This window comes from Oncorhynchus masou, chromosome 31 (genome assembly GCF_036934945.1).
Source record: "Oncorhynchus masou masou isolate Uvic2021 chromosome 31, UVic_Omas_1.1, whole genome shotgun sequence".
In the NCBI taxonomy this organism is placed as follows: domain Eukaryota; kingdom Metazoa; phylum Chordata; class Actinopteri; order Salmoniformes; family Salmonidae; genus Oncorhynchus; species Oncorhynchus masou.
Window position 1 is genome coordinate 66,008,379 of NC_088242.1, and position 66,432 is coordinate 66,074,810.

Consider the following 66,432-nt stretch of genomic DNA (forward strand, 5'->3'; position numbering starts at 1 on the left):
TTAATAGTTAACGTTGTGATTATGCTAATGACAGGAGATTTTTACTAGGATTAAATGTCAGGATCCGGGATTGTGAAAAACAGGTTAAAGTAATAATGTATGTAAGGACCTGGGTGTAGCTGGTGCAGAAACAGGAGCTAGGTGTAGGAAAACCATAAGAGATGAAACTGTAACACAATGAATTTTTCCAAAATACAAGGTATTTTCACCAAGCCCACAAACATCAGACCTGAACTTAGGGGCGCACAATAAACAAACACAAATAACATGGGGAAAAAAAGAGGGCATATAAATAATGAACATGTAATTGGGTGTCCAGAAATACAAACCAGGTGTAAAACAAAGACAAAACAAATGGAAAAAATGAAAAATGGATTGTTTTCCCTTGTCTCCTTATATGGCTGTGAGAAGGAATGAGAATGCCCTTTCGTCGCCCTGCACTGCCTGAACAAAGAAGAGGGACCATAAGAGACCACATTTACCACGTGTCCTGGTGTCCCATTGTTGTGCCAAAAGTCACCTGCCATCCCCTATGTTTCAACATGAACAAAGCAAGGTCCCATGTCAATGAAGAGATCTGTACATAGTTCCAGGAAGCTGAAAGTGTCCCAGTTCTTCCATGGCCTGACGTACTGACTGACATGTCCCCTGTTGACAGTGATGTACAAAAAGCGATTTCTCCTACACACAAACGCTTTCAGGAAAAACTGCGCATTGTCATGTAACTTGAGTAAAAGAAAACATACTTTAAAAATGAAAATGACTCAAGTAAAAGTAAAATAATACTTGCGTAAAAGTCTACAAGTATTTGGTTTTAAATGTACTTAAGTATAAAAAGTAAACGTAGCAGCTACTCTTACACAAATTAGTCATCGGTTCTAAAATATACTTAAGTATCAATATGCTAAAAGTATAAATCATTTCAAAGGTTCTTTATATAAACTGCAAACCAGACAGCACAATTGTCTTGCTTTTTCATTTACCAGATAGCCATTAAAGGGGCCAACATTCCACAGGCTGCAATATTTCAATTCTTCATTCATCATTTACAAACAAAGCATTTGATTTGAGTCTTTAAACAGATTCAGAGGCAGTAGAGATGACCAGGGATGTTAATGTTGATAATTGGAGGTCTACCTGTGATGTATTAGACCATTTTCAAACTGTCCTGCTACATTCAAAATGTCCAAGACCTAGTAAAATTTGGGTCTGTCATCCTGAAAATGTAAAAGTGTAAAAATTCATCTGACTATTATTTTCTTTAGGAATGTAGTGGAGTAAAGGTAAAAGTTGTCAAAAATAGAAATAATCAAGTATAGTATAGATACTTCCAAAAAACTCCTGAAGTAGTAGTTTAAATATTTTTACTTAAGTACTTTACACCACTGCCCATTGAGCTTGTTTGGGATGCTCTGGATCGACGTCTACGACAGCGTGTTCCAGTTGTCGCCCATATCCAGCAACTTCAGGTCGCTAGCACAGCATTAAAGAGGTGATTTTTCCACAACAACATTTTTCCATCCATTGCTGCAAGATCTATCTCACTTATAATTCACTGTATTTCAATTCCATGAAAAACGGTCAGAAGTATTTTGTCACACCAAGTTCACATGCCTTTAAACAGTTTGGAAAATTCCATAAAATGATGTCATGGCTTTAGAAGCTTCTGATAGGCATCCAAAATTGAACATAATTTTTTCCCTTGTCTCCTTAATTAATTGGAGGTGTACTGTCGTTTCCCCAAGGTGTCTGATGTATTTTGTAGGCAGATCATTGGAAGATTGACCATTCAAACTCATTTACCACGTGCCACCCGGTGTTTGCTTGACATCATGGGAAAACCAAAATAAATCATCCAAGACCTCAGAAAAATAATTGTAGGACTGATTCCACAACGTCTGGTTCATGTTTCGGAGCAATTTCCAAAAGCCTGAAGGTACCACATTCATCTGACTCAGTTACACCAGCTCTGTCAGGAAGAATGGGCAGAAAATTCACCCAACTTATTGTGGGAAGCTTTTGGAAGGCTACCCAAAATGTTTGACCCAAGTTAAACGATTTAAAGGCAATTTGGTATGTAACTGCTGCAAAATACTAATTGAGTGTATGTGAACTTCTTAGCCACTGGGAATGTGATGAAAGAAATAAAATCTGAAATAAATCATTCTCTCTACTATTATTCTGACATTTCACATTCTTAAAATAAAGTGGTGATCCTAACTGACCTAAGACAGGAGATTTTTACTAGGATTAAATGTCAGGAATTGTCCTACAAAAAATAGTTTAAATGTATTTGGCTAAGGTGTATGTAAACATCTGACTTTCAGCTAAATGATTTTAATTTAAAAATGTTGGTCGCTAAAATGGTGTAGGCAAAACCAAATTAGCACATAGGTAAACTGTGATATGACAGAGTTAAGAAAAGGCAAGGTGATTTTTCCATTTTATAGACAGGTATTTTCCTATCCATGGCAGCAAGATCTTATCTATTTTCTTAATATTATATTATATTAAAATGTATTGGAGTGAGATCATTTCTTTCTTTCGGGATATGTATACCCAATATGTCCACATCCCCACCAGACCATTTTATTGGTAAACTACGCGGTGATTTAAAAGCTGAATTTTTTTAGTGAACCAATACGTAATAACACTTATCATAACTTGGTTTTAATCCAGAGAGGTTCGAAAAAATATCTAGATCCTCTATGAGGCTGTGGAGGGATTCTAATTGTGTATTTAACTTCATGCGACGAGCAATCCCGTATCCGGGATCCTATTTATAGCCTCAAGCTCATTAGCAAAACGCAACGTTAACTATTCATGAAAATCGCAAATGAAAAGCTTAGACTTTTGATAACAACACTGTCATCTCAAATTTTCAAAATATGCTATTGAACTATAGCTAAACAAGCATTTGTGTAAGAGTATTGATAGCTAGCATAGCTATAAGCCTAGAATTCAGCCAGCAACATTTTCACAAAAACAAGAAAAGCATTCAAATAAAATAATTTACCTTTGAAGAACTTCAGATGTTTTCAATGAGGAGACTCTCAGTTAGATAGCAAATGTTCAGTTTTTCAAAAAATATTATTTGTGTAGGACAAATCGCTCCGTTTTGTTCACGTTTGGCTACGAAAAAAACCTGTATCCAGTTATAGCCTCAAGCTCATTAGCATAACGTAATGTTAACTATTCATAAAAATCGCAAATGAAATGAAATAAATATGCTAGCTCTCAAGCTTAGCCTTTTCTTAACAACACTGTCATCTCAGATTTTCAAAATATGCTTTTCAACCATAGCAAAACAAGCATTTGTGTAAGAGTATTGATAGCTAGCGTAGCATTTAGCATAGCATTTAGCGGGCAACATTTTCACAAAAACCAGAATAGCATTCAAATAAAATCATTTACCTTTTAAGAACTTTAGATGTTTTCAATGAGGAGACTCTCAGTTAGATAGCAAATGTTCAGTTTTTCCTGAAAGATTCTTTGTGTAGGAGAAATCGCTCCGTTTTGTACATCACGTTTGGCTACCAAAAAAAAAATGAATATTCAGTCACCAAAAAGCCGAACTTTTTTCCAAATTAACTCCATAATATCGACTGAAACATGGCACACGTTGTTTAGAATCAATCCTCAAGGTGTTTTTCACATATCTCTTCATTGATATATCGTTCGTGGAAGCCTGCTTTCTCCTCTCAATCACATGGAAAAATACTTGCAGCTGAAGTTTGCGCACCAATTTCGACGCAGGACACCGGACGGACACCTGGTAAATGTGGTCTCTTATGGTCAATCTTCCAATGATATGCCTACAAATACGTCACAATGTTGCAGACACCTTGGGGAAACGGCAGATATTGTAGGCTCGTTCAGGGCGCATTCACAGCCATATAAGGAGACATTGGAAAACAGCGCTTCAAAAATTTTGCTAATTTCCTGTTTGAAGTTTCATCTTGGTTTCGCCTGTTGCATCAGTTCTGTGGCATTCACAGATAATATCTTTGCAGTTTTGGAAACGTCAGAGTGTTTTCTTTCCAAAGCTGTCAATTATATGCATAGTCGAGCATCTTTTCGTGACAAAATATCTTGTTTAAAAAGGGAACGTTTTTTTATCCAAAAATGAAATACTGCCCCTAGAGTTCCAAGAGGTTAAAATAAAACATGAATCATCAGTGTACAATGACACCTTTGTTTTTAAACCCTGGATTTCTCATCCCTTAATATTTAATGTTGGAACTGATTTCAACAGCTAACATTTCAATGACAATAATAAATAGATATGCCGATAGTGGACAACCTTGTTTTACTCCTCTTAACAGTTTAAAACTTTCTGAGATGTAGCCATTATTTACTGTTTTACACCTAGGGTTACTACACATTCTCCAAAATTGAAATATATAAACTCCAGTCGTACTTTATCAAAGGCCTTTTCAAAGTCAGCTATGAAAACCAGGCCTGATTTCCCAGATCTTTCATAGCGTTCTATTGTTTCCAGTACTTGTCTTATATTATCTCCAATGAATCATCCATGTAAAAAACCTGTCTGATGAAGATGAATAATATCCGAAAATACCTTTTTAGTTCTATGCACTAAGCATTTTGCTAGAATTTTTGCATCACAACACTGAAGTGTTTAAATGGACTGGATCTTTATATTTACCACTTGGATCCTGTTTTACTAATAATGAAATCAGACCTTCTTGTTGAGTGTCCAATAATCTACCATTTATATAGGAGTGGGTAAAACATGCTAATAATGGTCCTCTGAGTATATCAAAACCTTTCCCTGGATGCCTTGAGATGGATGAAATTATACCTCGAAGGCAGAACTCAGTGTGTCAGAGTGAGCAATGAGCTGTCGCCCACTCTTAGCTATGATGTGGGCATGCCCAAAGGGTCAATACTGGGGCCCCTCCTGGTCATCCTGTACATTAATGATCTGCCTTGTGTCTGTACTGGGTCTGAAGTTCAAATGTATGCAGATGATGCAGTGATATATGTGCATGCAAAGAGCAAACAACAAGCTGCACAAGAACTCACTACTGTAATGGCCCAGGTTACAAAGTGTCTCAGTGAGTTGTGTTTGCATCTCAATGTGAAAAAAACTGTCTGCATGTCCTTCACAGAGAGGGAAACAGGTGCTACTGAGACAGATGTCTATGTGTCAGGGGAGAAGCTCCAGGTGGTATCTGATTGGTAACTTGGCATCATACTTGATTCCAACCTCTTTTAAAAAGCAAGTGAAAAAAGCTCATTCAAATAACCAAATTCAACCTAGCTAATTTCCGATTTACACAAAATTGTTTGACTACACAGGTAGAAAAGCTGTACTTCAAATCTATGATACTCCCCCACTTAACATACTGCTTGACTAGTTGGGCCCAAGCTTGCTGTACAACATTAAAACCTGTTCAGTCTCTCTACAAACAAGCTCTCAAAGTGCTTGATAGGAAGCCCAATATCCATCATCACTGTTACATCCTCAGAAAGCATGAGCTCCTGAGTTGGGTAAATCCTGAGCAATACACCGACGCATGTCTTGTATTCAAGATCCTTAATGGCCTGGCTCCCCCTCCACTCAGTACGTTTGTTAAACAAAAAACGCAAACATATGGCAGCAGATCCACAAGGTCTGCCATGAGAGGTGACTGTATAGTTCCCTTAAGGAAAAGCACCTTTAGTCAATCTGCTTTCTCTGTGAGAGCTTCCCATGTCTGGAATACACTGCCATCAGACACACATAACTGCACCACATATCACACTTTCACAAAATGCATGAAGACATGGCTAAAGGTCAATCAGATTTGTGAACATAATCCCTAGCTGTGTATTGCTGCTTTCCATGTTGTCTGTTGTCTGTAGCTTGTTAGGTGTGGAAACACTTTGTTGCTTTTACGGGTTTGTCTTGTTGCTTTTTGTGCTATGTTGCTCTGTCTGTATGCTATGTCTTGCTTATCCTATGTTGCTCTGGGTGTGCTCACTGCACATTGATCGTCTGTATTGTAATTGTTTTAAAAAACCTGCCCAGGGACTGCGTTTGAAAATTAGCCGGCTGGCTGAAACCATCACTTTTACTGAAACATTGATTAATGTGCACTGTCCCTGTAAAAATAAAAATAAACTCAAACTCAAAAAAGGTTTGGTATACCTCAACTGGTATGCCATCTAGACCTGGAGTTTTCCCATACTTAAAGGTTTTAATTGCATCAAGAAGTTCCTCCTCTGTAATTTGGCTTCCACATGAGTCGTTCTGTACAGCTGTTCATTTTACATTATTAATAGGTAAAGAATTAATGCAATTATTTCAGTTAGTGGAGATGTAGGAGACTGAAATAAAAACATATTCTTATTAAAGGTCCTCTTTTAAAATATTTAAAATAAAATTATCCTCTTTTAAAATATTGTTTGGTGAATCATGAGTGACATCATTTGTAACAAGTTTCAGTAAATCATTTTTGGTGGCATTTCTATGTTGAAGATTCAAATAAAATTTGATGCATTTTTCCCCATATTCCATCCAGCTAACTCTATTTTTATAATATATTACACTGGATCGTCTTGAATAAGTTCCTCCATTTCTTTTGGTTTTTCCTGTAATTTATTCTGGGCCTCTATGGTACCGTTTTTATTGATTTCTATGCGTATTGTTCGTCCTTCAATTTCCTTTGTTAATACGGACTCTTTTGACCTAAATTGCTTTTGTTTTAGAGATGAGTACTGAATTGCATGGCCTCTAAAGGCACATTTAAAAGTGTCCCATACAATTAGGGAATATGCTGCGCCTATGTAATGTAGGAAAAAGTCAGTTATAAATTATTCTGCCCTCATTAAAAACCAGTTATCATCCAATAGACTTTAACGTTTCCAATATCCTCGCCCACTTGGAAATTCTGTAAGAGTAATATATATGCCAATTATGTGATGGTCCAACCACATTCTGTCCCCTATCAACACTTTTAAAACTTTTGGTGCCAGAGAGAATGATATAAGAAAGTAATCAAGACAACTAGTTTGATTGAGCCTCCATATATCCACTAATTACAATATATCCATGAAAATTATGATTTCTTTAAGTGCATGAGGATGATAGTTTGTAGGGTGATTTCCTTTATGGTCATAGAGGTATTTAAACCCATATTAAAATCTCCCACCATAATAAAATTGTCTTCTATTGCTTGTTTGGTTGATAAATTACTATATATATATATATTCAAAGAAGCGTGATCATCATTATTTGGACTGTATAGATTAATGATCCATATCTGTTTATGGTACAATAACATATTTAAAATCATCCCTCTACCTTGAGGATCTGTTTGGCAATTTGCAAATTCGTATCAAAATTTCTGTTAATTAATATCATCACCCCTTTTGAATTTCTTTGCCCATGGAAGAAATATATTTAGCCTCCCCAGTCCTTTTTCCACACAACTTCATCTAAAATTCTTGAATGAATTTCCTGTAAACAATAGATACAGTATTATATTCCTTATCTTTTAGCCAGGTAAATACTGATCGTCTTTCCTTATTATTTTCTAAGCTATTAAAATTATAACTGGCTATACTTATTTCACCATGGTGATTGAGTGTCCATATACAGTTGAAATCGGAAGTTTACATACACCTTAGCCAATTACATTTAAACTCAGTTTTTCACATTTCCTGACATTTAATCCTAGTAAAAATTCCCTGTCTTGGGTCAGTGAGGATGACCACTTTATTTTAAGAATGTGAAATGTCAGAATAATAGGAGAGAAAATTATTTATTTCAGCTTTTATTTTTTTAATTACATTCCCAGTGGGTCAGAAGTTTACGTACACTCAATTAGTATTTGGTTGCGTTGCCTTTAAATTGTTTAACTTGTGTCAAATGTTTTGGGTTGCCTTCCACAAGCTTCCCACAATAAGTTGGGTGGATTTTGGCCCATTCCTCCTGACAGAGCTGGCTCAAGCTTTTTCAGTTCTGCCCACATATTTTCAATAGGTGTGAGGACAGGGCTTTGTGATGGCCACTCCTGTCACGCCCTGACCATAGAGAGCCCTTGGTTCTCTATAGTGTAGTAGGTCAGGGTGTGACTAGGGGGTGTTCTAGCTCAAAATTTCTATGTTGGTGTTTTGTATGGTTCCCAATTAGAGGTAGCTGGGAATTGTTGCACTTGTGTACGTGGGATATTGTTTTGTGTTTGTGCATGTGCAACACTACTTTCACTTTTCGTTATTATTTTTGTTTAAAGTTTCACCGTAATGAAGATGTGGAACTTTAATCACGCTGTGCCTTGGTCCACTCATTACGACGATCGTGACAGAATATTCCACCAAGCAAGGACCAAGCAGCAGAGCCATAGACCGTCAGGGAGGCGATGGGGAAGTTGGGAGAGAGAGATGAGAGAAATGTTATGTAGGTGTGTTCTGCACGTCATCCGACCTGAAGAGACTGTCAGCAGTCTGGTGAGTCCTGTGCCAGCTCTCCGCACCCTTCCTGAAGTGTGTGTCACCAGTCCGGTGCCACCTGTGCCGGCTCCACACACCAGGCCTCCAGTGCATCTCCCCAGTCCGGTACGTCCTGTGCCAACTCCCCGTACTCGCCCTGAAGTGCGTGTCACCAGTCCGGTGCCACCTGTGCCGGCTCCATGCACCAGACCTCTCCCTGTACTGCGTCTCCTCAGCCCGGTACTTCCGGTGCCAGCTCCAAGGCCGGAGCCTTCCTCTGCGCCGGAGCCCAGTCCAGGTACGGTGTCCAGTCCCGCTCCAGGGCAGGAGTCTTCCTCTGCGCCGGTGCCCAGTCCAGGCACAGTGTTTAGCCCGGCACCATGGTCGGTTCCGGTGTCTGGGGGAGGGCTATGACCCGCACCGGAGCCGCCAATGACACTAGTCACCCACCCTACCCCCCCATTTGGTTTCAGGTTTTGCAGCCGGAGTCCCCACCTTTTGGGGCGGGGGGGGTACTGTCACGCCCTGACCATAGATAGCCCTTGGTTCTCTATGGTGTAGTAGGTCAGGGTGTGACTAGGGGGGTGTTCTAGCTAAATATTTCTATGTTGGTGTTTTGTATGGTTCCCAATTAGAGGCAGCTGGTTATCGTTGCCTCAAATTGGAGATCATATTTAGGAAGCCATTTGTCCCACCTGTGTTTGTGGGATATTGTTTTGTGTTTGTGCATGTGCACCACTCGTTTCACATTTCATTATTGGTTTATTGTTTTTGTTTTAAGTTTCACCATAATAAAGATGTGGAACTTCATTCACGCTGCGCCTTGGTCCGCTCATTACGGATCGTGACAACTCCAATACCTTGACTTTGTTGTCCTTTGGCCATTTTTCGACAACATTGGAACTATACTTGAGGTCATTGTCCATTTGGAAGACTCATTTGCGACCAAGTTTTAACTTCCTGACTGATGTCTTGAGATGTTGCTTCAATATATCCACATCATTTTCCCGCATCATGATGCCATCTATTTTGTGAAGTGCACCCGTCCCTCCTTCAGCAAAGCACCCACACAACAGGATGTTGCCACCGCTGTGCTTCACGGTGGGGATGGTGTTCTTCGGCTTGCAAGCCTCACGCTTTTTCCTAACATAACGATGGTCATTATGGCCAAACAGTTCTATTTTTGTTTCATCAGACCAGAGGACATTTCTCCAAAAAGTACGATCTTTGTTCCATGTGCAGTTGCAAACCATAGTCTGGATTTTTTAATGGCGGTATTGGAGCAGTGACTTCTTCCTTGCTGAGTGGCCTTTCAGGTTGTCAATATAGGACTCGTTTTACTGTGGATATAGATACGTTTGTACCTGTTTCCTCCAGCATCTTCACAAGGTCCTTTGCTGTTGTTCTGAGTTTTGATTTTCACTTTTCACACCACAATACGTTCATCTCTAGGAGATAGAACGCGTCTCCTTCCTGAGCGTTATGACGGCTGCGTGGTCCCATGGTGTTTATAGTTGCGTACTATCGTTTGTACAGATGAACGTGGTACCTTCAGGCATTTGGAAATTGCTCCCAAGAATGAACCAGACTTGTGGAGTTCTACAATTTTTTGTCTGAGGCCTTGGATGATTTCTTTTGATTTTCCCATGATGTCAAGCAGAGAGAGTTTGAAGGTCGGCCTTGAAACAACATACATGTATCCACAGGTACAACTTCAATTGACTTAAAATATGTCAATTAGCCTATCAGAAGCTTCTAAAGCCATGACATAATTTTCTGGAATTTCCAAGCTGTTTAAAGGCACAATCATCTTAGTGTATGTAAACTTCTGACCCACTGGAATTGTGATACAATGAATTATAAGCAAAATAATCTGTCTGTAAACAATTGTTGGAAAAATAACTTGTGTCATGCACAAAGTAGATTGCCAAAACTATAGTTTGTTAATAACAAGAAATTTGTGGAGTGGTTGAAAAACGAGTTTTAACGACTCCAACCTAATGTATGTAAACTTCCGACTTCAACTGTGGCTATACCATGATATTTGCATTGCTCCTAAGTAAACCTCCAATTGATCCCAACTATTCCACCCGCTAAAACCCCTCCCCAAAGCAAGTTGGCTTGTCATCCCAGTGACCGGCAGACCATCACTGTCCCCCCAGATTCCAGGACCCCCGAGAGATCGGGACCCACCCTTCGAAAAGAGCTCACTGTGCCACCCACAGAACAGCATTTCCCTCACTCTCACCTCAATTTGCATTATGTATATATAAATAACAATTTCTGTTTTTCTTAATATCCATAATTAACTATTCATATTTGTAATAATATATGAAGGTCATGCAAAGGATTGTTACCTCTTACCAGGATTGCCATTACAAAAATGACATTTTGGCAAGCAATTATTATTTTAGCAAACAATTGTGATTCATCCCATATTGTCCCAAACTATCTTCACTCCCAAGCAACACTTGTGGGATACATACACACACACATAAACATTCATACACACTCAACCCCTTTCTCCCACAAACAACCATATACACAGATGCTCAACAGTTGTTCCATTCCAGAGCCCAACTCAAAAAAAGGACTTTATTTACAAATGCATATACAGTTGCAGCTGTATGAGAAGGCATGCAAAATTGAGCAACTATTGACAAAAATGGGGAGATTTGATGAACCAATGTCAAGTCCTAGGTGATGGAGATCAGAAACACCACCCTTCCCCTGGAACACACACACTCTGGTCCCCTGTTGTGACCATATTCCCAAGCATGTCTGTGCAGTCAGACCATTGATGATTTTGTGCCACCAGGGTCACAATAATATGCCCCCTCTCTGAATGTCTGAGTGTGACCCCCTCCCCATTGGTTACTGCAGCTAGTTTTGCCAGCACTGCTACTCCCTGGGTGGGGGCACCCCACTGGCTAGGTAAAAGGTTGTCAAGGTTCTCATTAGCAGCTTTGAGAATTTCCTTGTATATTATGCTCTCCCATCAGGGGGCTTTGGCTTTGTAGGACCAACCCTGCCAGGCAGGCTCAGAATCCTGAGGGGGCTGTGCTGCTTTAGAAGGTCTCTGACCACATTCATCTTTCTGATTTGGCTGCGTATAGGCTACTTACAGTAGGCCCATAAAACAGATAAGGACTTCACCTTAGTGTATGGGAAACTCAGGTAGGTGTCTAAGGTATAGGATTAGGGACCGTTCCATCATGATAGGACAGTAAATAAATAAACTATATTCATAATTAATTTTAAAATGTATATCCCATATCTGCACAAAATTGGAGCTCTCTCTCACAACCCCTGCTCACAAACACACGGGCTCTGGGATTTGCAACCCCTAAGCTTTTTCACTCACTTAACTACACACTTTTCCGAACACAAAAACACACCCCACTTTCCATCACAATACATCTGCACATAACCACATACTGTGTCTTCTATGTCCTCTGTTTGCTTGGTTGTATCTCTACCATGTTGATTGAGTACTTCTGTGTTCCAGTTTGTTATATTTGAAGATGTATTATTTCGCTAATTATCCTTTCTTCTAAATGCTGTTTCATCAGATTATGAAATACTATAAATGGATCATCTAATACAAATGATTTTCCAACATTCCCTGTCTAGAATGGTATAGTGTAGTAGTAGTATATTTCTTTAACAATTGTTGTATTTTATTGCCGGACAGCTATGTTCAGGTCTCTCCAGAGATGTTCGATTGGGTTCAAGTCCAGACTGTCATGTGTGATTCACTGAGGAGTGGCTTCCATCTGGCCACTCTACCATAACGGCCTGATTGGTGGAGTGCTGCAGAGGTGATTGTCCTTCTGGGATGTTCTCCCGTCTCCACAGAGGAAATGGACCTCTGGCAGAGTGACCATCAGGTTCTTGGTCACCTCCCCAGATCTTTTCCTCGACACAATCCTGCCGCGAAGCTCTACGAACAGTTCCTTCAACCTCATGGCTTGGTTTTTGCTCTGACATGCACTGTCAACTGTGGGACCTTATATAGACAGGTGTGCCTTTCCAAATCATGTCCAATCAATTGAATTTACCACAGGTGGAATCCAATCATGTTGTAGAAACTTCTGAAGGATGATCAATGGCAACAGGATGCATCTGAACTCAATTTTGAGTCTCATAGCAAAGGGTCTGAATACCTATGTAAATAATAATCATTTTTATGTTTTTTATATTTGCAAATATTTCAAAATAATCTGTTTTTTGCACTTTGTCACTATGGGGTTTTGCGTGTAGATTGATGAGGAAATTGATTTAGTTAATCCAATTTAGAATAAGGCTGTAATGTAACAAAATGTGGGAAAAGGGGGGGTCTGAATTCTTTCCGAAGACACTGTATACTGTATAATAAAGAAAACACAAGAAATAAGAAAAAAGAGAGAAGTATACAGGGTAAAATGTACAGTGCCTTGCGAAAGTATTCGGGCCCCTTGAACTTTGCGACCTTTTGCCACATTTCAGGCTTCAAACATAAAGATATAAAACTGTATTTTTTTGTGAAGAATCAACAACAAGTGGGACACAATCATGAAGTGGAACGACATTTATTGGATATTTCAAACTTTTTTAACAAATCAAAAACTGAAAAATTGGGCGTGCAAAATTATTCAGCCCCCTTAAGTTAATACTTTGTAGCGCCACCTTTTGCTGCGATTACAGCTGTAAGTCGCTTCGGGTATGTATCTATCAGTTTTGCACATCGAGAGACTGAAATTTTTTCCCATTCCTCCTTGCAAAACAGCTCGAGCTCAGTGAGGTTGGATGGAGAGCATTTGTGAACAGCAGTTTTCAGTTCTTTCCACAGATTCTCGATTGGATTCAGGTCTGGACTTTGACTTGGCCATTCTACCACCTGGATATGTTTATTTTTGAACCATTCCATTGTAGAATTTGCTTTATGTTTTGGATCATTGTCTTGTTGGAAGACAAATCTCCGTCCCAGTCTCAGGTCTTTTGCAGACTCCATCAGGTTTTCTTCCAGAATGGTCCTGTATTTGGCTCCATCCATCTTCCCATCAATTTTAAACATCTTCCCTGTCCCTGCTGAAGAAAAGCAGGCCCAAACCATGATGCTGCCACCACCATGTTTGACAGTGGAGATGGTGTGTTCAGGGTTATGAGCTGTGTTGCTTTTACGCCAACATAACGTTTTGCATTGTTGCCAAAAAGTTCAATGTTGGTTTCATCTGACCAGAGCACCTTCTTCCACATGTTTGGTATGTCTCCCAGGTGGCTTGTTGCAAACTTTAAACAACACTTTTTATGGATATCTTTAAGAAATGGCTTTCTTCTTGCCACTCTTCCATAAAGGCCAGATTTGTGCAATATACGACTGATTGTTGTCCTATGGACAGAGTCTCCCACCTCAGCTGTAGATCTCTGCAGTTCATCCAGAGTGATCATGGGCCTCTTGGCTGCATCTCTGATCAGTCTTGTCCTTGTATGAGCTGAAAGTTTAGAGGGACGGCCAGGTCTTGGTATATTTGCAGTGGTCTGATACTCCTTCCATTTCAATATTATCGCTTGCACAGTGCTCCTTGAGATGTTTAAAGCTTGGGAAATCTTTTTGTATCCAAATCCGGCTTTAAACTTCTTCACAACAGTATCTCGGACCTGCCTGGTGTGTTCCTTGTTCTTCATGATGCTCTCTGCGCTTTTAACGGACCTCTGAGACTATCACAGTGCAGGTGCATTTATACGGAGACTTGATTACACACAGGTGGATTGTATTTATCATCATTAGTCATTTAGGTCAACATTGGATCATTCAGAGATCCTCACTGAACTTCTGGAGAGTGTGCTGCACTGAGAGTAAAGGGGCTGAATAATTTTGCACGCCCAATTTTTCAGTTTTTGATTTGTTAAAAAAGTTTGAAATATCCAATAAATGTCGTTCCACTTCATGATTGTGTCCCACTTGTTGTTGATTCTTCACAAAAAAATACAGTTTTATATCTTTATGTTTGAAGCCTGAAATGTGGCAAAAGGTCGCAAAGTTCAAGGGGGCCGAATACTTTCGCAAGGCACTGTACTTCCAAAGTTTTTGCAATATGGCTTAAGGACAACAAAGTCAAAGTATTGGAGTGGCCATCACAAAGCCATGACCCCAATCCCATAGGTAATTTGTGGGCATAACTGAAAAAGCGTGTGCGAGCAAGGAGGCCTACAAATCTGATTCAGTTACACCAGCTCTGTCAGGAGGAATGGGCCAAAATTCACCCAACTTATTGTGGGAAGCTTGTGGAAGGCTACCCGAAACATTTGACCAAAGTTAAACAATTTAAAGGCAATGCTTCCAAATACTAATTGAGTGTATGTAAACCTCTGACCCACTGGGAGTGTGATGAAAAAAATAAAAGCTGAAATAACTAATTCTCTCTGCTATTATTCTGACATTACACATTCTTAAAATAAAGTGGTGATCCTAACTGATCTAAGACAGGGAATTTTTACTAGGATTAAATGTGAGGAATTGTGAAAAACTGAGTATAAATGTATTTGGATAAGGTTTATGTAGATCGCAGACTTCAACTGTATATGGCAACCTTAAAGGTTCTATATGCACTTATCAAAAATCTAAACTCAACATATGAAGTGTTAGATCCAGAAATGTTCCATAAGCACCAAAAGCATTTTTGTCTCAAATGTTGGGCACAAATTTGTTTACATCGCAGTTAGTTAGCATTTCTCCTTTGCCAAGATAATCCATCCACCTGACAGGTGTGGCATATCAAGAAGCTGATTAAACAGCATGATCATTACACAGGTGCATATTGTGCTAGGGACAATACAAGACCACTCTAAAATGTGGAGTTTTGTCACGCAACACAACACCCCAGATGTCTCATGCTTTGAGGGAGAGTGCAATCGGCATGCTGACTGCAGGAATGTCCACCAGAACTGTTGCAGAAAATGGAATGTTCATTTCTCTACAATAAGCCACCTCCAGCGTTGTTTTAGAGAATTTGGCAGCACGTCCAAACGGCCTCACAATGCAGACCACAAAGCCAGCCCAGGACCTCCACATCCGGCTTCTTCACCTGCGGTGTGAGACCAGCCACCTGGACAGCTGATGAAAATGTGGATTTGCACAACCAAAGAACTTCGGCACAAACTGTCAGGAACCGTCTCAGGGAAGCTCATCTGCATGCTCGTCGTCCTCGCCAGGATCTTGACCTGACTTCAGTCGTAACAGACTTCAGTAGACAAATGCTCACCTTTGATAGCCACTGGTATGCTGGAGAAGTGTCTTCTTCACGGATTAATCCAGGTTTCAACTGTACGCTCATAGAAAAAAGGGTTCCAAAAGGGTTCCACCTGGAACCAAAACTAGTAATTCAAAGTGTTCTCCTATGGGAACAACAAAGAACCTTTTCAGATTCTAGGTAGCACCTTTTTTTCTAAGAGTGTACCGGGCAGATGGCAGACATCATGGCGTCATGTGGGCGAGCGGTGTGCCGATGTCAACATTGTGAACAGAGTACCCATGGTGGCGGTGGCGTTATGATATGGGCAGGTATAAGCTACGGACAACCAACATAATTGCATTTTATCAATGGCCATTTGAATGCACACAGCTTCCGTGATGAGATCCTGAGGCCCATTGTTGTGCCATTCATCCTCCGCCAATACCTCATGGATCAGCATGATAATACACTGCCCCATTTCGCAAGGATCTGTACACAATTCCTGGAAGCTGAAGATGTCCCAGTTCTTCCATGGCCTGCGTACACCAGACTTGTCACCCATTGAGCATGTGTGGGATGCTCTGGGTCGAAGTGTACAACAGCATGTTCCAGTTCCCGCCAATATCCAGCATCTTTGAAGAGGAGTGGGACAACAGCCTGATCAACTCAATGTGAAGGAGATGTGTCTTGAGCTGCATGAAGCAAATGGTGGTCACACCAGATACTGACTGCTTTTCTGATCCATGCCCCAACCTATTTTTTAAAAGGTATTTGTGACCAACAGATACATAACTGTATTCCCAATCATGTGAAATCCATAGATTAGGGCCTAATGAAATTATTTCAATTGACTGATTTCCGGACATGAACTGTATCTCAGTAAAACCTTTAAGATTGTTGCATTTATGTTGCATTTATATATTCGTTCAGTGTAGAACCCCTTTGTAGGGTTCTTTTAACGGAGGCCCAGGGGTTTTTCTTCAAAATTATTTCCATATAGAACCCTTGGGTTCCATATAGGGTTCTATATGGGGTTCAGTTGTATATAGAGCCTTAAGGGGTGCCGTGTATGAAGCATCCAGATGCTGTTATTCTAAGAGTGTAGACTCATTCCATTGCTTATCAAAATGTTAGTATGCGTTTTGTAAATCCTGAGTCAGCATGTTTTAGAATTCAACCCAAATGACGCAAAACATATTGGCCTTGCATATTATATCAGCAACGATCCCAGCTCTTACAGTTGGGTTTTATTATGATTCCAAAGAGAGATAAAGTAGCCTATACCCGGTGAAATTAAACGAGTTATTTCTCTTTCTGCCTAGTAGATTCTGGCATCGATGTTTATTTACAATGGAGGCTCCCTCAAATTACGCATAATGAGTCGCAAAAGCAGACACAATAGTGCGCACAATGGGGTGTTGTGCTCTCCATTTCGAAGGAGATGGGCTTTTTGATTGGGTTGTGTGCGCCCTGAAAAACACAGTCGGGGATAAAAGTAGTCTACAAACCAAGGTTTTATTTAGACTGTTCTCAATCGGCCAATAATAATTTTTGACCCGCTGCATTGTCTTCCTGACTTTCGCTGAGCCATATTTCAAAGTAACCATAGGGCCTAGCCCTTTGAAGAAAGTGAATAGTATATACACCTCTCCCTCCCTCCATCTCTCTCTCTCTCTCTCTATCGCCCGCCCCCCGCCTACCCTCCCTCCCTCTGAAGAAAGTGACTACCGCTTTGAAGAAAGTGAATAGTACATACCTCTCCCTCCCTCCATCTATATATATATATATATATATATATATATACATATACTGAGGCGATATAGTACATATATACTATATCACCTTCCCTCCAGTCCCTCCGTGTTATTGAGAGGAGAGAAAGCGAATGAAAAAGAAACAATGCAGTGCATGAAACCTAATAATAATCTCTCCGTTCTCTATACAGACCACGCGCAAGGCATGGTGCACGTCTTTAAATGGTTATTGAGTGTTCACACAGCTGCGCAGTTCTCCCTTGTGTGCCAAAACAGCTTGGTAAATGGTCAGACTTGGCCTTTGAATAGAACCTTAGAAGAAGTCTCTGTTTGCTCAGTGCAGACCATCAGATATATTTGTAAATATGATTCAAGTGTGTCTACATAATAATCAAATCATATAGCCTATTATTTGTGAGTATGCCTGTCAGGCCTCTACCTACTATTTGACAAGGCTGAGAAAATAAATTCAAAACTGTGTCCACATAATAATGCAACAACATCATATAATTTAATATAAATAGAGATATCTTTATTCATAGAAAAAAAACTGTTTACACAAAATATATCTGTTTAAAATCGCATATGTACACTTTAGGAGGCTAGGAAAAACGGAGAGCAAGTGCATACATTGATAAAGGTCTCCATCCCACGTAAAACCCTTCAATCTTTCACGGGAGGATGTCAAATATATTGTGACCAATCGCATGACACAGACATATGTGCCAATTCAATTGTCCAGTTGTCCAGTCATACTTATCACATCTCGTGAGCTCTCACTGTCAGCAAAGTGGCAGTGTTCGTGGTTGCAGAACATTTGCATTTATCTCAATTAACAAAAATACGTCTTTATATTTAAAAATAAGAATTTCAATTTCAGACAATGTACACCCACAAAGTTCATTTCAGGTCGCGGGTCATCTTCGATACAATCTCCCCATCAGATGCAGTCAGTTGAAGGAGTCTTGCCCTTATCTGAAACTGGTGTCAACAGCAAAGTCCTTGAGCCACAACCGTGTACCTCTTCTTGGCTACTGTGCGGACTGCACCGCTGCTGTTTCATTTATTAATGCACTTATTCAAAGTCATCAATAAATAAATAATTCCAAGCGTCACCCTGCAGTCATTCGACGCTTTGTCCATGCGTGAGCGCACACAGAATCTCCCGCTGTTGTTCCGAGGGGAACCAAAGGGCCGTTCGTTGTACTCCCTCCTCTCTTGTAGCATAGCAACGGTAACTCTGCTTTACTTTCCTCTTTCTTATCGCTTTCCACCTGCAAACGCTGCCTGGTGAGGGGAGAGAGAGAGCAAGTTGGTGCCAAGAGAGTGTTCACGGGTGCCTCGCCTTGCAGAGTGAATCGAATAACTTGACATTATTTTCAACTTCGAGTCACTTCTGTTAGAAGAAACCCCTGCCTATACACAGGTGCCCTGCCTATACACAGGTGCTGTGGGATGGTAACGACAATTAGGCTACCGGTGTCTCAGTATCTGTCGAACCAGGTGGTAAAGTCCAGCAGCTCCTGCTCCTCGGAGCTCAGGGGCTCATAGCTCCCCTCGTCGGAGGAACAGGTGGAGTGGGGTGACTCTGGCTCGGCGGAGTAGCTGTTGGAGATGGTAGGGGAAGGCACCCCGCACTGGAAGGCGGCTGACACAGCATCATGCTCGTCTAGTAGCTGCTGCAGAGCTCGAATATACTCCACGGCGGACCGCAGCGTCTCCACTTTGCTCATCTTCTTGTTGGCTGCCCCGTTGGGCACGTGCTGACGCAGCGTCTGAAAGCCCATGTTGACCTGCTTGACTCGGTTCCTCTCGCGCTCGTTTCGCCGAGCCACGGCAACAGGGAGTTGCTGAGGGATGGAGTACCCGAGTCCGTTAAAGCTGAGCCGCCGCTTGCAGCGCAGGAGCTCCGGGGAGCTGGAGCGCTGTCTTTTCAGCACCGTGGTCTTGCTTTGGTAGCCGGCTGCAGTGGTGTCATTGGGGAGTGCGCACTCCTGGGCTGGAGCGTGCAGGGTGATGGTGGTGCGTCTCTCCGTCAGTACAAATGGGCATGCGTTCTGCGCCAGTTGCGTGGTGGTGATGGTGGTAGTCTCCATCTTGGTTGGTGGTGAGACAGACCTACTGACAGATGGGATTTGCAACAGCGCACCCTCACTGACAGAGAAGAAGATATAGACAGAGGTTGACAGTGCACTGCTCTCGTGTCCTTCGCGTGGGGACCGTGTGGCTATAGCTGAAGCACTGTGGCTTTTTGGTGTCCAAGTCTTTCTTGACCGCGCTTGCTTACTCCACGAGCCGATCTGACCCAAACTTTGGCAGCACTCCTCTTTTCAACACGCGCCCCACACCCCACCCCTTTGGAGATGCACGCTTCCCCGCGAGGCCCCGCCCCGCTGTGTGATTCTTCTGCTAGCCTACTCCGCGAGCCAGGCGCGTGGCTCCAGGAGCTCAATAAACAATCCCGAGCTTTCACTGCGCCAGGAGCACGCGCTGGGCTCATTTACATTCCAATGTCTCCAACTTGAAAGCCCAGTGGTGGATTCAAACGGCCTGCAACCGGGCAAAAGGAAAGCAAGACAGAGAGAAAGAAAAAAAATAGGAGAGAATGAAAAAAGTGAATGGTTTGGTGCTTTAAATGCCTTTTGAATTTGACAATGTACCCCTGGCACGTCTTCAAATTATCAGTCTCTCCCCTTCCATCCTTCTCCTCTCGCTCTTTAAAATCCCAAATACCAAGGACGCTCTCTCCGGTATCCAGGCTACAGCCATTAAGAGGAAAATAAAAAGGCAAGCGTGTCTCTGTGTAGAATTATAGACCTTGCATAGAAACACGATTCATTTAAGGTAATATGAGTTGTGGGTATGTCTGCCGTGCCCAATGACCGCACAACGAGTGCGCTACAGGTGCACATTGTCTGCATAGAGATTCAAGCATCTACTGCCTGGCAATATTGGCAGCTGACGATCGGTTGGATTCTGTGCCATTCCAACACTCAAATGCAAGCCTCAATTGTCATTCGTAAAACGTATATTCGCCAATATGGATTTGATTATTTAGGCTACAAATGTGTTATAACTAGGCCCATTCAACGAGGCAGTTATTACGCACATTGTACGTATTAATAAATATACAACTTTAGGTACCACCCTGAACTTTGTTTTCGTTTGAGGCGATTTTCCCCTTGGTCAATATTGGATTGTCGTTTTCAGCACCACATTCGACTGGACAGCACTTTGCAACAACAGTCCTTACGTTATTTATGGTCAAATGGCTGCACAAACCCAATCCTCCACATAATGTGTAAAAAGGACAATATGCTTTTTGATTATTCCTCATTCCATTGTTTATAGAATTAACATTTTGTATGATAACTCGTAACATTATTTCCGCTCTTACAAAAACGTTAGTGAACTGAGCGATTTTCAACAAATGGTCTCAAATTGAAATCAATGCTCTTCTCCGGCTCTCGTCGTGTATTGTAAACTAATGTTACGTTCAACCAGACATCTCGAATATCTTGTCAAGTCGCGTTAAAAATAAACACGTAGTGACCTCTGGCGATGAAAATAAGACATCCAGCCGTACAATCGTATCTTTCCATATCGCTATCGGCCAGTAGAGAGCAGCAGTGCATAAGCTTCAAGATTGGTGCTATGGCTTTTCAAAGGAACCGTATTTCAATAGGCCACATTCCTATTATGCTATTGATTATTATTTTGTCTCCGAGGTAAAATGATGCACTAACAAGAACACAATAGACTACTAAAGGGTTGATGTAAATGTGGCAATAGGGAATAGTGATGAGGTGTTTTCATCAGCTGTGCTTCATGAAGTAGGCCTATTTGTTTTTTAATGTGCAGTAGGTCTACACCACAGAAGGTTGGTAGCACCTTAATTGGGGAGGATAGGCTCATGGTAATGACTGGAGCGGAATTAGTGGAATGGTTTCAAATACATCAAACACATGGTTTCCAGGTGTTTGATGCCATTCCATTTGCTCCGTTCAGGACATTATTATGAGCCGTTCTCCCCTCAGCTGCCTTCACTGGTTATACTGAATTTACAAAACATTAAGAACACCTTCCTAATATTGAGAACAGCCTAAATTCACAGTTGGCAGGATGTCCTTTGCGTGGTGGGCCGTTTTTGATACATACGGGAAACTGTTGAGCATGAAAAACTCAGCAGCGTTGCAGTTCTTGATACAAACAGGTGCGCCTGGCACCTAATACCATACCCCATTCAAAGGCACTTCAATATTTTGCCTTGCCCATTTACACTCTGAATGGCACACACACAATCCATGTCTCAATTGTTTCAAGGTGTATTATTTAACCTGTCTCCTCCACTTCATCTACATGGATTGAAGAGGATTTAACAAGTGACATCAATAAGGGATCATGGATTTCACCTTGATTCACCTAGTCAGTCTGTCATGGAAAGAACAAATGTTCTTAATGTTTTGTAAACGCAGTGTATACAGCACCAGTCAAAAGTTTGGCACACCTACTCATTCCAGGGGTTTTCTTTATCTGTACTATGTTCTACATTGTAGAATAATAGTGAAGACATCAAAACTATGAAATAACACTTTTGGAAGCAAGTAGTAACCAAAAAAGGTTATTCAAAGTAGGCACCCTTTGCCTTGATGACATCTTTGCACACTCTTGGCATTCTCTCAACCAGCTTCATGAGGAATAATTTTCCAACAGTCTTGAAGGACTTGACTGCTTTTCCTTCACTCTGCGGTCCAACTCATCCCAAACCATCTCAATTGGGTTGAGGTCAGGTGATTGTGGAGTCCAGGTTATCTGATGCAGCACTCCACCACTCTCCTTCTTGGTCAAATAGCCCTTACACAGCCTGGAGGTGTGTTTTAGGTCATTGTCCTATTGAAAAACACATGATAGTCCCACTTAGCGCAAACCAGATGGGATGGCTCATTACTGCAGAATTCTGTGGTAGCCATACTGGTTAAGTGTGCCTTGAATTCTAAATAAATTACAGACAGTGTCACCAGCAAAGCACCCCCACACCATCACACCTCTTCCTCCATGCTTCACGGTGGGAACCACAAATGCAGAGATAATCCATTCACCTACTCTGCGTCTCACAAAGACATGGCGGTTGGAACCAAAAATCTAAAACTTGGACTCATCAGACCAAAGGACAGATTTCCACGGTCTAATTTCCATTGCTTGTGTTTCTTGGCCCAAGCAAGTCCCTTCTTCTTATTGATGTGCTTTAGTAGTGGTTTCTTTGCAAAAATTAAACCATGAAGGCCTGATTGACGCAGTCTCCTCTGAACAGTTGATGTTGAGATGTGTCTGATACTTGAACTCTAAGAAGCATTTATTTGGGCTGCAATCTGAGGTGCTGTTAACTGTAATGAACTTATCCTCTGCAGCAGAGGTAACTTTGGGTCTTTCTTTCCTGTGGTGGTCATCATGAGAGCCTGTTTTCATCATAGCTCTTGATGGTTTTTGCGACTGCACTTTAAGAAACTTTCAAAGTGCTTGAAATGTTTTGCATTGACTGACCTTCATGTCTTAAAGTAATTATGGACTGTCATTTCTATTGGCTTATTTGAGCTGTTCTTGTCATAATATGGACTTGGTCTTTTACCAAATAGGGCTATCTTCTGTATAACAACCCTAACTTGTCACAACACAAATGATTGGCTCAAACTCATTAAGAAGGAAAGAAATTCCATAAAGGCACACCTGTTAATTGAAATGCATTCCAGGTGACTGCCTCGTGAAGCTGGTTGAGAGAATGTGCAAAGCTGTCATCAAGGCAACGAGTGGCTGCTTTGAAGCATCTCAAATATAAAATATTTTTGGGGTTACTACATGATTCCATATGTGCTAATTCATAGTTTTGATGTATTCACTATTATTCTACAATGTAGAAAATAGTACAAATAAAGAAAAACCCTTGAATGAGTAGGTGTGCTCAAACTTTTGACTGGTACTGTATATAAACAATATCAAATATACCTGACAGTTAGTTGTGTTGGTCTATTATCATTGGCAGGTCAGGAGCTGGTCAAACCTGGACCTGGGGATAAAACTAGTTTCAACTGGTGATGCAATACCCACCTTCACACAGATTAGAAAATAAACACCCTGTCACGATTTCCGCCGAAGTTGGTTCCCCTGGCTGTTCGGGTGGTGCTCGGCGGTCGTCGTCACCGTCCTACTAGCCGCTACCGATCCCTTTTTCGTTTGTCTATTGGTTTTGTCTTATTAGTTTCACCTGTGTGTATTTTGGTTTAATTAGCTTCCCTATATGTAGTAGTTTTACCCGCCCTTGTTTTGTGCGGGATTGTATTTTGTTACGTGTGTACATATTAGGTTGTGGTGTATTTTGTTTTCTATACTGGACACCCTGTGGGTTTGGGTTGTCTGGTATAGTGTCCTGCGCCCTGTATTTAATTGGGCTTATCAGTTCGGTGTGCAATAGTAAAGCACTTTACTCCATTACTCTCTCTCTGCGTCTGATTCCTGCACACACACCTAGTCCCGCGTGACACACCCACAAGAAGTCCAAAAAAATGCAATGGTTTTTCAGGGATCTCTTTATGATCCTTTTACAAGCACTCATAGTGAAGAAACCAGCCTATACGTACAGTATACAGTATCAGACCTGACTATACTCTGGGGTACAGAATTACAGTAGATATTAAACATACCAGTCTATTTAGATAGTATTTAGTGTTGATAATTGCAGACAATTGAGAGAGGATGGAGACAGGGAGAGACAGACAGACAGAAAATCAGAGACAGACTGATATAGAGAGAGGAAGGTATACAGATTGACAGAATGGTGTGGAGGGAGACACAGAGAGAAAAATAGAGAGAAATGGTTGTTTCTGATGGTCTCAATCTCCAAAGAGAAGCAGTTTGGATTTCCCCCTCAAAAACTCCCTAAAATACAGGTTTCTCAGGGATCTTTAATACAGAACTCTCTCTTAATTGTCTGCTCAACAATACATGCTCTCCTCTCTGTGCTGCCAAATGCTGAATAATTTAGGCATACTGGTAAGAAACTGGTAAGAAAGGTTGGCCACAATTCAGTGTCTAAACTGTCTTAATGGTATGACACATTTTCATGCACTTCCTAGTATGACAAGTGCTAATCACAAATTAAAATAAGAAGAGGATTTCAACTAGATTTTTTTCAAGAGATTTTCCTAAACATTTCTGAATTAATCCTTAGACCTCGACACACACTTGAGTAAATCTCTACCCACACTTCTCCATTCTCCACCAAAGGCCTGTGCAACACACCAACAGTGTGTGTGTGTGTGTGTGTGTGTATGTGTGTGTGTGTGTGTGTCCGCATGCGTGCATGTGTGTGTGAATAGGGATGTGAAAACTGCACTTTAGCGTCTGAATGAGGGAGCTACATCCTTCCCCGGTGCCGGTCCAGGGTCCTACACCTGGCCACAGGGGCCTGCTCCTACAAAAAGACAAACCACCGATTAGGGCACAACAACAATTTCAATGAGAGGCAAAAGGGAAGTGTTCAGGTAGAGTGAATTTCGCTTCCTCATTCTTGAGACAGACATGGTGGAGCATGTATTGTATAGGTATAATAAGACTACATTTAGTCCATTTACCACAGGTAAACCAGAGTGTGATGCCTTGATTAGGCTCACTGAGGCAGTGAAGATAGGTCAGACTATGCTAAATAGAGGCTTGCTTGAGACAAATAGAGGGAGTACTAGACTGCCACAGTGGTTGTAGTGATAGAGACTGAAATAGTAATAGACAGTGATATGACTTTTGCTTTTTCATCACTGTGTGGCAGCCTACCATTGCTTCCTACTCATGATGTGTGGGTGGGAGGACACTGATCTAGGATAAGGAGGAAATATGATTATTAATCATACTGGTGTTCCCCCTATTATATGTCAGTGTGGTTGTATTAAAAGAGAATGGTTGGAAAAAGGAACTGATATTCTAGGCCCAGCTGAGAGACAATATTAGAGGTTCTCCCGTCAAGAGGGCGTATCCACCCCCTCTCACTCAGCTCACTGTCACAAATGTGGGGTTATAAATAGGAACAATGCGTAATCTTGTATTTACAGTGAAGTTTCATAAGTAACAATCTGTGGTGAGCCACCCTTGATCGTCTTTCAACCAAGAGCACATCACTCATAGCAGATGTTGTGGGTTATAGTTAGCCCACAAACCCTAGACTGCAAACCAATCCACTACTACTGTCCAGGCAAGTGGCAACATGGCTGAAGTAGAAGGGTGCCTTGTAGAATGAATGAATGTATTAGGTCATGTTTGAATCGAACTCAAAGGGCTGTAGTGAAATGTATGTTTACTTATAACTAAATATATCTGCATTGTATCAACTTTGATATAAAATTAGAACGATTACATGATTTAAAGTCATTAGGCCTACAACATATATGGATTGCTGATGCAAGCACTCAGTTTCTGATTTAAACTTTTCTAGTTGCAGGGCCTTTGTCTTCCTCTGTATGCTTGAAATCCCGATGATATCCCAGGAGGTATTGTTCAATGTGAATGCAATGAAAGGACCTTCAGAATTTACCATATGGACCACAGTTGGCATAGGGATAAAATGTTTTTTTTTTTTTTGTGAATTTCCACTGCTGGTGATAACATGAGACACACTTCCTGCAATTAGAATTCTTTAAGCAGTGACACGTGCTTTCAGTGCATTCTCGCTCCCTAATAGCCTAGCATCCATCCACTAGCGGGATAGGGGTGTCGAAACAAAACTAGCATGTCATTGAATTCCCATTTGCATAAAATCCCTTTAGAACCAGTCAAATGGAATGTTACAGTTGTCACATACAGGTCTACCTCCCCTCCCAGAGGACGTGAGCCCTAGGATCATGCCTCAGGACTACCTGGCCTGATGACTCCTGGGTGTCCCCAGTCTACCTGGTCGTGCTGCTGCTCCAGTTTCAACTGTTCTGCCTGCGGCTAGGGAACCCTGACATGTTCACCGAACGTACTACTTTGTCCCGAACATGCTGTTTTGACTCTCTCTCTCTCTACCGCACCTGCTCTTGACCTCTTGATTCTGACCTCTTGATTCTCAGCTATGAAAAGCCAACTGACATTTGCTCCTGAGGTACTGATCTGTTGCAACCTCTACAACCACGGATTATTATTTGACCCAACTGGTCATCTATGAATGTTTGAACATCTTGAAGAACAATCTGGCATTAAATGGCCATGTACTCTTATAATTTCCACCTGGCACAGCCAGAAGAGGACTGGCCATCCCTCAGATCCTGGTTCCTCTCTAGGTTTCTTCCTAGGATCCTACCTTTCTAGGGAGTGTTTCCTAGCCACCATGCTTCTACATATGAATTGCTTGCTGTTTGGGGTTTTAGGCTGGGTTTCTGTATAGCACTTTGTGACATCTGCTGATGTAAAAAGGGCCTTATAAATACTTTTGATTGATACAGAAGGATGGAAGTAAAATGCATGATGGGTCATTCAGTCCTGCGTTAATCCAGTCTCACTGATGATTATGATGCATTACCATTACATGCTTTCCAAGACCCAATCCCAAATAAATTAATATCTATCTAATAACTAAAACAAAACTCCAGAACAAGGTGCTGTATGACATTTTAACTTCCGTGAGGTGCTCTACAGGCTATCAGCCTGCTGTCAAAATATAAATAAATGCTGATCTCTCTGTATAAGAGTCAGATTGACATCCTAAATGTTTGTTATGATCAGTGGTGATTTTAGCAATAAAATCTTGGTGGGGCAAACTCCACCCTCAAATGTGTTTTGATGCATGCCAGCGAAGCCACTACACAACACAACACTAAAAAGTACATTAATTGCACTATAACGATGACAAGCGGTGCCCACAAACATTTAGGGCCTTCATATAGCTGTCCGAACAGCAGAGCGTCTTTCCAGCACAATGGAGTGAATCCTTACCACTACTACACCTGGCTATCAGCGGAGCCTTGTCTGGCAGCGAAACAATTAATTCAGCCTCATTTACTGCCTTTTTAAAAAGAATAGCTGATATGGCTGACCATATCTCCCTGGCATATTACATCATTTATGCAGCAGCATACAAGACATTTTTGGACTCACCTTGTTGTGCGCGGCGGAAAAATATTTACAATTCCGAGTTGGGTGATAGTTCAAAACGTATTTTCCTAGTCTGACATCCCAGTTGCAAAGCTGGTGGTTAGCCACTGTCAACGATTCCTTCCAAACAACTCTTTGTTGAATTTATGTCCAAAGGCAGATGAGCGCCGATACGTTTTATCTATATTTTCTCTTCTCTTCATATGACAAGGATTTAAAAAAAAATTGCCATTAGACTTAATTCACGATGATGACTGCTAGATAAGATTGTGAAAGTAAGATGTTGACATGATCAGTCCAATCAAACTACTGTACATATAATGTGATTTGACGTAATTTATGTGACCAATGACCTTGAGCCTTCTTGAAAGGGCACTTGTAATATAACTCTATGGTAGGTCCCAAAGGGCTGAAACTTTGGATGTCAACCATTACTAAAGGACTGAAGCGAGGCAATTGCGCAAGGTCCCCATGAGTGACAGATTTCTGAGCCAATTACGGTGCAATGCTCCTATTTTCTGCTGGCCCTGCCCCACCACCACAGAAAGCACTGAGCTAGGCTGAAACACCTACATTTTGGAGCTGCCTTACCGAAGAAAACAAAAATGAGACCCTGGTTGTATGCAGCTTTATTAACTCAATTATATATATATATATATATATATATATATATATATATATATATATATATATATATATTACATTGTTTGCAAACTGATATGAGACACGTATTAATGCCAAAATAACATGCAATCCCCACAAAAAAATAATATTTTTATATTTATTTTTTGTGTGCAAAAAATGTGGGTCTCAGAGCCCCATTGAGCCCCACTGGTTATGATACAGCCTATTATGTGTTGTATATTAATGACCCTGACACAGTTTGATTGCAGAAAAATTGCCAATTTTGCTTGTTTCGTTACATTTTGTTGACTGAACAAGAAGATGATGCAATCAAGAATGTGCGATCTATCGTCGCAGCATAATTTTCAATTTCAGACCGACGTTTCTCAATGCTCAACACAATGTGTTACACTTAATCAATGAGTTGGATACACATAGGGGCAATGGGTTAAGATACACAACCAACTGTGGGAATACATAATAAATTAATCTCGTCATCTCTGTTCAATGGGGAAGTCCAACTCTATGACATCACGACGCCTATAAAACGTTTCTGCCCGGCATTGAACTGAAAACAATTAGAACACTTACATAGTAGTACACGTCCACATTAGTACACGTCCACAGTAGTACACGTCCACAGTCAAACAGCCGACGCGTCTAAGCATTAAAGATGCAAAGGTAAGTAACATTTTTCATATCTGTACGTCAGGTAAACAGAGATCATTTTCTGGTAATCTGCGGACTATAGTAGTTAAATTGATAAATGTAGAATAGAGTTCGATTGATATTTCCAAGAGCTCGGCTATACTTAGTGAATGTACTGTGCTTTTAGACTACTGCAAAAATAAAAAATACATATTGCATTGATTGTTGCGAGGTAGTGCAATGGTAGTCTCTCTCTGGAATAAAGACATGCTCTTTCAATGACACTTCACTCACCAATGTTGCCGATATACTACCCCTCTTTTTATAAGTATGCAGGCTATTTCCTTTTCCCTGCATTTTTCAGCTGCAAACCTCAGTTCGCTGACTGGCTGATAGAACAGGTACGGACCGAGCAATACACTGGTTTGTTCTTTATTGACAACAATAAGTTCAGAGTCCCGTGGAAACACAATTCTAGGAAGGATTGCTCCGAGGACGACCGTAAAATATTCAAGGTAAGGAATATATTGTGGAAGGTGGCCAGAGGTATGCAGAAAGTCAAGGCAATAGAGGCTGTGGTTTGATTGTGAACTGCAGCGCATGAATCATTACATTTTGTATGTATAATAATCTAATAAGTAACTTGTTATGATGACAGTTCAATTATTTGGCACATCAATTATCTGGTTACAGGCATGGGCAGTGGTCAGTGGGAAAATCAATGAGCATCCCACTGACAATGCAAAGTGGAAGACCAACTTCCGCTCTGCACTGAACAGCCTGTGCAGGCGTTTCAAGATGGTGGAAGACCACTCCAAGGACTCAAACGACCCCCATAAAGTCTACCTGGTCATCAATGAGTGTAAGATCACTATGGCTTGTGTAACTTAAATGCCACAAGACTTTTAGCCTGCTGAACTAAAGCCTATGCATTAGCTCAGGTAGCCAACTTGAGTCTCCTCTTGCCCCAATTGTTTTAATGGCTTTTTATATATTTATCTTCTTTATATTTATCTTCTATCTTTTTTTTTAAACAGATAACTATGAGAGCTCGCACATAGAAGAAATCACTCTGGAGAACTATGGCCTTGACTGTGCTCTCATCCCTACAGAAAACACACCCCCAGGCATGGAGGTATAGTAACAATACATCTATATTGAACCAGGAGCTGGTTATTTAACCCAGCCCTGATAGAAACTATGATTCTAGTCTTCTTCTTTTTTTTTAAGACAAACTTATGTTAAATCTGTGAATGTATTTTTATCCCCATCTACAACAGCATGATATACTGAACTTTAGCAACCTAACCTTGAACCCCCTAGACCTGAACCAACACACAGGTACAGCACCTCCCCACCTGTAGAAAGTAACTCCTTACAATGGGTTGTTAATGACAAATATTTTAAATACAAAATTCTGGAAAAAGCTTTCTAATGGCATAAGACATAACTCTTCCTTTCTTCTCAAGAGAATTCTATACTGGTACACACACACCACCCAGTGCCACCAGTGCCACCAGAGCTGGTACAGCAGCCATACTACCAAGGTATGCCAGGGCCATACAGCCATAAGTCAAGGAAATCCATACATCCAACTTGTTGTGTAAATATCATTTTACCATTTCTGTACTAGAAAATAAAGTGCATTTCACTCATGCAGTACAATGTAACTTATTTGGTGACCTCTCCGATCTCCCAACAGTAAATCCGGATGCCCTGCTCAACCTGCCTACCGCCCACTCATCCCTCTGGGGTTTGGAGATCACCATCTCCTATAGGGGGAGCGAGATGCGAAAGACCCAGGTGTCAGGCCCCAGGGTTCAGCTCCACTACCAGTGTAATGCTCTCGAGCCCAACACCCAGCCCCTCTGCTTCCCCAGCACTGACGGGTTGCCAGACCACAAACAGGTGCATTACAGAAGCCCACCTGGTGCTGCTACCATTCACCTGCACTACTATCTGTGGTTCTGTGTACATGCCTGTGGTTTTCCAGTATGTCTTTATTAGGGCTGTACGCTATATCGGTGAACATATCGGAATCGGACGCTATTAGCTAAAAATACCAACATCGGTATGGACCCGATGTCTAGTTTAACGGCGACGTGAAAAACCGACGTCAAAGCTGACGTGCATACCTATGACGCCACGTACAATTTTGCGCTAAACATGCAACACCGCATTCCTAACCTAGCCCACACTGTCTGCTGTGTGGTTCGAGTAGTTAACAAGTCAGGCAGTCATTTAAAAGCGTAAGAACATTTCAGTGAGACAACTCAAAGGCAAAATCCATTAACGCCAACATAATGGCTTCATTGTCCTTGACAATCACCCGCTCTGTCGTGGATGATGTTGGCTTTCGCGACTGGCTGAGAACCGGTACACACTAATGTTACCAGGTGTGCTAATGTTCAGATGTTGCCCTACCGGAGTTCCACAGTAATAGCTTCACGACATGCTATGGAACACAGTTTGAGTCTTTGTGTACAAAAAGATGCACGTCAAATAACACTATTTGACGCGTTGAATAAGCTTTTCATTTGACACGTCAAATAACATTATTCTATTATAGAATGTTGTGTGTGTTGAATTGGCACGTGTAAGCCAAGTATCAGTAGCCCTGTCAAAGCTGTACAAAAGTCTGCAAACACCGGCCACTAACTGTATTTACAATACCACATTATTTGTTTGACTGCAACTTCTGGGCTAGCTAGCTTTAGCTTGGTACCTAGCTAACACCAATATGACCAGTAGAAACTGCAGTCATTTTCACTATTCTTAAAAATGATTTAGGAATCCTTGTGAGTAACTATTTACCTATTGAACTTCAGTTCATGAAAATAAATGGCTAGCCAGCTACTTAACCCCTTTGCACAAAGCTAACGTTATAAGCAGCCAGCTAGCTTCATCTGGCTAGTGACGCTCGACCTGACCGTGTTGTGAAGCTAGCCACAATAGGGATTAGGCACAATAGTGGAATTTGCAGTATGCCTTCAAAATAATAGTACCTAGTTGAAAGCGATGCAGAAGGTTACAATTGGTGGAATCATGCCATATTTTGACTAGATAATGTTACATTTAACAAGGTTGGAATGTGAAGAAATAAAATGGGGCATCAGTCTATTCTGTGACACCCACTGAATACAACTTTGAAGCGTTAATGCAAATATTAGCATTGAAGCTCTTATCACGTGACTGTGAAATCACCTCCCCAGTCAGCCTATGGTGTGCATTGACATTCATATTCCACTGTACAGCTTTACCTAAGGATTGGGGATCAATGAAATGGGGTAACAGTCAACTCTGAGGACGACGTTGGGAATTGAGTAATCAGACACCAAAACATCCGCGCAGTACATACTACCTCAATTGGCCCGACCAACCAGTGCTCCCGCACATTGTCTAACCATCTGCATTGTCTCACCACCCGCCAACCCCTCTCTTTACACTACTGCTACTCTCTGTTCATCATATAGGCATAGTCACTTTAACCATACCTACATGTACATACTACCTCTAAGCCTGACTAACCGGTGTCTGTATGTAGCCTTGCTACTCTTATTTTCAAATGTCCTTTTTACTGTTTTATTTCTTTACTTACCCACACACGCATACCTTTTTCGGACTTTTGGTTAGAGCCTGTAAGTAAGGATTTCACTAAGGTCTACACCTGTTGTATTTGGCACACGTGACAAACTTTGATTTGATTCAGCATCGTTTTTCCTCTGGAATATTGTTCAATACACACAGGTTGACAAATGTCCCGCAATAAGAGCTACGATGCTAATGTTCTCTGGGTATCACTGAGTAGACTGATACCCCATGTCATTGATCCACAATCCATAGGTAAGGCTGTACAGTGAAAGTATGCCCCCAATGCAATTCTAAAGTATAATACATCCAGTGTGATTTCAACAGATTTGTCAACTTAACAACATACCAACTTCGTTTAGCATGATCTATTTAATTCTGGCATAATTCTACAATTTGTATTCATTTGCATCACTGTCAATGACCTAGCCTTCAAAATAAATGTAATGGAAAAGTCCACTTTTTTTATTTAACCAGGTAGGCCAGTTGAACAAGTTCACATTTACAACTGCGACCTGGCCAAGATCAAGCAATGCAGTGTGACAACAACAGTTACAAATGTACAGTCGAACACAATAGAAAAATCTGTATACAGTGTGTGCAAATGGGGTAAGGCAATAAATAGGCCAATAGTGGTGAAGTAATTACAATTGCGCAATATAAACTGGAGTGATATGTGCAGATAAGGATGTGCAAGTAGAAATACTGGTGTGCAGAAAAACAAACGAGGTAGGTGGTTCGCTGGGCTGTGTACAGCTGCAGCGATTGGTTAGCTGCTCTGAGAGTTGACGCTTACACTTCAGTGAGGGAGATGTCTCCAACTTCAGTGATCTTTGCTATTCGTTCCAGTCATTGGCAACAGAGAACTGGAAGTAAAGGAGGTGTTTGCTTTGGGGATGACCAGTGAAATATAACTGCCGGAGTGTATGCTACGGGTGGGTGTTGCTATGGTGACCAGTGAGAAGGTGGAGCTTTACCGAGCAAAGACTTTTAGATGACCTGTAGCCAGTGTGTGTGGCAACATATGTAGTGAGGGCCAGCCAACGAGAGCATACAGGTCGCAGTGGTATATGTATATTGGGCTTTGGTGACAACGGATGGCACTGTGATAGACTGCTATTTTCTATATGACGTCGCTGAAGACAAGGATCGGTAGGATAGTCAGTTTTACAATGGTATGTTCGGCAGAATGAGTGAAGGAGGCTTTGTTGTGAAATAATAAGCTGACTCTAGATTTAATTTTGGATTGGAGATGCTTAATGAGTCTAAGGAGAGTTTAGTCTCGCCAGACACCTAGGTATTTATAGTTGTCAACATATTCAGAACCGTTAACAAGTCAGAACCGTCCAGAGTTGTGACGCGATCGGTTGAAGCGCGTGTATTTCGTTTTGAGAGACCTGTGGCACCCTCATACACTGCCAGAGGTCCGGACAACATGTCCTCCGATTTGACACACTGAACTCTGTCTGAGAAGTAGTTGGTGAACCAGGCGAGGCAGTCATTAGAGAAACCATTAGAGAAACTGTTGAGTCTGCCGATAAGAATGCGGTGCTTGACAGTCGAAAGCCTTGGCCAGGTTGAAGACTGCTTGAAAACCAGATTGCATAGGGGAGAAGGTATTGTGGGATTTGAAATAATCGGTGAGCTGTTTGATAACTTGTCTTTCGAAGATTTTAGAAGGGCACGGCAGGATGGCTATTGGTCTGTAACAGTTTGGGTCGAGTGTCTTCCCCCTTTGAAGAGGGGGATGACCACGGCCGCTTTCCAATCTTTAGGAATCTGAGGTTGAACAGACTAGTAATAGGGGTTGCAAAAATGGCGGTGGATAATTTTAGGAAGAGGGTCCAGATTGTCTAGCCCAGCTGATTTGTATGGATCCAGATTTTGCAGCTCTTTCAGAACATCAGCTGTCTGGATTTGGGTGAAGGAGAAGTGGGGGGGGGGCTTGGGCAAATTGCTGTGGGGTGTGCAGAGCTGTTGGCCGGGGTTGGAGTAGCCAGGTGGAAAGCATGGCCGGCCGTACATGCTTATTGAAATTGTCATGGATTTCAGTGGTGAGTGTTTCCTAGTCTCAGTGCAGTGGGCAGCTGGGAGGAGGTACTCTTATTCTCTATGGACTTTAGTGTCCCAAAACTTTTTGGAATTAGTGCTGCAGGATGCCAATTTCTGTTTAGGAAAGCAAAGGCTATCTTTTTCAAACTGACTATGTATTGGTTCCTGACTTCCCTGAAAAGTTGCATATCGCGGGGACTATTCGAAGCTAGTGCAGTATGCCACAGGGTGTTTTTGCGCTGGTCAAGGGCAGTCCGGTCTGGAGTGAACCAAGGGCTATATCTGGTCTTAGTTAAATAAGCATGACCCTTTCAATTTTTATTTTTAAAGATGGCTCATTTGTGGCTAGCTTCACGTAGATGCGGCTGGCCACCATTAATCAAATAAGAACTATAAATTTGGGTTATTTTAATGACACTTAGCTATATAGTTAGCTAGCTACCTACTGAAAGACTGTTATTTTGGTATGTTTTTTGGGGAAGAACATTGTTTGCATCCATGAGCAAGCTAGTTTTTTTTAATGACCAGCACTGTAGGTGCACAAGACAACTTTCTAGAAGAAAAAGAAACGCACACCTATTTAGGCGAGGTGCTGGCTAGCGGAGTAGGAAACTTGAAAATAAAGGAGAGTCGCACTTTAGGAGCTCAGATGCAAAAATGTAATATCCAACGTTTCGACAGCCAAGCGGTCTTCATCAGGGTATAATCACACACACACACTGAGGGATGACTCGTTTTATATAGTGTCAAAAGACACAGGTGTCTAAACATGGCCAAGAGTGGCCAAATATCATTGGTTAATTCTCAAATATAAAAATGGCACGAGACAACTTTACCAGCAGCGTAGCATATGAATCGTTGTGACATATGAAATACGAGTGATAGTGTAATAACTACGTAAAAAAAATATATGAACTTGTTTAAATTGTGACGTGCAGTCCTGATCGGTCAACAAGTTTGATTACATTTTAGGGTGTCTGAGGAGTAAATAGAAATGTATTTTGACTTGTTGAAACAAAGTTTAGGGGTAGATTTTCGGATTCCTTTCTCTGCAAATTGAACGAGTGGATTACTCAAATCGATGGTGCCAACTAAAGACTTTTTGGGATAGATAAAATAGTTTTTTATAACAAAACGACACTACATGTTGTAGCTGGGACCCTTTAGATGACAACCTGTGCCGGTGGAAATATATTTTGATGTGGGGCGCCATCCTCAATCACGTCATATTTTCACTGATCGCTACTGTAAATCGGACAGAGTAGTTAGATTATTTAAGCTTTCAGCTGATAAGTCACTTATGTACCAAAATGTTTAATATCCATAATTTGTGACTTATTTGAATTACCTGCACTCCAGTTTCACCGGAAGTTGTTCCGAATGCTTAAAAGGCCGCTAAAATTTTTAATATTGCTAGCGATATTTTCCCTTGCCAAAAAACATGATATCGGCCAAAAATGTAATCGGTGCATCACTAGTCTTTATATGAAACTGACTGGTTCATTCCCTAGCAATATACATAGCAACAAGACGCACTGGAGACGAGCAAAACTTTATTTTATTCCAAGACTAACTTTGTGCCTCAATTATACCAGATTGAATACACCAACTGCATCCTAGGAAGCGTCCAAAGGGGTCTTCTCCTCGAGGTACAAAACACTGGTATCTATGGTTACCGGCAGGACAAGTGCCACGTGTTCTCCAGTACTAGCGACCCCAGAGAGGCACACCCTGAACCCAGGAAGATGCCTCAAAATGAAATGGTACAACTGTTGAGCTTCCAGCAGTATGAAAATGGTAAATATGGCTCCCTGTCTGACACATTTTTTTTTTAAATATATATATATATATATAACACTAACTCAGCAAAAAAAGAAGCATCCCTTTTTCAGGACCCTGTCTTTCAAAGATAATTTTTAAAAATGCAAATAAATTCACAGATCTTCATTGTAAAAGGTTTAAAAAACTGTTTCCCATGCTTGTTCAATGAACCATAAACAATTAATGAACATGTACCTGTGGAACGGTCGTTAAGACACTAACGGCTTACAGACGGTAGGCAATTAAGGTCACAGTTATGGAAACGTAGGACACTAAAGAGGCCTTTCTACTGACTCTGAAATACACCAAAAGAAAGATGCCCAGGGTCCTTGCTCATCTGTGTGAACATGCCTGAGGCATGCTGCAAAGAGGAATGAGGACTGCAGATGTGGCCAGGGCAATAAATTGCAATGTCCGTACTGTGAGATGCCTAAGACAGCGCTACAGAGAGACAGGACGGACAGCTGATCGTTCTAAGTAGCAAACTACGTGTAACAAGACCTGCACAGGATCGGTACACCTGCGGGACAAGTACAGGATGCCAACAACTGCCTGAGTTACACCAGGAATGCACAATCCCTCCCTCCAGTGCTCAGACTGTCCACAATAGGCTGAGAGAGACTGGACTGAGGGCTTGTAGGCCTGTTGTAAGGCAGGTCCTCCGGCAACGTCCCCTAACGGCACAAACCCACTGTCGCTGGACCAGACAGGATTGGCAAAAAGTGCTCTGTGTGGTCGGATTCGCGTTTATCCTCAAAGGAATGAGCATAACACCGAGGCCTGAGGGTCCGTCAGGGTCTGGGGTGGTGTCACGGCATCGGACTGAGCTTGTCATTGCAGGCATTCTCAACGCTGTGTGTTACAGGGAAGACATCCTCTTCCTTCGTGTGGTACCCTTCTTGAAATGATATGACAATGCCACCAGCCATACTGATTGTTCTGTGATTTCCTGCAAGACCGGAATGGCAGTGTTCTGCCATGGCCAGCGACGAGCCCGACTCTCATGGCCAGTGTTTTTCAGTCTGTAGGAAGGCCTCTTCAGTGTCCTAACTTTTCATAACTGACTTAATTGGCTACTATCTGTAAGCTGTTCGTGTCTTAACGACCGTTCCACAGGTGCATGTTCATTGAACAAGCATGGGAAATGGTGTTTAAACCCTTTACAATGAAGACCTGAAGTTATTTGGCTTTTTACAAATTCTTTGAAAGACCGGGTCCTGAAAAGGGACTTTTTGCAGTTTATGTACACATTTCTCTAAGGCTGTCTGTCAGCGCTTTGACAACATCAACATTTTTCAGAGCTGATAGCATTTAAGGAGAACAGGCGAGGCTCTCCTGACTATACCATCCACATGTGCTTTGGTGAGAAGTTCCCTGACGGAAAACCCCTGGAGAAGAAACTCATTGTTGTCAAGGTAACCCTTTCATGAGCTTTAAATCAGTAAGACAACAGGCAGAATACTAACATAACCAGACATGGCTCTCCAACTCTGTTCCTGGAGAGCTACCATCCTGTAGGTTTTTGCTCCAACCCTGATCTTGCACACCTGATTTGAATAATTAGCTGGTTGAAAAGCTGAATCTGCTTAGTTACAACTGTAGGTTCACACCAACCCCAGAAGGGTCGCTCTCCAGGAACCGGGTTGGAGAGTCCTGCCCTAGAACAAACCTATATAGTGTGCTGCATATCCTATTTTTGAAATGGCTTCTCTCCACCTCTTGTTTCTCATTCTCTCTCCCCTATTCCCCTTCTCTTCCAGGTGGTTCCCCTGATCTGTCGTTACTTCCACGAGGTGGCCCAGGAGGAGGGGGCGTCATCCCTCCAGAATGACAACATCAGCCTGCAGATCTCCCACCACAACAGCCTGATGGAGCTCATCAATGCCACCTGGCCCGACGGCCCACAGCAAGCCATGGGGCAGTACTTCTAGACCACCAATTGTACCACTTTATCAGCCCTTATCTAGAACCGATACCTCACTACTGTATCACTTAATTGAATCTTCCAACAGGAAAGAAATGCTTAGCAAGTGGATATGTAATGCAATTGTGTACGACTCAAACTTGTAGATCTTTGAAAGCCAAACAAATGTTGGTGTTAGATCAGGACTCTCCTTCCATTGTTCCTGGAGAGCTACAGTCCTATATGTTTTCACTCAACCCTAATCTAGCGCACCAGACTTGAATAATTAGCTGGTCGATAAGCCGACGCAGGTTATTTACAACTGGGGTTGGAGCGAAAACCTACAGGATGGTAGCTCTCCAGGAACAGGGTTGGAGAGCCCTGTGTTAGATTATTCTGATCTGTATCATGTGTCATGCAGTAGTATAGGCTGTCCTTCTCTTGACGAGGTGTGTATATATTTTAAAAAAATACATCAAATCGCTGCGTGTATAATGTGTTCATGTATCAGTGGTATTTTCTCTTCTACTGAATTCCCCTGTCTCCCTATGGGACACACTTTAAACCTGTCTAGGTCGCTCAACCCTTCAGTCTGTTCTCTTTTGTATTGAAAAATCTGTTTTGTACTGAAAGTGAGCAAACTTCACCCTGGCATTGAAAAGCACTTTGTATAGTATTGCAAAACAAGATCAATAAACTTTGCCTTGTTTCCTTACTTTGGTTTACATGATTTTACCCAGTGAATTATGAAATGTTTACTTTAGTACTGTATGTCATCCCTCCTAGCTATCAATCAAATATATTTAAGTAATTTTTACTTTAGCAGTTGTCAGTGCTAACCCAGCCTAAAACCCCAAAGGGCAAGCAATGCAGAAGCGCGGTGGCTAGGAAAAACTCCCTAGAAAGGCCGAAACTTAGAGGAACTAGGCTCCGAGTGGTGGCCAAACCTCTTCTGCCATCAGGAGATTTTCAGGCTACATGGCCATAAGGCTAGATCAAGACTTCTTAAAATGTTTAAAGACCAACTGGGTCAAATAATAACCAGCGGTTATACAGGGTGCAGCTGTTTAACATCTCAGGAATAAGTATTTGTATTAAATAGAAATCCATTCAAGTGTTGAGGTCGAGAGCAGGTCAACAGCAAGTCCCGGACAAAGTAACATGTCCAGTGACACCAGTCAGGGTTCCATAGTAGCAGGCAGAACAGTATATGACAGGGTGGCTTGGGGACAGCCAGGTAGTCCTGAGGCTTCGAGTGGTTACTTTGTCTAACACAAACGGTATCATGTTCACCAGTGCTGTTGCAAGTCAAGTGGGTTCCTTTTGGCTAAAAAAAACATGCAGAAAACAAACCAATTGCTTTCATCTAGGAATGATTTTCACTGCTAGTAGTACTCAGATTTATAAAGTTGTCATGCTTCGGGTTGACTTTAGCCTTGAATAAACACTGACGAGTGTTTTTAAATAAATGCTTTGAGATGCATAATACCCTGGGATTTCAATGGTGAGAAATAACATGAATACCAATAAAATGATTTTATTAGATTGTCCCAGATATGTACAGTCGAGTGGGACCTCCAGGCCCAATACGACAGTCAAGGCAGTAAGTATAGCACAGAGCAGCCAGAGGGGGAGAGAACCCTCTCCAGTGGCTCAGAGCAAACCTACAGCAGAAAAGGTGAAAATTCCAGTCAACTCAGGTTGAGAAGTGTAATGGCTGCTTTAAAGCTAGAATGTACAGTTGGCTGCTTGGACTGACCCTATCAAAATTATAGTTAACCATGAGGCTATACAGTGTTTGCTTATATTGGGTTCTGTTGGGGTACAACAGTTGAACTAAGCTCATGAGGCATTTAAGTTATATTCAAGAATCAATGGGTATATATAAATTTAAGTCCAAAAATGAATGTAGCAACTGAGGATTCTAGCATTAACATTTGACGGGACTTTAACTTAAATTAATATAACCCCCAGCCTTATGTAATCATTTCATCACAGTTTGAGATTAACTACTTCTGTAAAGATTAGTAATATCCTGTTAAATATTATGGTATTATGTTAGTGGGTTCCTTTTCCAAAATGTTGTCCATTCAGTCACAAAATATATCTTCAGCCCACCCTTAACTTTTGCATGTTAGTAAAACATGAACACCACAAAAAAAGTAAATTGGGACAACATTGTATTTTATTTTACTTATCATTTTGTGTTCCCTCTGAAGCACTTGCCCTAGGAGATCAAGTAATGAAGGAGAAAAAAACCAAATACATTTAACTCAAGCACTTTTCCCCACTCCACTCAAAAACAAAGTACGTAAGCTCAATTCCAATCAACCCCTAGACACTTCAAGTAGATCTGAAAGGATCAGATACTGCAGGTACAGTATACACAATTTGGTAGCAACTCCATCTGGCCCTCTGATACACCAATCCAATCCTTTTAGGTCTACAGAAGTGCCAAGCAGATATAATCTAGGGATCGATTTGAAATGTGAATAAAGGTGTAGGACAAGACAGGTGCCCAGTCCAAGGCAGGTCCACACACATCCATTCTACTACACACACAGAATGGGAACATGCCAATGCCAAAATCGAAAAGATAGGGGGATATTCTTGAACGCACTTTTCTACAAATAAACTTTTAGAAGAGATCTAGAGGAGTCTTTGAAAATAAGTAGAGAAGGCCAACCGTTTTCAGGTACAGTTGTAAGTATTCATTAGCGGGAAGGAAGTGAACCACTTCCAACCAATGAGAAACAGTGATTACGGATGGCATGAATACCGTATGACTAGGGCCAGGGGTTTCTCCCACCTATGACACCTGACTAGGAAATCCTTTGGCCCCTTGTTAAGAGTGTGTGTCAGGTCATGTCGTTATCAAAAACATCCTGGCCTTGACTAGGATTATGGACTATTACTTGATTAACAATTTCCAAGTTCGCAACTACAAGTATGGCAATATTTGCAAGGACTAAAACAAATCTAGTTTGTTTGTGACAAAGAACAAACTCTGGCCGACCAGTGTCAAGAATAAAGAGTTATTGCACGTTATTCAAACTGGAAAATAAGCTTTTGGAATTAGTCTTTCAGAAGAAATGTGAGCAACTAGTTGAGTTCATAACCAAGTGTGAATGTGTGAAGAAATGGGAAAAACATTGATTAGGTTGCAAGACAGGCATGATATGCTTTGTCTTATGACTTGTTAGCCTGCTACAAATATACAACAGAACTAGCCAGTTGATTCTAGACGAAACGTTAAACTAAGAGAAAACAGGTGAAGGCGCAGTATTCACAAAACTTATATAAACTCCAGTGTCTGCTGGTTTTCACTAATCATTGGCAAATGACTGGTCAATTGATCAATTAAAGCTGATGATTGCAGTCACCTCACCTGGTTTCCTGTCTTAATCAAAACCTGATAAAACCAGTAGACACTTTGGGCCGAGTCCAAACTTAAGAAAATTCACAACTCAAACTTTCTCAACAAACACGCATTAATTATCAATGGGAGATTTTTTTGAGGAAGTCTGAGTTGTGTGCCCTCATCTCAAGTTAGTATTCTGCCAATAGATACCAGAGGAGCGTTGACAATCTGAGCACCACTGAAGAGGACAGCCACTATGTGCAGAGCCACATACTGTATGGTCAACCAGCACTCCATCTGATCCACAGTTCCATAGCACAGAGACATTCACGAAAACAACAAACTTCATCCAGAACCATGAACAATATACATTTGTGAATTCCCGGTAGGCAGCTAACTGGAAGGGCGTACATAATGATCATTCAAAATCAATATTTACACCAAATCTAAAATAATTGTTTCTCCTTTTCAAAAAAAATTGCCTGCTGGTATTTTTCTGCATTGTGGCCTTCTTTTAAAAATACCCCTCTACTGCCCAAAAGATACAAAATAAAAGCCACCACTGCTTCTATTCAGACATTTTGCCAGTAGAAATAGCTGCTTCACATTATCCCTTAGCCTCTCTTGACTGAAAGGCGATCTGACTGAGAGCTGTCTCTTTAAGACAGAATCTCTGTGTTAGCCTCATACAGAGTAGACCAACAAAGTACATCTACATGGTCTGGCCCCGGCTGAACCTGGAAACAAATTCAATTCAAAACAGATGTTTGGCAGTCAGTGGTAATCAAAGTGCCAGACAACATTGGGTGCAGTCTTTCAACGAAACGCCTCTACCATGATTTTGTGAAACTATGAATTACCATGGACAGAACATAACTTTATCGCACCTAAAAACTATGAAAGACAAATCAAATTTGGAGCCACTCTTTCTCTAAGTCCTTGCTTGAGACCCCTAAAATCCTGTAACATTAGATAACAGAAATGATTAAATTAGTGAAAATGGCTGAATATGGCTGAGTGCTTGTGGATGATTTCATGGGGTCTCTGGATCGTTTGTTCTATCAGTTTCTGCCTCCTCCTCTCCTTTCCTGTGTTTCCTGTCATGTTTGTATTTGTCCACATAGGCTTTGACCAGGTTGGCCACTTTCACTGGGTTGATCTCTCCACTCTTACTGTGGCAGACCTGGAGTCACAATGGGAAAACAAATTATATACAATTTAGAGAAGCAATTTACAAACAGTCAAATTATTTTATTTTTAATCCACGGTGAAACAAGGGCTGCATTCCAAACACTTAAAAGACACACCCTATCCTCTCAGCCCTCAAATTAAGTGGACACTTCTGATGACGTATCATGACATCTGACATGTTTACACTTGAAGGACAAGGGGCGAGGGAGGAAGGAAAGATTTTTAAATGGACCACCATTGCCCGGAAATTCGTCACTTATTCATCCCTTGATGATTGTGTTTTCAGCCACCGGTAGCTTGTGGGTGCTTTATATGCACTACAGTCAACTATGAGTGTTTACTTATATTAACTATAGAATTATTAATATACGCATACTGTATGATAGCTAGCAAATGAATTAGCTAACTAATGTTAGCCTGCCTAGCTGGAACTGCTGAAGAAAAATGTTTTATTTCTAACATTTCCAAAACAAAAACAATTATTTTTACTAGACGTGTTTGTGCCGTCATGTGCAATTAGTAGCACAATTCCTAACCTTTTTACATCCCTTTTTACTTACACTTGTATGTTGACTTCTCCATATTGACATTGAGGTTTTAAGTTTTGGCTGACTCTGCGGATGTACAATCATCGCAAACTGAATTATGGGGTGTTTCAGGCCCCGAAGTGAACATAATTGTACACTCACAAACTGGATGAAAAACGAGGGCTGAGGGGCTTGCGTTCCAATCTTCCCAAGGGCATAAGGCGAGGTTAAGTGGATGACGCTGTGTCTGTTATGAGTTTGAAACACAGCCACAGGCTGTCTTTCGTCATGTACTGCAAGAATTAGTGGAAGACTCAGTTGATTCTTGTACATCTAAACTCTCATATTGCCCAGGTTGAGACAAGCCCCTACATCAACCAATGAATGACACCTGATCTAAAGATTTACTCCCATGATAAACATCTTTGCTTTCATTATTATGTGCATGTTCTCCAGTTCCCGTAAAAATGTATTTTAATTCGGAATTGCATACCACATGACACAATTTGATCCAATTATCAGGTCTACCTTCTGGACAGCCTTGCGTACGATTTCCTTGTACTCGTCCTTCGTGATGTCATTCTTCTGGTAGAAGGGTTTGATTGCCAGTTTCACCTCCTTTATGGCTCTCTCCTGCATGTGAAGCTTCTTTATGTACTGAGGATAGACACCGGTGATTAGTCAACATACACTACTACACTATGAAGGGGACTGGTCATTTGTTGTCAAGAAGTATATAAGGACATATATATATAGTGCATTCAGAAAGTATTCAGACCCCTTGACTTTTTCCAAATTTTGTTACGTTACAGCCTTATTCTAAAATTGATTAAATTGTTTTTTTTCTTCATCAATCTATACACAATACCCCATAATGACAAACAAAAAACAATGGACATTTCAATCAATTTTAGAATAAGGCTGTAACATAACAAAATGTGGAAAAGGTAAATGGGTCTGAATACTTTCTGAATGCACTATATACACATAGATATCACCCAAGTGTGCATTGATACATTTGACCATCATGGTCTTTCTCTCAGACTCACATTATCGTTTCTGGAAGCATCATCCTCTCCTAGGGCTTCATTGGGTTCCCCCTGCACAGGTTTGGAGAGCCCTACTTGTGGTAGGCTGTTGGAGCTGGAAAGCGCACTGGGGAGCGCTAGAGACACACTGGCCCTCTTGGTGCTCTGAACCTTGGGGTCAGTGAGTGATGTAGCACCCAAGACGGCCTCCTATGGGTGGGAAGGTTAACTGACTATGGGTGAATCCCAATTTGAGATGTGTGCGCAAGTTAAATGTTCACACAAGAATTACAAAGATTTTAGGTGTTGGTAAATTACGGTACAATATTAACATTTTAACTATTGTATTTCATGTTCTTAAGTCACAACAGCAATATTACCTAACTAAACTAAATTACAAGCATTTCGCTACACTCGCATTAACATCTGCTAACCATGTGTATGTGACAAATAAAATTTGATTTGATAATAAAATAAACATTGGCATAAATCTCAAACATCTATTGTCTCATCGAGACCTAGCAGGAAATATGTTATTGTGCTGTTATTCCCAGCACATAAAAGCCTCTGACGTGTAACATTCCTCGGTTCTAAAGTTTCTATTTCCCAAGTAAGGCTTCTACTTTCATTTCACTGTGAAACGCTGCTTTATCAGTTTCAGTTTCAGTCACATGAGCTCTCAAAAGACCCATGTGATCGGCAATGGCTTTACGCTGACAGCCACAACAACTGCTCTCCGAGTAAAAGAAAAGACAGACTTGCCACCCTGTGGCCAGTCAGGAGAGATGCATGTTAATTACAGAAACATTTTGTGCTGAATGTTTTGGAGCACTAAATCACAGATATCTGTAAAGATCAACAGTACGTCTACTTTATATTATTGATATGACCAGCCGGCAGTATGATGCTGTGACTAGGTGCCATTTCATAGTGAATTCCATACCGATTGATCATAACCAAAGTTCCCTCTAAACTGGACCCCCAGCTCCCCCAGACTAACACACACGGAGAGAAGCACGATATTGAACTTCACTCAACTTTATAGTTTCCCTTTACTGTTGAAATTGTGATCAACTCAACGTAATATTAGCCACTTTCCATGCAACATATCGAAACAAAAAGATCTATGCAAGAGATGTTGCTGTTTGCAGAACGCTTCGGAGTAGGTTTATATTGCGCAGCCTATTCTATACTGTCTACACAGACCAGTGCGGCGGCATTACCAATCAGAGCTGCAGTAGGCCTATATGCAAATAGGCCATTGCCACATATTGAGCTGTGCCATTTACATTGAACTGGACTGTTTTTACAGCTGCAGTCTTGAGTAGATGCGTTCGTTTTGAGATCAAAGCAAGAGCTGCATGTAGCCACGTGTGCACATTTTGTTAATATCCTTTGTCAGTTAGTGAGTTATTAGCCCAGTTATATATTGCTGACTACAAGAACACATTTCTAGACTTCTTTGAAAAGCGAGTTAAGTAAAGAGCTTTTTTTTTGGTCTTAAAGGGGCAGTGTTGTATTTTGAGACAGCCAAGTAGCCAATAGGCAGAGGGTAGCATAATGTGTCTGATTCTCTGTAATAATGGTATGGAAATAATAATACAATTTATTTAGTAAAGTTGTTTTCTGCATCAAACAACATTTTCAGTCACATCCTTGTCTGAAGGACAAGTGGATAAACAGGTTAGTGTCCAGCCATGCATGTTTTTTTCTAAAGTCTCATGGAATGTAGCCCTACATTGAACACCACATATTGGCTGCTACTGCAGGCTGAATGATAGAACAGTTATTTCCATGTTAAAATGGGATGCATTTTGTCCATTGTTTTGATGGTAGGCCACTCTGGTAGACATACATTATCATCAAATAGCCACAGTAGCCTACTTGACCAGTATAAAAACAAACTTAAAGTGGGTACAGCCTCAGTGTTCACAGTAAACACGCTCTGGAAGTTGCACAGAATTTGAACTCAGCAGACCTGAAATTTGCTCAGGGTCAAAAAAAAAAATGAGGGAAAACATTGATCATATCTACACCGAACAAAAATATAAACGCAACGTGCAACAATTTCAAAGAGTTTACTGAGTTACAGTTCAAATAAGGAAATCAGTCATTTCAAATAAATACATTAGGGCCTAATCTATAGATTTCACATGACTGAGCTGGGGTGCAGCCATCGGCCCACCCACTTGGCAGCCAGGCCCACACACTGGGTAGCCAGGCCCAGCCAATCAGAATTCGAGACATCTGTGGCAAAACTAAGTGACAAAATAGCACATTTAAAGTGGCCTTTTATTGCCCCCAGCATAAGGTGCACCTGTGTAATGATCATGCTGTTTAATCAGCTTCTTGATATGCCAGACCTTGGATGGATTACCTTGGCAAAAGATAAATGCTCACTAACAGGGATGTAAACAAATTTGTGCACAACATTTGAGAGGAATAAGCTTTTTGTGAGTATGACATTTCTGGGATTTTTAGTTCAGCTCATGAAACCAACACTTTACATGTTGCGTTTATATTTTTGTTCAGTGCACATATTAGCAGGAAAGAAAGGCAGCATACAGCAGTAGAGGCCTGAAGCACAAAATAGTTATCTAGGTGAGTAGGCACGAATGCATCTATGTTTCTGAGAAGTAAGGAAGAGGTGTGTATGTGACAAGGTGGCTGAGCCATACCTGATTGGAAGCCTGGGCGGAGGAGGCAGGTCTGCGAGCTCCCTCCTGTTTGAGCTTCAGTTTGTAGAGGGCCAGCTCTGAGAAAGAGAAAACACACACCCTATGACCCTCTCTGTGTTATGTGAATTAGAGGTAGTTTCTGAACCGGAGTCAAACAGCTGACTAGAAAAACATTAAAGGGCTCTGATTGGGTCAATCCAGATTGTGGTAGGCTAAAATTGTATACAAAATGAATTACGTTTCTTTGTCATATGCACAGGAACACTTGGTGTACACAGTACAATGGCATGCTTACATGGAGGTTCACCTCTCAACAATGCAACAACAATAATAATAGAAAAGGTAGAATATTTGAAAATGTACAATAATACTCACTACTGCCAGTCTTCTCTGGCTGTGGTCCATCTGGTTCCTGAAGGTTCCAGGTGACTCTCTTCACCGAGGGTTTGGCTTTAACACCTGGCGTGACTGTCTTCACCTCTTCGTCCTCCCCGTTGCCCTCCTTCACCTCTTTAACCCCAGCCTCCCCTTTCTCTCCTCCTGGCTCTGCTTTCTCACTCTTCACATAGTCCAGACTGTCCAGCATCATGTCCACGTCCATGTCATCAAGTTCATAGTCGGAATGCTCCTCTACCTCTTCCTTCACTGGCATGGTTTGGACAGATGGAGGGGTCTCTGTGAGGGCCTTTGGTACTAGAGGCAGGGATGGGGCCACCTGCTGGCCGGCTGTAGTCAATGCAGCCTGAGAGGGAGCAGGGACAGGGTTGGTACGGAGTGTTGAGAAGCTGGGGCTGGGTTGGCCTGTGGGGGGAACAGTGATGATGGAGGTCAGTTGTTGTGGCAGCTCAGGCCAGATGGGCTCAGTCTTGGTTTCCTTTAATACCTGGTCTTTTTGTTCGGTTATGTCTGAGGTGGGGAGGGCGCACGCCTCATTTATGAGGGGGGGAGGTTTTTCCTTTTTGATCTCCTTGTGCTCTTGCAAGTCCTTGAACTCGCTGAACATTGACAGAGGTTTTTCTTCCTTGATTGTTTTACTATCCAGTGATTCTTCAAACATATCAAAGGCAGGCAGTATCTCTTTTTTGATTTCTTTGAGCAGCTTCGACTCCTTGAGCAGTTTTGCTGAGAGCGAGGAGTGCTTCTCTGTTCTAAATTCATTGCAGTCACTCTCCTTTTTCACCTGGTAGACAGAGAGGACAGAGTGATGTTTGAGTCCTGAAGAAGAAGGCATCTCTTGTTTGATCTCTCGCTCTTTTCTGTCTTCTTCAGCCTCTCTCTCCTCTTTCAGAGTAAACACTTTCTCTTTTATCTTCTCTTTCTGTTCTTCTAGCTCTTTGGAGGAGGTGGTTGAGAAAGACCCTGGTCTGTGTGTGCCCTGTGACGACCCCTCTTCTTTTCTCCTCTCTCTGGACCGCGACCTGGACCTCGGCCTCTTCTTGTCTTTTGACCGCACCTCAAACCTGTTTTTTGACCCAGAGGATGATGGTTGTGATCGTGAGTGGTCTTTCCTCCTCTCCCTGGACCTGGACCGCGAGCGAGACTGCGAGTGACCTCGCTTCTTGGCATTTGATGGCCGACCCTTCTCTCTCTCACTTCCTCTGCTGTCGTTCCTCTCCCTGCTCCCCAACTTCTGCTTCCTACTCTGGGACCGCTCTCTGCTGCTGGAGCCAGACCCTGACCTCGACCTAAATCAAAATAATAATATGAGTTATTATAATAACAGTATATACTAGAATACATTTCATAATGTATTATATTATTATTAAAATCTCACAAAATCACTGCACACAATTTACATTATCACAGAATTACATTAGTACCTGGAGCGCCTCCTGTCTTTGGAGAGCGAGCATGACCGTCTCTTCTTCTTGCGAGACCTCTCAGAGGTCTCAGAAGTGGAACTGTCTGATGGAGAACAAAGCAGTCTCCTCTCCCTCGATTCTGAACGCCTGGATCTTCTCTCACCCCCCTCTTCTCCTCTCTTACCCTCCTTGTCTCCCCTCTTCCTCCCTTGCTGCTCCGGGGCCTTGTCTCTTCTCCTGCCTGCCTCCGGGCTGTTTGAGGTGGACCCCCGTTCCGTGGAAGACTCCCCACCTTTGGATGTTTTCCTCCCATGGCCCGAGGGCCTGGAGTTTGATTTAGACCTAAACAGGGACTTGGGGGGGCTGTCCTGGGGCTCTGACTTGATCTCGGTCTTCACCATCTTGTTGCTGTGGTGGCTGGAAGCTGAGCTGGATGAGAAATGATCAGTCTTCTGGCTCTGGGGCTCTTGATTCTTGCCCCCTTGTTCTTTCCTCTCCTTCTTCCCAGGGACATGGCTCTGGGACAGGGGTGTGCTGGTGCCAGTCATCCCAGACCTGGGTGCGTTGTGTGGGCCGTGACCAGGCTTTGCAGTGTCTGCCTCGCTCTTCACATCCAGAACTTCTCCTGAGCCCTCATCCCTCTCCAGTGACACCCTATTTTCCAGTGCCTCAGCTTTCACCTGGTAGATGGTACATTCCTTGTGCGCCATGGATGGTTTTCCCCCAGCATGGCTCTCTCCTTCACTTTCTGAGGCGTTGGAGTCTGAGCCTGTTGGGTGGAAGGGGTCGTATATATCCCCCTCCTCCTCTTTGACCTGTGTGTGTGAGGTGGCCAGGGGCCTCTGTTTGCTGCTACGCTCCTCTCTTCTCCTCTTCGCCGCCTCTTCTTCCGTGGACAGTGGTTCTTGACTGTTGCCGGTGGCAAATATTGCTGAGGCATTGTTAAGCTGTCGGGCGTGCCACGCATTCCCACTGGCATTGATCCGGAAGCACACTGTGGATGCCAATGCCGGGTTGGCTGGGGAGGAAGAGGAAGAGGAAAAGGAGCTGGAGAAGGCAGACGAAGAGCCTGCTTGCTCTGGTCTCTGTCTCTGAGTCTGGCCCTCTGTCCTGCCATGCTGCTGTTGATCCACCCTTGGCTGCCTACCCCTGTTCCCACCCAGGCTGTTCACACAGGCCTCAGGGAAGCCATTACCATTAGCACGGCTACTACTACCCCCCCTACTGACAATGCCATTTGTTAGCCCACCACTCTCCCGTTTTATCTTTGGTATCCTGGGAAGCACCGATACTGGTGCTTCCCATACTGGTTTAGGGGCAGCCTTCTTAGCCTGGGGCTGTGGTGGCACGGTCTCCCTCCCTCTTGACCGAGAGTCTGGTGTAGGAGTGGAGGTAGAGGTGGCTTCCCTCTGGGTCCTATGGGGAAGTTGTACACCAGTGGCCCCCCAGTGGCTTTGTCCAAGACTAGGGCTGGGTCTGGGAGGCGGGGAAGTCTGGCTGTGGCTGGCCGGGCAAGGGGATGAGGGGGTGAGAGGGGACGAGCAGGGCCCTGGGGAGCTGAGGGAGGGCCTGTTCAGGGGGCTACAGGAGGGTCCCACCACCAGGTCTTCGTTAGTGGGGAGAGAGAGGGAGCTGACTGCTTCTGGGTTAGGGGACATCCCTGAGTGGTTCTGGGCTACTGATTCACCAGAGCTGCTGCTCCTACTGCTGCCCAGCCTGGACGAAGATGACACACCCACTACAATACAAACACAAGACATCAATTTACTAACCCTTATTCTGCTGTTTAACACAGAATCCAACAGACTTCAAAATGAATAGACAAGCAATAAAACTAGGGCTGTCCCCAACTATAAAAAAATATTGGTCGACGAGTGTTAAGACACACAAATTACTCAAGAAAGAGCCCAATGGTCACGTGGTTAAAAAAAAGTGACAGTGTGCCTGTGTGACTGGCGCACGTTGTCTCCATCTCCTCCCAACTGCCACGAAAAAGCACCACAACATTTTAGTTTCTAACTGAAAAGTTCTGTTACCTACAGTTGAAGTCGGAAATTTACATACTCTTAGGTCGGAGTCGTTGAAAAATGAATTTTAATCACTCCACAAATTTCTTGTTAACAAACTATAGTTTTGGCAAGTCGGTTAGGACATCTACTTTGTGTATGACAAGTAATTTTTCCAACAATTATTTACAGACAGATTATTTCACTTAATCACAATTCCAGTGGGTCAGAAGTGCACATACACTAAGTTGACTGTGCCTTTAAACAGCTTGGAAAATTCCAGAAAATGACGTCATGGCTTTAGAAGCTTCTGATAGGCTAATTGACAACATTTGAATCAATTGAAGGTGTACCTGTGGATGTATTTCAAGGCCTACCTTCAAACTCAGTGCCTCTTTGCTTGACATCATGTGAAAATCAAAAGAATTCAGCCAAGACATCAGATTTTTTTTGTAGAACTCCACAAGTCTGGTTCATCCTTGGGAGCAATTCCCAAATGCCTGAAGGTACCACGTTCATCTGTACAACAATAGTACGCAAGTTTAAACACCACGTGACCACGCAGCCGTCATACTGCTCAGGAAGGAGACGCGTTCTGTTTCCTAGAGATGAACGTATTTTGGTGCGAAAAGTGCAAATCAATCCCAGAACAGCGAGCAAAGGACGTTGTGAAGATGATGGAGGAAACAGGTACAAAAGTATCTATATCCACAGTAAAACGAGTCATATATAATCGACATAACCTGAAAGGCCACTCAGCAAGGCAGAAGCCACTGCTCCAAATCCACCATAAAAAAACAGACTATGGTTTGCAACTGCACATGGGGACAAAGATAGTACTTTTTTGAGAAATGTCCTCTGGTCTGATGAAACAAAAATAGAACTGTTTGGCCATAACGACCATTGTTATGTTAGGAGGAAAAAAGGTGAGGCTTGCAAGCCAAAGAACACCATCCTAACCGTGAAGCATGGGGATGGCAGCATCATGTTGTGGGGGTGCTTTGCTGCAGGAGGGACTGGTCCACTTCACAAAACAGATGGCATCATGAGGCAGGAAAATTATGTGGATATATTGAAGCAACATCTCATGACATTTGTAAGGAAGTTAAAGCTTGTTCTTCCAAATGGACAATGACCTCAAGCATACTTCCAAAGTTGTGGCAAAATGGTTTAAAGGACAACAAAGTCAAGATATTGGAGTGGCCATCACAAAGCCCTGACCTCAATCCTATAGAAAACTTGTGGGTAGAACTGAAAAAGCGTGTGTGAGCAATGAGGCCTACAAGCCTGAATCAGTTACACCAGCTCTGTCAGGAGGAATGGGCCAAAACTTATTGTGGGAAGCTTGTGGAAGGCTACCCGAAACATTTGTCCCAAGTTAAACAATTTAAAGGCAATGCTACCAAATACTAATTGAGTGTATGTAAACTTCTGACCCACTGGGAATGTGATGAAAGAAATAAAAGCTGAAATAAATCACTCTTCTATTATTCTGACATTTCACATTTTTTAAAATAAAGTGGTGATCCTAACTGACCTAAGACAGGGAATTCTTACTAGGATTAAATGTCAGGAATTGTGAAAAACTGAGTTTAAATGTATTTGGCTAAGGTGTATGTAAACTTCCGTCTTCAACTATATACATACAAAACAATATATGGGGGATTGGAAATTATGCAGACAATTACATTGATGGAAGCAACAATCTATCCGCAATATTAAAGTTGATCCACCCACTAAAAATATTAATTTTAAAAACCTCAGCAACGAAGTGGTAGGCCACACAATCTCGCAGAACGGGACCACGAGTGCTGAAGCACCTAAAAATCGTCTGTCCTCGGTTGCAACACTCACTACAGAGTTCCAAAATGCCTCTGGAAGCAACGTCATCAAAAGAACTGTTCGTCGGGAGGTTCATGAAATGGGTTTCCATGGCCGAGCAGCCGCACACCAGCCTAAGATCTGGAGCAGTGGAAACGCGTTCTTTGGAGTGATGAATGCTTCACCATCTGGCAGTCCAACGGACGAATCTGGGTTTGGCGGATGCTAAGAGAACGCTACCTGCCCCAATGCATAGTCATAACTGTAAAGTTTGGTAGAAGAGGAATAATGGTCTGGGGCTGTTTTTCATGGTTCAGGCTAGGCCCCTTAGTTCCAGTGAAGGGAAATCTTAACGCTACAATGACATACTCAACAATTCTATACTTCCAACTTTGTTGGAACTTTTGGGGAAGGCCCTTTTTCTGTTTCAGCATGACAATGTTACCGTGCACAAAGTAAGGCTCATACAGAAAGGGTTTGTGAGATCGGTGTGGAAGAACTTGAGTGGCCTGCACAGAGCCCTGACCTAAACCCCATCGAACACCTTTGGGATGAATTGGAATGCCTACAACTAGCCAGGCCTAATTGCCGAACATCAGTGCCCGACCTCACTAATGCTCGTGGCTGAATGGAAGCAAGTCCCTGCAGCAATGTTCCAACATCTAGTGGAAAGCCCTCCCAGAAGAGTGGAGGCTGTTATAGCAGCAAAGGGGGACCAACTCCATATTAATGCCCATGATTTTGGAATGAGCAGGTGTCAACATACCTTTGGTCATGTAGTGTATATATGGATGATTTATAAAGCCAGGCACATTTAACTGTTAGATTATTGATTATAGACCTAATTAAGTTGGTTTGCCCTCTCCTCAATTTGCTTAGACAATCAGGCTAAGCCCTATTTGCAATGGGACTAGTATTAATAGAGAATGTTGGTTATGTAATTATTACCCCAGAATATCCATTATTCCAGAGGACGATTCGGATGGGATTTGTTCTTTCTAAACTGCCCCATGTAATTATTTTTTCCAATAAAATGACAGTTATGACGGAAGCCTGGAGGTGTTTTTCTAGACATGAAGATATTTCAACAAGTCGAGACGATAACAGGTTACACTGATAACTCCAGCTTGGCTCCTAAGTTCCTAAACCATCTTTGGTATAGTGTTGCCATAATATTTTAATTGAGGAAGTGTGATCGTAGGATATTTTAGCGATCTGCAGTAGACGTCCTAAATGCCCCACAACCTTCAGACGGTGAGCTAAACAGTGCACTTGCACTTGAGATGCATTTTAAGGCTATGGATGCGAAAGTGAACTTTTAGGTCACGTTAGGTCAGTTGTATGCTGCTTTGAGATCTATTAACAGCAAGGGTTACATTGAATAGGTGTAATATTTTTTACTGGTGCATTTGGCAATATGCTATCCATATGCACAAAACATATGAACAAAAGCAATCACTGTGAAAGTTGATGCATGTAGGCCCTTCATATATATATATATTCTATGCGCAGCACTTCATTCAATTTATCGAATCAGTTATTGTTTTCTTGCTCAAACTGTGAGCAACACCTGTCAAACTCAGACATTGGAGAAATGTAGATTATTCTGGCTGGAATTGTTACTCTCCTGCCATATACAAATTACTGACATAGCAGATTCAGACAGGACTAAAATGACAGATGTGGTGTTGTGCTTGTGCACATAATTACATTACCCGACCAGCCCCAGTAAAACTAATCCTGTCTGAATAGGGTTTAAGACAAGGGCTGCCTCCCCCGCATTGTTCTCAATCCCAATATGCTGCTTCATTTTGCTGTTATGCACAGAGCAACATAGGGAAAGGTGCCAGTTCTACGGCACGCTGAAGATGATGTTTCAGTACTGTGGACAGCGACCATATCCATAAAATAATATTACATTTATTAATGTTGCACCATTATTTTTACATAATATAACCATATTGAATTTCAGTGTCATGTCTTAGAGTGATGGACTATACCATCCACGTGGCCTCCGCAATGGATTAGTCCATTGAGACAGGCACGAATCAGAGTGCGACTGCTCGACTAAAGAAATCTTGGTCGACCAACAGCCTATCGACCAAACAATCGACCAGTCAACTAAATGAGGTCAGCCCTAAATAAGATGTTCACTAGTTCTTGAATAGCCAGGTATTAGATACAGAAAACAAAAAAAATAGCAGAAAAAAAGAGAAAGGACAAGGGATTGAACTGAAGAAAGGAAGAAACCCTAGCAGCCCACCTGGTTTGGTAGCCTTGAGGGATCCGTCTCTGTTGATGACCACGTCTGAGCTGTCCATCAGCAGCATGCTCTGTCCTGATAGGATGCTGCCCAGAAGGTCAGGCACTGGGGCCAATGCTGCCACCTGGGGCAGGCTTGGGCCCCGCCTACAACACCATGGCAACCACAGGTCACACATGTACCATATTGAAGGATGTAACAACATAATGTGACAACATAACGTGGGAGGAGATGAGAAGGGGTACCTGGAGAGGCCAGCAGTGATTGGTCGGGCCACAGGCTGGTGCGAGCGGAGGGCAGAGCGAGATAAGCCATGCCTCTTAGCCTCCAGCAGTGATGTCATGGCCGAGGCATGCTCTTCCTCCTCTTCATTCCTGAGGTGGGATCAACAACCAATCAACATTCCGAACAGGGTTGGAGTGCATTCCACAATTGCTTGTTATTTTCCGAGTTTCTTTTTCTTTTTTAATTCATGGTTTTGTTAAAAATGATTGTTGTATATATGTTCAGTGTTGTTCTGACATTAGCTGGGGATTTCCACTTCCTGGTTGAATAAAGTACTATGTTATCTTATGGTTGTGAGTTGTGCCTGAGACAGACCTGTCAGTGAAGGGGTCCAGGTCAAAGGGGTCTCCATAGACAGAGAGCGAAGCAGCTCCTATGTCAGCTCTCATACTGCCCAGAGTGGTTTCTGTAGGCCGGTACACAGAGGGAAGGGATGAACCCCATTTGGGCTTCCCTATCCCCAGGTTATGGGCTATACGACCACGAGACGTAGGCTCCTTCTTCACCACCTAGAAACACACACGCAAATACACACAGCCAGATTGAACATGAGCACTCCTATCAATCTGTTTTAGGTACTATACTTTTCCTGCTATACGTGTTAAAAATGTAAAGTCTCACCATTTTCCTTCTGGACTTGGACCTCCTCACTCTCCGTTTCCTCCTCTTCCCCCCAGTGCCTGCAGCTTTGCCCTTCTCACCCGATGACCTCTTACTATTGCCTTTCCTGCGCTTCACTGTGGGCACAGAGCAAATGCATCTATTTTAACAACCCAGATAGGCTGTGTATGTGTATGTGTGTGTGAGAGTGCGTGTGTTCACCTGTCCTGCGTCGTCGGCTGGATGGAGCACGGGGTGTGAGGTCCCGTATGTACACGGCTGTGTTGAGTCCTGCCACTACTGCGTTGATAGTGTCATCCAGCCAGGTGGACTGTGGCATCAGAAAACTGGGGGCAATCTGAGACCAGAGGTACACTGCATCACTCTACTGATTCTCGGTTGTCTATTTTGTCTATAGACAGGCTTTACTTGACATGAACTTCACAGCAGTCTGATGAGAGGCAGCCTGCAGCGTCACTATGAAGAGCCACCTCTCTCTCTGACTCTCTATTCTATTCCTGCATGTCAAATGTTACTTGGTGCAAGTAGCGCATTCAAACGAGACAAAATAACAGTTGTCATTCATCAAATGTTATGTAATACAAGACTACATAGAAATACCCACCATACACGTTTCAACCCATGAGGGAAAACCAAATTTTTCATTCTGTATGTACATTATCATGCTGCTCAATAAACAATCTTTGCTTACAGCGTTCATATCAATACTGCATATCAGCACTACAGAGTACGGGATGCTGACACTAGTGGTGAGTAGCGGAGTGAGGGCGAACAAAGAAGCCAGTAGGAAACAACACGCCTCATGCCAAACCTGTGCAGTGCGTGCCTGGGTGATGCGGTGGCGGTTGACACTGGCGCGGACCCTCTCGCTTTGCTGGGTGCGGGCGATGGCCCGGGTGGGGCCCGTTGTGCGGGGGCGGGAGCGACTGGTTGTGGGACGGGCGCTGCTCAGACTCTCCACGTCACTCTGCTCCTCTGAACCCCCTGAGGAGCAGGAACATTGATGAGCTCTGGGATATTGGTAAAAGGACTGACCTGTACTGCACAATACCTGTTCTCAGGCTTTATACAAAGAGTATTGTCAACTTTTTTTCCTCAGAGGAAGACGTAATGACTCAATAGTACTGATTACTTGAATGGCGGTTGTTGGCTTGACACTCTGGGCAGAACCATTCCTCCACAGGGACAGCGTCTAGCGGGGGGGTCAGGCACTCCATGTGGTACCTTCCATGGAGCACAGACATGATGGGTTAGAGATTAGGGGTTAACATGGACATGATCAGATTATCATAAAAAAACAGGGGGAAAAGGCAAAAGGGTTCATTTTAATGACCAGATGGATGTATTCTGATTTGCCGATGTCATACAATCAGGAATTCATCATGAAAAATCCAAGAAAGTTCAGGTGGTGTGTGTAGCTTGTGTCTCACCCTGCATCACAGCCGTCACAGAGCAGCAGTCGGTCTTCACGGTCGCTCCCCCCACACACCTCACAGCTGGTCTGTTCCAGCTCCAGGTCTATCACCTCCTCCTCGCCCTCCTTCACTGGCTTCTGCACTGTGATCTGCACTCAACCATCACCACATGCACATAGAGCATTGAGAGGAAAGTGACTGTCTGCAGCTCCCATGCAGGATCCATATTTGGATACACAATGTTTGGACCATAATGTTCTTTGCCACAAAATAAATCAAATACCCTTCATGAGAAATGCACATGCCATCTGTAGTAGCTCAAAGACATCCCCACCCCAACACATTCACAACATGAAATCATGATCAAAGGCAAATTTAAGACTTATATTCAACTACAGATAGTCTGAACTTTTTTAACTCACCATTTTCTGCACTTTCCCACCATAACATTTTCTCAGGTAGATGTTATTGAAGACTATTCTATCCACAGGACAGGAGTTTGCATTCTGAGGGAAGAACAAAAACACGCTTGGAAGCACAACATTTGGACACACTTTAACATATCATGATTGTCTGACTTAACAAAACCTAAGTTTATAGGTTTGAAAGTGAAAGCTGAGGTGTGGTGACTCTTGTCCATAGTTTCAGTGATGATCATCAATTTGACAGCTTAATGTCTTCTAGTTCTTACAACAATATCATAATTTTGAGTCTGTACGAAGAATGAAGTGGGTAAAAGGCTTTGACCCCTTGACCCGTCTTCTTGCTCCCTCTGATGTCACCCACCTACCTTGGACCACTCAAGGATGCAGTCGAGGCAGAAGTAGTGTTTGCAGCTCTCTGGTGTGGCCACAGGCTGGCTGTGGAAAGAATTGAGGCAGATGGGACATTTCTCTGTGTCCTCATCTGAGCTCAGGCCTGCCAAGTCAGCAGACACTCCCCCCACTGCACCCTCCACCTCCTTCACAGCATCCTCCTCTTCATCATCATCTGAGAAACAAGTATGTTGTATGATCAGAGGTTATGAAACTCAAGTGGTAGGTTTATAAAAAGATACTAAAAGTGTATCATGAACCATTACCGATTCTTTCCTATGAATACAGTGGCCTACATCTCCATAACCTCTCACCATCACTATCATCCTCCTCATCTTCTTCTCCATCGAGGTGTTCTTCCTCACCACTGTCAGAAGCTACCTCCTCAGATTCCTCCTCACCATCATCTGAGTCTTCATCTGGATATTGATAAAGTGGATGTACAGCCTTACAAAGTTAGCTCTCATATTCTTTCCAATAGTACTAAGATTCACTCATTAGGCTATTCATAAAATGTGGGGAAACGAGCCCATACCTGAGATTGCCCACAATGCTGGCCTTTTCCCTTTTCCGTGGGTAGCATTTCGGTTGATCAGCTCATCCTGGCTGTCCTCTTCGTCCATGGCTGAACATCAGAGAGCCTCCAGCACCAATATATTGCTAAATCCCAAAGGCTCTGCTTAAGTGAGACTTATGAATTGTCAGTAGCTGGAAAATACATGACATTTAAATGAGTGCCACAGCTCTTCACCTGGTCCACCCGCAAACAAAGCTTTCCTGTGTACTCAGTATTGACACCTGCTACAAACAAGGACGCTTGTAGAAATATCAGATTAGCACTTCATTAAATAGCGGTATGTGAAGGAGGTATATGAAAATCAGCTTGCATGTCACAAGTCAAGTGCTACTTGAAGTGGACAGCTAGTTAGTCCATTGATAAGAGATTTAACACAAAGGTTAAAGTCTGCCAGCCATAAATAACAAGCAGACTGACAAACGAGGTAAAAATGTATACCAAGTTCTTGTTTTCAAGATTATAGTAACTGTTTAGCTTAACTCGCTAACAACTGTTGCTGCTTCAGTTTCCTCAACAACAAACACGCTGCGCGACTGTGGTGGTGCGCTGCTGTGCACACATGCTGGCTAAAAGAGTTGCCTGTTGTTACTAGGTAAACTTAAATACGCTTCGTTACCTAACTACTTACCTTCTTGCAAATAAAACGTGCAATTTATGGAATATTCTTAGCTAGCTATGCAACACTAGCTAGCAATGCATGTTAGCTAGATATCTGTATTGTTTTGGAGAATAACCTGCTCACGTTAGCCTGCTAGCTAGCTAACGTTACCATTATTAACTTGAGTCTAAATATAACTTGCAAGCTCGTTATCTTAGGTGCATGTGACATTCTTATACTATAATGTCGGTACATTAACAAGTTCTCATTATTTAGGCATACTGGGGCGGCAGGTTGCCTAGTGGTTAGAGCGTGGGCCAGTAACATGAAGGTTGCTTTGATCGAATCCCCTAACTGACAAGATAAAAATGTGTTGTTCTATAGCTGAACAAGTCAGTTAACCCACTGTTCCTAGGCCGTCATTGTAAATAAGATTTAGTTCTTAACTGACTTGCCTAGTAAAATAAAAATACTTCGAACATACAAAGTGTGTTTACACCTACCCTAAACAGTTGTGAGTGACATGTTTGGCGTAATTTCTCAGTCCACGATTTTTCTTGAGTGACATCGCTGGCTGGAGTGACGGAAATGGCCGAACGCACTCTTTTTCTTCTTTGGGATTGGGCTGGTGGATCGCATACACCACCACCTACTGTACTGGAGTGTGAGGCCAATCACAGCCTACCTACATTAAATTCTCTTCATTATTTCTGTTCCTCTAAGGAAGGGAAATAGAGCCCCAGACAACACTTACCTCCCCTCACTACACCACCCAAACCCCTAACCCTTTCACATAATCTCTCCCTATCACACAGTTCACAAAATGTCAACACATGCTCCACCTTTTCCTCTGATAAACACTCATCACACAGACGTGTTTCATGTCTCCCTACCATCCAGAACGTGGCATTCAAACCTGTGTGGCCAAACCCTAGTCTATTCCACACAACGTCCTCACTGCTACATCACATTCTCCCCACTTCTTCCTTTATTGACCTGTGCATGCAATACAATTGCCTCCTTTGACTACTTGCATCCCACTCCCTTTGCCAAAGATCAAGCCATTTTGCCCAGCTCAAGGACTTGAGTTTCCTGCGTACCAGGTGGACCAGAATATCTACCCCCTCTCTCCTCACAGAACTCTTAGCCACCACATCGTCCTTCTCATTACCCTCCACAACCAGCCAAATGCACTCAAATCGCTGTAACACTCTTAAAGATACAGTGTACCTGAAAATGTATCCATTCAATAACTATTTGATACAATGTATGCCATTTGATACACATATTTACGAAGTATACTCTCATGTAGTGTGTTATTTTGGCTATAGGGGGCGATGTAGAGTGGCAGACCAATCTAGGTTGGATAGGTGAAAGCATCTTACATTTACATTTAAGTCATTTAGCAGACGCTCTTATCCAGAGCGACTTACAAATTGGTGAATTCACCTTCTGACATCCAGTGGAACAGCCACTTTACAATAGTGCATCTAAATCATTAAGGGGGGGGGGTGGTGAGAAGGATTACTTATCCTATCCTAGGTATTCCTTGAAGAGGTGGGGTTTCAGGTGTCTCCGGAAGGTGGTGATTGACTCCGCTGTCCTGGCGTCGTGAGGGAGTTTGTTCCACCATTGGGGGGCCAGAGCAGCGAACAGTTTTGACTGGGCTGAGCGGGAACTGTACTTCCTCAGTGGTAGGGAGGCGAGCAGGCCAGAGGTGGATGAACGCAGTGCCCTTGCTTGGGTGTAGGGCCTGATCAGAGCCTGGAGGTACTGCGGTGCCGTTCCCCTCACAGCTCCGTAGGCAAGCACCATGGTCTTGTAGCGGATGCGAGCTTCAACTGGAAGCCAGTGGAGAGAGCGGAGGAGCGGGGTGACGTGAGAGAACTTGGGAAGGTTGAACACCAGACGGGCTGCGGCGTTCTGGATGAGTCAGATAACGCAGGTTTGGTTGAAACTATTTTATACAAATGTCCCTTTCTTCCAAGCCTAGATGAAGAAGATTAGGAAGTAGATCAGGCCAATTAGATTTAGGATTCACCCCTAGGTTTTTCCCCAGTCTTTTGACAATTTCAAACTGCAGTGACTAAGCTCACTGACATAGCACACACCCCTGCAGCCACCGCAAGGGAATGTCATAAACCATTTTTTTTTAATGACAGGAAATTAGCTTTAAACTTATTTTTTTTCTCACAACCTCATGGCAAATTGTATAAATAGCAGGAGATTAGCTATAAAACTGCCATTTTTTCTCAAGGGAATGTCATAAACCATTTATTTTTTGAATGACAGGAAATGAGCTTTAAACATATTTTTTTTCTCACAACCTCATGGCAAAATGTGTAGAATAGCAGGAGACTAGCTCTAAAACTGCCATTTCTTTCTCTCTCTGCCGCATAGAAAAAATGCTTTATAAAAAAAAATGTTTAGTTGGGTGGGGGGGCGTCTTGCTCGTACCTTCCGGGGCCCTGAGAAACTGCGCTATGCCACTACCTATGCTAACCATTATGCTGCCTATTAGGCTAGCTAGTTTTCGGTTACCCATGCAAAAGTCATCCAATCGTACAATTGTACTGTAGGCTGTGTGTAGCCGGACTGATCATAAGACTAATAATGGGCATTCCGGTTGCCTACATACTATGTGGCTCTGCCGCTCTCTGCTGGTTGAAGTAAAAATGACGTATTACCTGGACGGGCCTGTTACATAATAGGCTAAAGCGTAAGACATTCCTGCTTAATTGTTGCTTTGTATCGTGTAATAATTTGTCCCTGTATCCGATTGTATCCAATCAAGTAAATGGTACGGTCTGGCATTTTCGACCAGGCAATATTATGCTCCTTTGATGTTGATAGCTTTGGCTTCGACTTCAAACAGGTCACTTGGTAATGTTATTGAACCCGCGCGCCAGTATCAATAAAGCTTCAGACACACACAGCACTATTTAAATATGTTTTTATATACACCGAATTATATGGTTTAATGAATAATGCAAATAGTGTCACGATTAAGAGAAAATTGTGTGAATGAAATGTATTCAGATGAACCCGCCTGAGTTGCCTCTCACTACCCCACTGACCAGACCACTGTAGTTAGAGGAAATGTGGGAATATTCAAGCTAGAAATATGTGTACAATTATTATGATTATGAAGAGAATTGTCAACAGGGGAGGGAAGTACTAAGAAAATGGTAATATAATATATCAGAAAAATGTGAGTATCAATCTGTTTAAAACGTGTATTAAATAATGGTATTGAGTGTCGGGCAATTGTATCTGACATGGCACTTTGCGTCTTGCAGGGCATCTAAATAATTTAAGATGCTCCGTAACCCGCCTTGAATACTTCATGATTGCATTACCACATTAGTCTAGAATAGATCATACAGCCTGTGCCATTCGCGCTCTCTCGTTCTGGCTTCCACTACTGTAATGCAGCAGCATCCTTGGTACGTGCACAACCACACTCTCCTCATGGCAACACCGATCACAAGCGAACAGAGTTCAACCACTTTCAGTAGTAGAACGGGTAGAGCGCTCTTTCTCAAAACTGGTTAAATACACCTCCCTTGACTCAAGTGACCAATGTTGCATCACAGTTCGCCCGATTTTTTCACTGGGGGAATCTAGTCGTGAAAGCCTTTCTGATTAATGTTGCCGATTGCAGGACATGTATGTCGTGGAAATGGTTCATTCCTAATGTAAGACGTGCAGAAATGAACGCGCCGCAACCCAACTATAACTCAGGAAATCCACCAAACCCATTGGTGGTGTTAAGCACACCCCTTGGAGCTGTAATTCGATGGTTGTCTATTGGACGGCCTGTACAGTGGGAATATGACTGCCCACTGGCTTTACGAGACGCCAGTATCTGTATGATTTGCATATGCAGTTCAGGTTGCAGATGCAGGGGAGATGGCATGGTTGGGGTAGCGCAAGTGGACTGAACTTCTGCGTTTGTCTAGGCCACACTGCTATACTTTAAATGCACTTAACTTTAATGAAATATTGTACCTTCTTTTTCAGAAAACAGTTACAGTGTTTGCATGCATTAAAGTGTAGCACTCATCAGAGCTATTGGAGTTATTTTCTGTTACAAATTACCTGTTCAAAAATAAAACTTGGGAGACTGGTGAGTAGGCTATATTGTATATTTTTATCTGGTGAAATGTTGTATTCTGTTCAAAATGAGTTATTTTTAAAATGTTTTTGAAATAGCTAGATACAATGTTTCACAGGGTGCATGATGTGTTATAGGCCTGTGTTGTAGAATTAATCACTAGTGTTGATCATATTTGTAATTTTGACTGATAAGATTAAAAGAGAACCATGCTAAATATTTTACAACCGAAATGTATCGAGAATTCAGATGAAAATCCCAAAGAATAGCCTGCCAAACTTACTGAGATTGCCATATAGTTTTAAATCCAAAAGTTATTTTCAGCATTTGGATTCACACTATGTAGGCAACTGCTTTGCCAAATTCCTAAGGCCACAATTAAGTTTACATCTGCATGCCATGTTGATGTCAAATAAGATGTATGATAAGGCTATTATTATTACTATGCTATTATTGTGTTATTACCCCCCTCCCAGCCACTCAGGCCAGCATTTAGTAGGATATCTTACAAATCTGAAATCAGGTAAGCCACTGACTAACGTACATTGCGCCTATACCAATTCCACTGTGCGTGTGACAGCGGCTAACCTGGTTTTAGGGAGACTTCCCCGCCCCTCCTGCCATCCTGGGAACTGCCCTGTCCAGACAGACTTTCTCTAAATGTAACGTATATCCATCCGCAAGCTGTACATCTAGTGCTATCTGACACCTATTAGCTTTACTGCCCTCCTTGTGGACTTTCTGAGTACTGTATTATATCCCAGGACACAATCTCTGGACAGACTGTCAGTCTGGCCTTTATCATTAGCTTACTGTGGACCTACCGTCCTGTAGACCTTTCATGCCATCTACTGGGACTCTACTGGTGGTGAGTTTTTCTTTGGCATTGCCTTAGTTGACTTTTATGTGTATTTTGTTAATTAGCATAGATACTTGTATCAATGTATATAACTATGTATACTCAGTTCCAAAACAAGTAGCTTGACAATGTGTCCCCATGGGGGGGGGGGAAAGTAAACTTTCTATTGAAATCATGTGGCCTCAAGTATATTTATTTCCTTCTTACTGTACAATTAAAAGCCTGTGTGTTGTTTCAGTATTGAGTTTATTGCCTCCTGGATGACTCCCAGTAGATACTGTAGATATGTAAGTGATGTAAGTCAGACTCATTAACAGTGACTTACTCAGCATGATGTGAACGTGCAAACGCTCACAGCACCACCCCATCAACAGGCAGTCATGCAGGCAGCAGGGCTATATCTAGAACATTCAGGACCGGCTACAAACAGTCTCTAGACCCCTACCTCTTAGACCCAGGCACACGTGTACTGTACATTTGAAATGATTGGATAGGTATAAGCAGTATGGCAAAAGTGGAAATACCATCATAGGGCTTATACCTATCCAACCCTTTCAGATCTACACAAGTAAGTCTGTTTTTGGCAGGGTCCCCTTTCTTTCTAGTGATAACAACATTCAATGCCATGCCATGATTTCCAACCCACGTCCTGTCTCGATACATATTGATCTGTCTGGTTAAGGTCATTCTTTATAAAGTTTCTATAATGCCCATAACATAATGCCCTCATTAGGTTAGCACCCTGCCAACCCATCCTAATCTGTTAATGTTCTACTGTTTCAGATTGCTTTCCTCAGGGTTAGATTTTGAGTGGGTGAGGTTGTGTGTGTTTGTGTGTGAGAGTGGTAGTGCCCTTGTGACTGTTCTGTCTGTACAGGCCACAAAGGGGATGTTTCCAAAGATTAGAGACTAACTGGATGTGTTTAAACTGCTCCTGAACTGGAAGGCCTTCCTGTGTGATAATCCCTAATAGGAAAACATCCATTTTACTCAGTCTGTGTTTTGGTATTTGTTTTTTTTCCCCCACATCTCTCTCTTATCTTCCCATGAGACTATCACACAACATTAGCGTTTAGTGTTTCACTTCCAGTGCATACTCATGTCAATGTGACCCTGAAACAACTCAGTGTTTGTCTTTGTGTGTGTGAGCCTCCCTTTCCCAGGTGCGGTTTTGTGAAGTCATACCAGATCAGAGAACTGTCCCTCTCTCTCCTTTCTTTTCCCACTCCCCCCCCCCCCCCCCACACCCCCTCTCTGTCTCTCTAGACTATGGGAATTGTAGGGATTTGGGGCTTATCTATCCCCAGCCAAGCCAGACATGTCCTGATCTTATCACTATATTCCAATTCCACATAATTAATCTTAATATCAAAACTGTTCTGCCCTTTCAAGTAGCGCTGACAAACATACACTACCAGTCAAAAGTTTGGACACACCTACTCGTTCAAGGGTTTTTCTTTATTTTTTTACTATTTTCTACATTGTAGAATAATAGTGAAGACATCAAAACTATGAAATAACACACATGGAATCATGTGGTAACCAAAAAAGTGTTGAACCAATAATAATATATTTTAGTTTCTTCAAAGTAGCCACCCTTTGCCTTGATGACAGCTTTGCACACTCTTTGCATTCTCTCAACCAGCTTCACCTGGAATAACTTTCCAACAGTCTTGAAGAAGTTCCTACATATGCTGAGCACTTGTTGGCTGCTTTTCCTTCACTCTGCGGTCCAACTCATCCCAAACCATCTCAATTGGGTTTAGGTCGGGTGATTGTGGAGGCCAGGTCATCTGATGCAGCACTCCATCACTCTCCTTCTTGGTCAAATAGTGGCACACTTACTGGTTAAGTGTGCCTTGAATTTATTTATTTTTTACAGACAGTGTCACCAGCAAAGCACCCCCACAACATCACACCTCCATGCTTCACGGTGGGAACCACACGTGGGGATCATCCGTTCAAAAATCTCAAATTTGGACTCGTCAGACCAAAGGACAGATTTCCACCGGTCTAATGTCCATTGCTTGTGTTTCTTGGACCAAGCAAGTCTCTCTTATTATTGGTGTTATTTAGTAGTGGTTTCTTTGCAGTAATTTGACCATGAAGGCCTAATTCATGCAGTCTGAACAATTGATGCTAAGATGTGCCTGTTAATTGAACTCTGTGAAGCATTTATTTGAGCTGCAATTTCTGAAGCTGGTAACTCTAATGAACATATCCTCTGCAGCAGAGGTTTCTTTGGGTCTTCCTTTCCTGTGGTGGTCCTCATGAGAGACAGTTACATCATGCCTTTTGCAACTGCACTTGAAGAA

At 42.2% G+C, this 66,432-nt stretch overlaps 3 protein-coding genes across 3 annotated transcripts; 1 reads left to right on the forward strand and 2 right to left on the reverse strand.

The window, feature by feature from the left end:
- Positions 1 to 17,914: 17,914 nt before the first annotated feature.
- On the reverse strand, positions 17,915 to 19,737 carry LOC135525265 (achaete-scute homolog 1b-like). Its single transcript, XM_064952983.1, has one exon. The coding sequence runs from the start codon at positions 19,498 to 19,500 to the stop codon at positions 18,889 to 18,891; it is 612 nt and encodes a 203-aa protein (XP_064809055.1). The 5' UTR covers positions 19,501 to 19,737; the 3' UTR covers positions 17,915 to 18,888.
- An 8,522-nt stretch (positions 19,738 to 28,259) lies between these two features.
- LOC135524282 (interferon regulatory factor 7-like) lies at positions 28,260 to 38,868 on the forward strand. The gene is made up of 10 exons (XM_064951688.1): positions 28,260 to 28,822; positions 29,154 to 29,304; positions 29,483 to 29,651; positions 29,827 to 29,924; positions 30,070 to 30,130; positions 30,259 to 30,336; positions 30,492 to 30,697; positions 36,025 to 36,226; positions 37,550 to 37,665; positions 38,011 to 38,868. The coding sequence occupies exons 1-10, from the start codon at positions 28,815 to 28,817 to the stop codon at positions 38,179 to 38,181; spliced, it is 1,260 nt and encodes a 419-aa protein (XP_064807760.1). The 5' UTR covers positions 28,260 to 28,814; the 3' UTR covers positions 38,182 to 38,868.
- A 1,448-nt stretch (positions 38,869 to 40,316) lies between these two features.
- Positions 40,317 to 59,834, reverse strand: phrf1 (PHD and ring finger domains 1). Its single transcript, XM_064951689.1, has 19 exons — positions 59,645 to 59,834; positions 58,502 to 58,674; positions 58,281 to 58,385; positions 57,942 to 58,141; positions 57,574 to 57,657; positions 57,167 to 57,300; positions 56,869 to 56,960; positions 56,548 to 56,720; positions 55,938 to 56,073; positions 55,737 to 55,852; positions 55,431 to 55,624; positions 55,076 to 55,204; positions 54,831 to 54,976; positions 48,759 to 50,478; positions 47,314 to 48,623; positions 46,939 to 47,015; positions 44,282 to 44,470; positions 43,761 to 43,889; positions 40,317 to 42,697 (listed from the first exon to the last, which is right to left on the reverse strand). The coding sequence occupies exons 2-19, from the start codon at positions 58,587 to 58,589 to the stop codon at positions 42,548 to 42,550; spliced, it is 5,172 nt and encodes a 1,723-aa protein (XP_064807761.1). The 5' UTR covers positions 58,590 to 58,674; positions 59,645 to 59,834; the 3' UTR covers positions 40,317 to 42,547.
- Positions 59,835 to 66,432: the final 6,598 nt, after the last annotated feature.

Excerpts from the sequence above, each read along its gene's own strand:
- LOC135525265 (XM_064952983.1), bottom strand. The coding sequence starts at position 19,500 with ATGGAGACTACCACCATCACCACCACGCAACTGGCGCAGAACGCATGC.
- LOC135524282 (XM_064951688.1), top strand. Across the intron at positions 29,925-30,069 it reads ACACACCCCCAGGCATGGAG|CATGATATACTGAACTTTAG; the intron begins GTATAGTAACAA and ends CATCTACAACAG. Across the intron at positions 36,227-37,549 it reads CTTCCAGCAGTATGAAAATG|AGCTGATAGCATTTAAGGAG; the intron begins GTAAATATGGCT and ends AACATTTTTCAG.
- phrf1 (XM_064951689.1), bottom strand. The coding sequence starts at position 58,589 with ATGGACGAAGAGGACAGCCAGGATGAGCTGATCAACCGAAATGCTACC. Across the intron at positions 58,142-58,280 it reads TGAGGAGGATGATAGTGATG|ATGATGATGAAGAGGAGGAT; the intron begins GTGAGAGGTTAT and ends CTTGTTTCTCAG. Across the intron at positions 56,074-56,547 it reads CCCAGGCACGCACTGCACAG|ATTGCCCCCAGTTTTCTGAT; the intron begins GTTTGGCATGAG and ends CTCTGGTCTCAG.